Source organism: Benincasa hispida, chromosome 3, assembly GCF_027475165.1.
Source record: "Benincasa hispida cultivar pf3 chromosome 3, pf3_genome.v1.1, whole genome shotgun sequence".
Taxonomy (NCBI): Eukaryota; Viridiplantae; Streptophyta; class Magnoliopsida; order Cucurbitales; family Cucurbitaceae; genus Benincasa; species Benincasa hispida.
The window spans coordinates 17,404,835-17,476,923 of record NC_143480.1 but is presented as its reverse complement, the minus strand read 5'-3'; the positions used below and the strand labels follow the sequence as shown (position 1 = coordinate 17,476,923).

At 37.4% G+C, this 72,089-nt stretch overlaps 2 protein-coding genes and 1 pseudogene across 6 annotated transcripts in view; all 3 read right to left on the bottom strand.

Moving 5' to 3' along the window:
- The window catches only part of LOC120074669 (S-adenosyl-L-methionine-dependent methyltransferases superfamily protein), a 5,937-nt gene extending 2,670 nt beyond the window's left edge, over positions 1–3,267 (bottom strand). For 4 of the 5 annotated variants that reach the window (XR_016528746.1, XR_016528747.1, XR_016528748.1 and 1 more), the window contains exons 1-7: positions 2,921–3,267; positions 2,644–2,842; positions 2,432–2,511; positions 1,633–1,693; positions 1,317–1,432; positions 1,045–1,177; positions 221–706 (exon numbers count right to left, since the gene is read on the bottom strand). Coding sequence is in view for 1 of the 5 variants with exons in the window: in XM_090312409.1 (XP_090168535.1) it covers positions 427–706; positions 1,045–1,177; positions 1,317–1,432; positions 1,633–1,693; positions 2,432–2,511; positions 2,644–2,842; positions 2,921–3,014 (963 nt within the window). In the remaining 4 variants the exon portion in view is untranslated. Of the gene's footprint in view, positions 1–158; positions 707–1,044; positions 1,178–1,316; positions 1,433–1,632; positions 1,694–2,431; positions 2,512–2,643; positions 2,843–2,920 lie in introns of those variants that run through there. The other variant, XM_090312409.1, reaches the window with a different exon arrangement.
- An 883-nt stretch (positions 3,268–4,150) lies between these two features.
- On the bottom strand, positions 4,151–4,465 carry LOC150037075 (oligopeptide transporter 7 pseudogene; annotated as a pseudogene).
- Positions 4,466–48,428: 43,963 nt separating this feature from the next.
- Positions 48,429–58,704, bottom strand: LOC120072508 (S-adenosyl-L-methionine-dependent methyltransferases superfamily protein). The gene is made up of 9 exons (XM_039024885.2): positions 58,383–58,704; positions 58,158–58,302; positions 57,845–57,935; positions 56,835–57,032; positions 56,486–56,724; positions 56,232–56,363; positions 49,250–49,317; positions 49,069–49,130; positions 48,429–48,832 (listed from the first exon to the last, which is right to left on the bottom strand). Exons 1-9 carry the CDS (start codon positions 58,493–58,495, stop codon positions 48,699–48,701), a joined length of 1,182 nt encoding a protein of 393 aa, XP_038880813.1. The 5' UTR covers positions 58,496–58,704; the 3' UTR covers positions 48,429–48,698.
- Positions 58,705–72,089: the final 13,385 nt, after the last annotated feature.

The window sequence follows — 72,089 nt, the reverse complement described above, 5'->3', positions numbered from 1 at the left end:
TTCATAAAAATGAAATTTAACAAACATGTATAAGCATAAACAGAAGACAATATATTTTACACGGTGCGAAGCGAAGAATTGAAAGAAGGGCTACTAGGAATAGCCTACATATTAAAACGGTCCTAAGTCAATAACAATTACTTATCGGAGCCATATCATATTTAATAATAGGTATGCAATAATCTCAACTAAAAATAAATGATAAGTTTGATTCTCTTACACAATTTGGAAGGCCCTGCTGTTGCCATTCTTCTTCATCACTATCTTCCTTTTGACAGAACAGAAGACCTTTGTTTACTCTAATGCATGAAAACTACCAATTATGAAGGCTTCGTCTATAAATAAAGATGGGTGGATGAGAAGGGTAACTTCTTGGTGACTAAATGATTGGGGAAAAGGTGGAAATGTAATGGACAATATAAGAATTCAGAGAGTAATTCTGACCAATAATGGATAGCAATGATCCTTTTCATATCCAGGCCAGGAATCATCACCATTAGAGAATTTCTCGTGTAGTTTCCAAACTTCAGCATCATACTTCTCTGTCACACTGAAATGCAAGCCATTGGCTTTGATTTCTTCTAGAAACTTCACAAGTGAGTCACCTCTTTTGGGGCTGAAAAATATAGCTTCTGATGACTCTGCTTTCTTCAACAAGGACATGACCATTCGAGCAAGACCTCTATGGTATTCTTTGAAAAAAGTGCTGTTTAAAAATTATAAACAAACATTAACGTAAATAACTATGACACTGGAAGAAGGCATGAGAATAACGTTCTTGTAGAGTGGGTTTCTTTTGCTTAACCAATCACCTGACCTTTCATGGATAAAAGTTATAAAGATAAGAAAGAAATTAAACTCATTGAGGGGTGGAAGTTCTTGATTCATATATAGATTTTTTTTTTTTTTTTTTTTTTTTTTTTAAAAAAAAACACATGGTAAAGAAGATAAATGTTTGTCTCAGGCACTTGTTTTCCTTAGATTTGAATGGATGAAAATTTGATGGAAAGGTATTGGATTGAGATTGAAAGGACATATACTTACCAGTCACTGGCAATAACGAGATCAAAACTGCCAGAAATATTTGAGACATTTTCCTGATTCCAATGCAATGTCAAAGAATCTACCCTGGTGCCACCAAACGCTCTAGAGTTCATTGCTATATTATTCTGAATATCTAGGAGCTAGAGAAGGAATCATCAAGTCTGAAGGAAAAGGTGCTAATGCTTTACCAGTAACTTGTAATCGCAGAAAGATAATAAGATTTATCACATTGATAAAAAACCACTAGTATATGAAAGAATTGTTGAGGATACATTCAACTACTTGAGGATTTCCATCTGTGATAACAACTTCTGACGCTTCTGTACTTGCAGCAACAACTAATCCAGCGAAGCCATAGCCAGATCCAAGCTCAATTACTCTCTTACATCTGTAAAAATGGATTCAAAGGTAAACCTAGAAGATCATTTTAAAATATGGCTGTACTTGGAATTAGTGATTGAAAAACTTAGTCCCTACAACCCAGAGGCCTGTGATAGGTATCAAGCAGCCAGAGAACAGAGACCATATCTTAAGCTTCAGAACTGAAAAGTTTTGCTAGAAGGGCCTGTGCAACATTGTTGAACTAACCTAAATAGGTCCGGATGCAACAAACAGAAGTAAGCAAGAACATCTTCTGATGGCCAATGACCTGTGCAGGAAAATTCGCCCATCAAAATAGAATGTGCAACTAAGCATAAAATACACTAAATGAGCAAGAAGAAGAAGTGCCTGTTCAGCAGTGTAATCAGAGCTAAAGCACTGAAACTCACTAAAATAAGTGGACCTGAGAAGAAAATCATAGTTCTGATACATGTAAATGAAAATTTTACATTCAATTAAAATAAAGTTTGAAAATCTTATTATGATCTCTAGATTTTCCGATTTACTTCATTATGCAACATATATTTTCAAATATTTTATTTTGATCACTTAACCTTCTTTTAAGAAAAAATTGTTTGGTCCTAATCAAATTTATGTACTGCATTCAACAAAAGATTTAGATGGAACCGTTACTTACATTCCAATCCATATGTGTAGGTTCAGGTATTGAACTTGAAAACAAACAGCTCAAAATTTATTAAACGACAACAGATTCCAAAATAGATTTATAAAAATTTAGAAATCAAAACATAACATCTCAAACAATAACACAAAAAAGTATCAAGTTTAGACAACGATATACAATTTGAACTTTGTAACGAATTTAAAACATTAAGTTCAATTTACAGAATCACCTACGTGATTTTATTCTGTCCGATCGATCATATTTATATCTACATGCCGACAAACAAGAAATTGGCATGTATTCCCCTACAGTAACATTTAATGGACTAAAACAAGTAAAACCTAACATTTCCCGTAGCAGAGAGAACAAGAGAGAACTAACAAACAAGCCCGGTGTTGTCAATGTCATATTTATTACAGATCTTGAAGTCATCAAGGTCAGCAACATCGTCCATTCTTTGCCTGTATAAACATTCCACGTCCAGTAACAATTATGTACGGTGTCCTCGGAACTGTTCAAATTCTCTAAAAAGAAAATTGAAACGAAAAGAAATAAAAGGACAACAAGTATGAAGTATAATTTCGGGAGCTGACTTGAGGAAAAGTTTGGACGCTCCATCGATAGGTAAGGTATAGCACACACGACGATCCCGACGGTGATCGAAGCAATGAGATACAGAAGAACCACCCGCGCCTTCGTCTCCAATGTCGTCCGTTATAAATGAAGGAATCAAATTGAAGCCGTTCGTCGTCCTCCGAGAAATACGCCTCGTGTCCAGTTCATCCTGATCCTCTGTCGAAACGGCGAAATGTAGAATCGGAAGTAAATGTCTGCAAACAGTGATGGAGAAAAGAAAAAACTTAAGGATACCATTGCGGGAGGAAGAACGAGGAATAAGCGCTTGACGGAGAATTTTCCATCTCAGAGATGAAGCCTTGAGGATCGGTTTGTTGCTATCCATCATTCGCGTCTCATCCCGCCACCGCACTGCGACTGAACAACTGATAAACTTCGGCCACCACTGTGATTCCAAGGGATGTTTAGATCCGACGGCTAAGAGTGAAACGACGTCAGATTTACGGACCTCGGGGATGACTCGAAGACTCAAAATTGATTGTGTTCTGGCGACTGGCACAGGCACGGCCTAATTCAGAAACAAGCAATTCCAATTCCATTTGGATCATCTTTTTTTCTTTTTTCTTTTTCTTACTTCTTTTTCAAGATATTTTAATTTTTTTCCCTTTTTATGATAGTAAGATGTTGATGTACCTAAATATTACTCGTTTGATTGAAGAGAAATTATCGTCTCTCTATTGAACACATTGAGGAAAAAAAATAATACTCTTCAATGTTTAATTAAGTTTCAATATATTTTTAAATTTTCAAATTTGATATTTGGTCCGTTTAATAACTTTTAAAATTCAAAAACCTATTAGACAATAGACACAAAAAGTTTAGGGTCTTGATACGTGTAAAATTCAATTTTATATCTAATATATAATTAACTTTAAAAAAAAATCAAAATTTCATGTTAAAATACCATGTTAGTTGCTATATTTTGGAACTCATTTAATTTTTGCCACGTGTGCAATTTCAGTTCTTTCACTTTCAATCAATCTTAAATTTAATTTCTGGTATTAGTTCATTGTTGAAAATTTTTTTATCATCCACTATAAATTTTGGAAACATATTCATATATTGTATTTTTTTACATGAAAATTATTATTATTATTTAACTAATTTTGATAAAAGTTTTCCGTTAAAAGAATAAATTTAAGATATAAAGACTAAAGTTAAACATACTACAAAGACTAAAGTCCAATAAACTCCAAAATACAAATACCAAAATGATATTCTATCCAAAAAATAGTCAAAATGAATATATCTCAATTGACATAAAGTTTGTATTATCGACTCCAATGTTAAAAATTTGATTTCCCCACCCATATACTAAACATATATATATATATACCAACAGTGAAAATAGCTTAGGATTTATTCCTATGTCAATCAACTGGTTTTTTCTTCTTCAACTAAAAAATTTGTATGAATGAACTATACACTACATTGAAAAAAGTGTTATAATGGCAATAGCAGCAACTAATAATGAACAGGGCAATCTTTGATGACAACCCCTGGGGCAGTAGGACAAGAAGCCAAAGGACAGACATCCGAATCCCCGCCCCACCACCGAAGAAATATATGTTGCATACCCAAACACAAGTACAAAAACACACCCATGAACGCCAATCCAGCATCCAGAGCTCCTGATAGCAAATAGTTATGGCGGCTCCACCACCCACGGTAATGCCTGTAAGCAACAAACCCTGAACCAAATCCTATTACAATCCAGCTCGTGTAGTTCACTACAGTGGCCGAAGGCATGTTCACCACCGCGCCGAGGAGCACTGGCATGGTGATCAACTTGATTCAATACTTGTCTGGGAAGGCCTTGTGTGCTAGCCAAACCAAGAGAGAGACACTGCTCCAACTAAGAAAAACCAGTTTAGTGATCCATATTTGCCTTGATCCCTGAAGATCCTCCGGGGACCGACGAGGCCCCAAATGACTGAGGCATCGTAGAATACGTGGTCGCCGGGGCATGTCCATGGACTGCCTGCTGGAAGCACTGCTCGGTCGCATATGTTGGGGATTGTTACCATTAGCCACCAAGCTGTTCCCAACTGGGTCGCTGCTGACCGTTCCAACGACCTGATAAAAGAGTGAACGAGAAGGGTGATTGTTAAAACAACTCGCGATTCAGAAAATGGATTACATATTAGTTTAGTTTAGTCTTGTGTTTTGGTTTGTATTTAAACCAAAAAAATTCAGTAAATGGTTTATAGTAAACTTAATTGTTATTCCTACTTTATCAATGAGAATTGAATATTGATGTCACTCTACTGCTAACCTGTGCAATGAGCATTTCTCTAGGAGGAATTTTCATGTGATGGCCGAGTTTGAAATCTTGCAAAAATGTGATTGCCTGCATCATGCTTATGTATCCATAAACTTTAAAGCACATATTAGCAACAGGATAGCCAGGATACAAGTAACCGATAATGAATTCAGTGATTACGTTTAATGATGGAGCCTGTCGATCAGTAAAACGGAAAGTTTAAACAACAATGTTATCAGCCTTTTGTATAGCTTAGAAATGCAAGCAGATATTTGTTAGAAAAAAACGTGGAGGACAAATATGAAAAATGAGAGATATATTTTTCATTCAACTAAGCATGCCTTTATATAGGCTTACAAACAAAACCATAGGAATGCCAATGGTTACAAAAATCTCATAACTCACATAACTTCTAATAACTTAAAAATCACTGTTGGTTACAAAAAACTAAAAGTTACAAAACCCAAAAATCACACTAAAAGCCACAAATAAAGTTTAATAATGACAAAACGTTTCAACCCCCCCCAAAACTTGATTTGTTACACCAAGTAAACTCCTCATTTTGATAAAAGTCTCCAACTTGAGGGGCTTTGTGAAAATGTCCGTCGCTTGGTCTTGTGACTTGATATATTTGAGTTCCAGTTCTTTCTTCGTAATGCAATCCCGAATGTAGTGAAATCGGGTATCAATGTGCTTGCTCCTCCCATGAAATACCGGTTTTTTGGCTAAGGCAATGGCCGATTTGTTGTCCACAAAAATCTCCATTGGACCTTCTATTTGAAACTTCAACTCCTTCACTAAGTTTCTTAGCCAAATTGCATGACATACACATGAAGTTGCTGCGACGTACTCTGCCTCGCATGTTGATAATGTGACCATTGGTTGCTTTTTTGATATCCATGTGAACGTCGTTTCACTAATAAAAAACACAAACCCCGTAGTGCTCTTTCGATCATCCAAATCACTACTCCAATCACTATTACAATAACCAACAATATCAAAATTGCTAGAAGAGACATAGGAAAGACCATACCCAATCGTCCCTTTGATGTAGGGAAGTATCATTTTTGCCATTTTGCAATGTGCTGCTGTCGGTTCCTCCATAAAGCGTCTAATAATTCCAACCGAATAAAGAATATCCGGTCTTGTACATGTCAAGTATCTCAAACTTCCAACCAAGCTTTTGAAATATGTAGAATTTACCTTCTCTCCTCCATCTTGCTTGGTGATTTTGACTCCACATTCCATCGGTGTTCCAACTGGATTAGCATCATTCATATTGAACTTCTTGAGCACTTCTTTAACATAGCCCTCTTGGGATATAAAAATCCCATCTTCACCTTGTTTGACCTCAATCCCAAGATAGTAACTCATGAGACCAATGTCCGTCATTTCAAACTCCTTTGCCATCTCTCTTTTGAACTCATCAAACATGCTAGGATTATTTCCGGTAAATACTAAATCATCAACATATGTTTAAATGATTAGTATGCTTTCACCTTGCATTTTGATGTAGAGGGCATGCTCATAAGGACACTTTATATACTTCTTCTCTTGAAAGTACTTGTCAATCTTCGAATTTCATGCTCTTGGTGCTTGCTTTAAACCATAAAGTGCCTTCTTCAATCGAAGCAATTTATCTTCTTCACCCTTGACTTCATAACCCAATGGTTGTTCCACATAGACCTCTTCCTGAAGAATTCCGTTCAAGAATGTCGATTTGACATCCATTTGATGTATCTTCCAATGATTATGGGCTGCCAAAGCAATAATCAAACGAATAGTTTCAAGGCGAACAACAGGGGCAAATACCTCATCATAGTCGATGCCATGTCGTTGGCTATACCCTTTCACCACTAGTCTCGCCTTATGCCTCTCAACGTCGCCATTGACTTTTCTCTTTGTCTTGTATACCCGCTTCACTCCGATCGGTTTGTGCCCTTTTGGAAGCTTGGTCAACTCCCATGTGTCATTTTTCTCTATCGCTCGAATTTCTTCATCCATTGCATCCTTTCATTTCTTGCTTGCAATGGCTTCTTGGAAACTAATAGGCTCACTATCACCAAAAAGACAATAGAGAATTATGTCATTTTGATTTTCATTTACTTCATTAAGTTCCCGTAGACTTCGAGTTCCTTTTGGGCCAATTTCGTTCTCTGAATCAATGGATGAACCTTCAGATGATGATCGATCAGTCAAATGAGGTGGCACTGGAATGGGCAAACCTTCACCCATTTAATCCCTGGTCGGCTCATTTTCATCGTCTTCTTCAAATTATGGAAGGAAATCATACTCCTTCTCTTGTATATTCAAATCTCAAGAGGCTTCCTCATAAAAAACAACATCACGACTAATAATTACCTTACCATTCAAAGGATTGTAAAGACGATAACCCTTTGAACTTGCATCATAGCCGATGAAGATGAATTTCTCGCTTCGATCATCGAGCTTGGTCATTTTTTCTTTCGACACATGAGCATATGCAATACTCCCAAACACCTTGAAGTGACCAATCTCGGGCTTTCTTCCGTTCCATGCTTCTTGAGGTGTCTTGTCAAGCACACTTTTGGTTGGTGCTCGATTTTTCAAATAAATCGCACAAGCTACGACCTCCGCCCAAAATTCCCTCGGAATCTTCTTTGTCTTTAGCATGCTTCTTGCCATGTTCAAGATTGTCCGATTCTTCCTCTCCACCACACCATTTTGTTGCGGGTCCTTGGGACTGTTAACGGACGTCGGATGCTTTTTCATCACAAAATTGTTTGAACTCATTTGATGTGAATTCACCACCTCGATCGGTTCTCATGGCCTTGATTGTAAGGTAGCTTTCATTCTCCACATATGCCTTAAATCTCTTGAAGATTTCAAATACTTATGATTTTTCCTTCAAAAAGTATACCCATGTTTTTCTAGAAAAATCATCAATAAAGAGAAGGAAATATTTACTTTTACCATGAGATTCTGGTTTGATCATTCCACACACATCGGCATGGATGAGTTCTAAATGCTTCTTTGCTCTTTTCATAGACTCCTTCGGAAAACTACTTTGATGATGTTTGCCAAGCAAACACCCTTCACACACTGGTTTGTCTTGTGAATGTGTGGTAAACCTCGCACCATCTTCTTCTTCGAAAAATCTTCTAGACTTCCAAAATTGAGGTGCCCAAACCGTAGATGCCCGAACCGTTGATGTCTCCGCATTGGCGATGGTCTCAAACGTATCTTCGTCCACCGATTAATACAAGATATAAAGGGCTTTCTTGTCCTTCTTTCTTATCTCCTTTAATGCATCTCTTTGCGCTTGATTGGCTCCAGCTTCTACCTCTTGGAAACCGTTCTCCACTATCTCCCACACGTCTTGTGCTCCTAGTAACGTTTTTATCTTGATGCTCCAATTGTCATAGTTGAGCTCGGTAAGCATTGGTAGTTGAAGTGAACCTATCCCACCGTTGGCCATTTTTCTCTCAATATTTTCTACTAGCTCTGATACCATTATGTTAGAAAAAAAACGTGGAGGAAAAATATGAAAAATGAGAGACATATTTTCCATTCAACTAAGCATGGCTTTATATATGCTTACAAATATAACCATAGGAATGCCAATGATTACAAAAATCTCATAACTCACATAACTCCTATAACTTAAAAATGTCATCAAATGCTCATAACTCACATAACTTCTAATAACATAAAAATCACTATTGGTTACAAAAAACTAAAAGTTACAAAACCCAAAAGTCCCATTAAATGCCACAAATAAAGTTTAATAATGACAACATCTCCTCCTGTGAATGAAAAACTTCTTTCAAGAAGATTGAACAGAAAGTTCGTAAGGTGAAGATGAGGAGTTAGCATCCAAATCAGGTAATATCTTGAGTTTTCAAATTGAAAAGAACTCAGGCCCTGAAGAAAGATTTTTTTTCTGCTAAACATTTCAACAATATTGTGGAATGATACCTGGTTTGTCAAAATAGCGATAACTCCGACTAGGAGAGTGAAAAACATGGCAAGACTGCAAGCTGAATAGTGATAAAAATAGAAGAGGAAGGAGAATAAAAACACACAAATAGTTTACGTGGAAAATCGTAGGCCAGGGAGAAAAAACCACGATCTAGACTTGTTTTTTATTATTCAAGTGATACAGAAATACAGGAAATCTTGCTCAAATAAATAGACTGATAGAAAGCCCTAGGCCCATAAGAAAATTACAAATAAGCCCCTAGGGTAAACCAACCCTTTTCGACACTCCCCTCAAGTTGGGGCGTAAATATCAATAAGACCCAACTTGCTAATACAATAATCAAAACTCTATTTTAACAACCTCTTTGTAAGAACATCTGCAATCTGCTGATTAGAAGGGATGTAAGGAATGCATATGCTTCCATTGTCCAGTCTTTCTTTGATAAAATATCTGTCAATTTCGATGTGTTTGGTTCTATCGTGCTGGACCGGATTGTTTGCAATACTTATTGTTGCTTTATTGTCATAGAACAATTTCATCGAAGCTCAGTGTCTTGTCGAATATCTGTCAACACTTTCTTCAACCAGATTTCTTCACATATCCCCAAACTCATGGCCCTATACTCGGCTTTTGCACTACTTCTGGTAACCACTTCCTGTTTTTTACTTCTCCAAGTGACCAGATTGCCCCAGCCCAGTTCGAATCAGTATATGCTTCTATGCCACATTTACTTGACTTCCTGAACAGTAGGCCCTTACTAGGAGTGCCCTTCAAGTATCGTAGAATGCGTTCGACGGCTGCCATATGTTCCTCGTAGGGAGCTTGCATGAACTGACTGACAACACTCACTGCATATGATATATCAGGTCTTGTGTGAGATAAATATATCAACTTCCCGACTAATCGTTGATATCTCTCTTTACTGGCAGGAGCTCCATTGTTAACATTGCTCAGTTTTGCATTATACTCCGCAGGGGTATCTACTGGTTTACACCCAGTCATTCCTGTTTCTTTGAGGAGATCCAGAGTATACTTTCATTGTGAGACTGAGATACCCTCCTTTGACTGAGCCACCTCCATCCCAAGGAAGTACCACAATTTTCCTAGATCTTTAATTTCAAATTCTTCTACCATCTTTGTTTTAAGTCTCATAATTTCACCAGTATCATCACTGGTCAACACAATGTCATCTACATAAATAATAAGTACTAAGATCTTTCCAGAGCCAGACTTCTTTGTGAACAACGTGTGGTCTGGGTGCCCCTGATCATACCTCTGTGCTTTAACAAACATGATGAATCTATCAAACCAGGCTCTAGGAGACTATTTTAACCCATACAATGACTTTTTTAATCTACAAACCTGGTGCTTAAACTGGTCCTCGAAGCTGGGTGGAGGGCTCATATAGACTTCTTCTTCGAGTTCTCCATTAAGAAACGCATTCTTCACATCCAATTGGTATAAAGGCCAATCTTTATTAACAACAATAGATAACAACACCCAGATTGTATTTGAGTTTGGCTACAGAGGAGAATGTCTCAGAGTAATCAATACCAAAGGTTTGAGTAAAGCCTTTGGCTACCAGTCTCAACTTGTATCTGTCAATCGAGCCATCGAATTTGTACTTAACAGTAAATACCCATTTACATCCAACCGTCTTGTGCCCCTCAGGAAGGGCAACCTGTTTCCATGTCTTATTTTTCTCTAGAGCTCTCATTTCTTCCATAATTGTAGCCTTCCACTCAGGAGATTCCATAGCAACATGTATACTACTTGGAACCATTACCGTATCTAGGCTAGTAATGAGAGCCTTGAACTTGGGAGATAAGTTACTATATGTCATGTAACTATGCATAGGGAACTTCGTACATGATCTAGTCCCTTTTCTCAAAGCAATGGGAAGATCGAAAGACGCATCACGACTTTCCTCTTCTCCAGGTTTCTTATTGTAGCTAGTCGTCTGATCTATGGGCCTTTCCTTAGAAGGACTTCCCACACAATCACCTTCCCTTCCATTGTTCTCGTTTGCTGGAGTTATTTCCTTAGTGTTGTTCTTTCCATCAGTTTCTCCATCCTTCTCAGCCCCTTCTATTTTCTCATTACTGTCACCAATTCCTATATCTTCGTCCACTCTGCAAGTATTAGTCTCAACACAATCATCAGTATCACAAACAGGGATGTTCACACCTGGAGCTGGAACCGAGTTAGACTCATGAACTAGAGCCGGAGAAATGACAGGCGGCGCTGTTTCCTTCCTAAGATTCTTCATGTAGTATGTTATCCATGGGCTTGATTGGTGGGAAGAACAGGACTAACATGATCAGGTTCAGCCGACATCTCTAGGGGAACAGAATACGTGGCCTAGTTAGCCTCTTCATTAGGACTCTCCCCATGAAGAGGATCCATAGAAGCAAATTATTTTCAAGACGAAGGATGATAACACTTGTACCCACGTTGATGGAGAGGATACCCAACAAAGACACATTTCTGGACACGAGGAGTAGACTTTGTACGGTTGGGACCGTAGATATGGACGAAGACAACACACCCAACCACCCAGAGAGGGACGTCTGGGATTAACCGGGTGTTGGGATACGACTCTTTGAAACAGTTAAGGGGAGTGTGAAAGGATAAGACATGGGAAGGCATGCGGTTGATGAGGTGGGCTGCAGTGAGGATAGCATCACCCCACGGATAGAAAGGAAGAGAGGTGGGTATCATAAGGGAACGAACGACCTATACCAGATGCCTATTTTTTCTCTCAGCTACTCCGTTCTGCTTGAGAGTATAGACACACGAACTTTGATGGACAATCCCTTTAGAAGCTAGGAAGTTCCAGAACGAGTTATTAACAAACTCACGCCCGTTGTCACTTCGCAAAATGATAATTTTGAGTTGAACTGGGTTTCTACGGTAGCATAGAATTGTTGGAAAACAGAGGACACCTTAGACTTATCGGCCAAAAGAAAAACCCAAGTCAGTCTAGTGTGATCGTCAATAAAGGTGACAAACCAATGCCTACCGTAGAGGTAGTGGTTGGTGAAGGACCCCAAACATCACTATGGATAAGACTGAAAGCTTTGGATGGTCTGTAAGGCTGAGAATGAAAGGAGACACAAATTTGTTTAGCCCGAATACACAATGGTCTGTAAGGCTGAGAATGAAAGGAGACACAAATTTGTGTAGCCCGAATACACACATCACAATGTAAGGACGATATATTAATATTATGAAATAAATGTGGAAAAAAATACTTCATATATTGAAAATTAGAATGTCCCAAACGGTAGTGCCATAATATAAAATCAGTTCAGCAGTAGAGAAATTCAAAGAAATAAAACTAGTCCTATAACCATCCCTAGAAGAAGTCTCATCAATCAGGAAATAGAGCCATTTATCGTTCCGGGCAGTACCAATCATCGTCCCAAACTCAGATCTTGAAACAAAACAATGTTGAGTGAGAAAACAGTCTGACATTTCAGGTCTCTTGTAATTTTACTAACAGATAATAAGTTGTATGAAATACTAAGAACATGAAACACATCATGCAATATTAGACCCTCAAAAGGAGAAAGATGTCCTTTTCCTACGATAGGGGCAAAGGACCCATTTGCGATTCTAATCTTTTCATTCCCAGCGCTCGGGTAATATGATATAAAATGATTAGAAAAACTGCTCAGGTGATCTGTTGCTCCGAAATCCACAATCCAGGGCTTTTTTCCATTAATGCTAATAAAACCAAAGGACTGAGTCGTATCTGAGTGTGCAATAGCACTGACCTTGATAGCATTTAAGTTACTTTGACCATTTGCTTGAGGTTGAGCTTAGGCCTTGTCATTCATCGAGTCGCTTACCATAGCTCGTCCAGGACCAGACTTATCCTGTGACTGTCGTCGTTTGTAATTGGGAGGTTTACCATGCAACTTCCAGCACTGGTCTTTCGTGTGCCATGTTTTTTTTGCAATGCTCACAAATAGGTGGAAGTTTCTTGTCACGGTCAGATCCGAAGGATTTTCTGGCAAAAGCAGCAGCGTCAGTAGATGTGACTACTAGATTATTCATTGCACTAGACCTATCTTCTTCCAAGCATATTTCAGAACACACCTCCATAAGTGACGGTGTAGGACGTTGGCCCAATATCTTGCTGCGAACACCGTCAAACTTCAGATTTAGCCCAGCCAAAAAATCATACACTCGATCAGCTTCCTCAATTTTGGAATACTGAGTCCCATCATGTGCACATTTCCAGATAATTTCACGCCATAAGTTCATTTCTTGCCATAACAAGGATAATTTATTGAAGTACGATGTTACGTCTATAGTTTCTTGCTTGCATTCGTGGAGTTGTTTACGTAAGGTATATAGGCGAGATGCATTCTTGAAGTTATCCTGTCTGATGGAACACCTCTCTGTCTGATGGAAGTTCTGATGGAAAATGTGTTGTGCAAGCCTGAAATTACAAAAAATTTAGTGAGCGTGTCAAAGTTAGCTCTAGATAACGACATTTACTTTGAGTTTTATGATGCTCATTGCTTTATTAAGGACAAGGGTACGGGACGAACTCTTCTGAAAGGAAATCTTAAGGATGGGCTATATCATCTAGATCGAGTGGCTATGAAGATGAATGAGGAGTTGAAGCATCGTTATCCTGAACACAGAAGGCTTATGGACAAAAATAAAAACACCTCTGCATTGATTTTGTCTAGAAAAACAACAAGCATTAATGTAGCAGTATCTAAAGCTCTCTGGCATAGATGTTTAGGACATCCTTCACAAAAAAATTTGAATTATGTTATTAGTGATTGTAATCTACCAATTAAACGTAATAAAGAGTCTCGATTTTTTAAATCATGTTCAATGGGTAAAGCTCATAATCTACCTTTTCATACATCTGAAAGCCACGCAATAAAACCATTTGATTTGATCTACTCTGACTTATGGGGACCAACCCCGATTGTTTCCTCGGATGGTCACATATATTACATTTTATTCTGCTAGAAACCATTATTCTTTTCTCTTATTAATCTTAAGAGGAAAGGGTTTCTTAAATAAAAGAAATACCCAATTATAAATAAAGAAAGAATAAAATAATTACAAATAAGGAAAGAATAAAATATAGAAAATATAATGCAATAAGTACAATATAAAATTTCACAATAAAGAAATAATCAACACTCCCCCTCAAGCTGGTTTGAAGATATCATTCATTGCCAACTTGTCAATCAACTTGTTGAATTGCCACTTTGGAAGACCTTTGGTTAACACATCTACAATTTGCTCTGTTGTCGGGAGAAAGGGAATGCATATTATTCCTGCATCAATCTTTTCCTTTATGAAGTGTTTATCAACTTCAATATGTTTGGTCTTATCATGAAGGATTGGATTGTGGACAATGGAAATTGCTAACTTGTTATCACAATAGATGCGTATGAGCATTGTCTAAGAGAAATTCAATTCTTCCAATAGCCTTCTTATCCATATGCCCATACAAATACCATGGGCTAATGCCCTAAAGTCTGCTTCAGCACTACTTCTTGCAACCACACTTTGTTTTTTACTTTGCCAAGTAACCAGATTTCCTCCAACAAAAGAACAATACCCCAAAGTAGATCTTCTATCAGTCATGTTTCTTGCCCAATCAGCATCAGTGTAAATCTCAATGTTTAGGTGGTCATGCTTTGTGAATAATATACCTTTTCCTGGAGTACCTTTCAAATATCTTAAAATTCTATAAATTGCTTCAAAGTGAACTGACCCGGGAGCATGCATGAATTGACTTACTACACTAACTACAAAAGCAATGTCAAGACGTGTGTGAGAGAGGTATATGAGTCTCCCTACAAGCCTCTGGTACTTTTTCTCTTCTTTTAATTCTTTTTTAGTTGCAGCAACCAATTTTAAATTTTGCTTAATAGAAGTTTCTGCTATCTTGCAACCAAGTAAACCTGTCTCATTCAGTAGGTTAAGAATATACTTCCTTTGTTTGACAAGAATGTCATTTTTAGATCTGGCAAACTCCATTCTTAGGAAATACTTTAAGGTTCCCAAGTCCTTGATTTGAAAATCATTAGCAAGGTTTTTCTTCAAGATATTCAGTCCTATCTCATCATTACATGTAAGAATGATATCATCAACATACACTATCAAAATGACCAACTTACCACTTCCAGTATGTTTATAGAACATAGTATGATCAGCTTGACTTTGACTGAATCCATAGCTTGTGATTGCCTTTTCAAACCATTCAAACCATGCTCTAGGAGATTGTTTAAGCCCATATAATGATTTCTTTAACTTGCACACTTTGTTAATCCTGAGATCCACCTCAAAACCAGGTGGCAAGTCCATAAAAACCTCTTCTTCAAGATCCCCATTGAGAAAGGCATTCTTCATATCAAGTTGATAAAGAGGACAGTCAAAATTAACTGCCACAGACAACAAGATTCTAATAGAATTAATTTTAGCTACTAGAGCAAATGTTTCTTGATAATCAATGCCATAGGTCTGAGTGAACCCCTTGGCAACCAATATGGCCTTGTACCTTTCAATACTACGATCAGCTTTACATTTTATAGTGATCACCCATTTGCATCCCACCATCTTCTTATCTTTTGGTAGTTCAACTATGTCCCATGTGCAATTTTGTTTCAATACATTGAACTCTTCCATCACTGCTAATTTCCAATTTAAATAATTTAGGGCTTCCTGTATATTCCTTGGAACAAATAAGTTGGTTATTTTGGATATGAAGGCTTTATGATAGTCGGACAATCTATGATAAGAAAGATAGTTTTCAATGGGATATTTTGTGCATTTATGAGTACCTTTCCTATGGGCAATTGGAATATCAAGATCAGAGACATCAGGTAAAGGATTAAAAGGATATGAAGAAATAGAAGTAGAGTGTCTAATACCTGGATCTTCAAGATCATTCATCGGAGTATTTGATTGGTCCTGTGATAAGTTAATTGTCTGTCTCGAACTCTTTGAGTCAAGTTTCTTCTAGTATAAACCTGAAGTTCAGGATTTTAACTTGTAGAGTCATTTTGTAGTATTTCTCCCCCTGAAGAAGAACTCTCTATACTTGGTATCGAAGGACTAGAGCTCATAATGGCAGGACACTAATGTTTGGGAGAGATAAAGTATCCCAAAAATTATCTTCAAGGTTAGATATCTCCCCCTGAAGAAAATTTGGGCCAAAAAATGGTTGATTTTTCAAAAAAGACACATCCATACTCTCAAAATACTTGTGGGTCAAAGGATCAAAACATCTGTAAACTTTCTTATGAGAAACATTGCCTACAAAAATGCATTAGCAGTACACCCAAACAATTTAATTGGTAAATCAGAAGACCCGATTATTAAGAAAAAAACTCATTGAAGTGATTAAAAGGAGTTTTAAAATTCAAAACCTTAAATGGCATTCAATTGATCAGATATGTAGCTGTAAGAACGGCATCACCCCACAACTATTTTGGAACATTCATAGAGAACATAAGGGCACGAGTAACTTCAAGTAAGTGTCTATTCTTTCACTCAGCAATGCCATTCTGCTGAGGCATGTCACGACATGTAGCTTCATGAAAAATGCCCTTTTCTTGCAAAACATTGGTTAATTGTTCATTGAAATATTCAGTGCCATTATCAAAGTGAAGAATTTGAATTTTAGTTTGAAATTGAGTCTCTATCATATTGTAAAATCGAACAAAAACCTATTTTACCTCTGACTTTTTTGTTAACAAATAAAGCCAAGTTAAACGGATGTGGTCATCTATAAAGGTAAATAACCAACGCTTACCACTATGAGTTAAGACTTTAGACGGAACCCAAACATCTGTATAAATTAAGGAAAAAGGTTATGAAACCTTGTACGGTTTAGACAAATAGGTGGATCAATGATATTTGGCAAAAATGCAACTTTCACATTGAAAAACTGAACAATCAAATCCTTTAAATAAATCGAAAAACAGATACTTTAAATAAAAGAAATTTGGATGCCCTAATCTATGATGCCAAAGCATGATAGTTTCTTTAACAGAAGGAGAACAAACACTACTCAAGCCCTGAACTTTTTTATGACTAGCAGAAACTTCATCAAAGTAATAGAGACCATCAATCATCCTAGCACGTCCAATCATCCCTTCACCCCCTCCCCCCCCCCCCCCCCCCCAATTCCTGATCCTGAAAGATACAATGAGTTTCACAAAAGATAACATAAAAGTTAGCATCCTTAGAGAGTTTCTAACAGACAACAAGTTACAGGTTAATTTTGGAACATGAAGGACAGAACGTAATATAAGTTTTGTAGTCAAAGGAATAGTTCCTTTTCCTGTAATAGAGGTGAAGCTTCCATCGGAAATGCGAATTTTTTCATTGCAATACACAGGAGAATATGATTCAAATAAACAAGAGGAATTGGTCATATGATCAGAAGCTCCAGAGTCTATAATCCATGGAGATGAATTAAGGCAAGAGATAGCTTGAGAACAAGTACCTGATTGTGCCAAGAAAACACTAGGATTACTAGATGATGAATTGGTCTGTAGCAACTTCTGAATTTGATCAATTTGCTCTTTGTTAAACGGGCTAGAGTCAACAACATTAGCATTAGAGGCATGTTGCTTAGAACTTTTCCAATTCGTAGGTTTTTCATGAAGATTCCAACAAGTTTCACATGTATGTTGAGATTTATTGCAATGGTCGCAAACTCGAATGATGGGTACCTTAGTGTCTGACATATCGTTGAACAAAAAAGGAAACCTAGAATACAAAATCAATAGATCTGAGAAAAAAAACAACACAATGGCTTAAACGAACCAGCAACTAGGAAAATTATAGCTGATGGGGCAACCAGTCGGCAGAAGACTGGGTTTTTCTAGGGTTTCAAAAAGAAAAAAATAGGGGTTTTTTTGGAGGGGGTTTAGGGTTTCAAAATTTTTGTTGCTCTGATACCATACTAGAAACCATTATTTTTTTCTCTTATTAATCTTAGAAGGAAAGGATTTCTTAAATAAAAGAAATACCCAATTACAAATAAGGAAAGAATAAAATAATTACAAATAAGGAAAGAATAAAATATAACATATATAATACAATAAGTACAATATAAAATTTCACAATAAAGGAAATAGTCAACATATTCATTGATGATTTTAGCAGATATACCTGAACCTATCCATTAAAACAAAAGAGTGGTGCCTTTGAAGCTTTTCAGCATTTTCTTGCCTATATTCAGAATCAGTTTAACAAAACGATAAAAGTGCTTCAGTCTAATAATGGATGAGAATATGTTAAGATCCATCATCTATGCAATTCAAAGGGTATTATAACCAGACTGTTGTGCCCCTACACCTCTGCTCAAAATGGTCGAGCAGAAAGAAAACACCGACATGTAGTAGAAACCGGTCTCACATTGCTAGCCCAAGCCAGTTTGCCATTGAATTTTTGGTGGGATGCATTCCTCACAACCACGATGCTCATAAATGGATTGCCAACAGAAATACTACAAGGTAAATCCCCTGTCTCTGTTCTTTTTAACAAGAAACTAAATTTTTCAGAGCTCAAAGTTTTTTGCTGCGCTTGTTTTCCATATCTCTGTCCCTTCTAGCCCAACAAGTTCAATTTCCACTCTGAAAAATGTGTATATCTGGGTCCTAGCCCACTGCATAAAGGCTTCAAATGCCTAACCAAAGTCGGTCGTGTCATTATCTCTCGACATGTCTTCTTTAACGAGGATTGAGGTCAATCTTAAGGTATGCGTCGGTGGTCATGCGTTGGAGTGAACTATGTGTTAACGAATGTATGCAATGACTATGCATTCCTGTCACAAGTTTTCTTGCGCTCACACCAAGTATAACGCAAACGCAAGTTTCTCGGGTGATCCGAGGTCAAACTCAAGGACTTGTAGCTAAATGTATACGATAATATGTATGCGATGGATGAATAAAAGAATGATGGGGGGTTTTAATCTACCACCTACTCCTACTCCTAACTAACAGACAATGCAATGAGAAGTATGAATGAGAGGTAGAGACACGTGATAACGGGCAGAAATGCACGTTATCGTAGTACTAAGTTCTTAAACAATGTTGGATTGCGCTGATGAAATATGTTAAATTGCGTCCATTAAGCATAAATTATATAATATTGTGGTCGCATGCGTCCAACGCATTAGAGCAGTTGATCTTTACATTTTTGTGCAGAATATGCGTTAACGCAATGCAGAGATTGCAATCATAGGAATACATTGGTCGAGCGCAACTTCACCACAAGACTTTGCGTTGATTGTGCTCGCAAACATTCACCCAAGAAGAATCACCACAACTTGGTCAGCGCAACATGGTGGGCGCATCCGGGTGAAAGGACAATTAAGAGCGATGGGACAGAAAGCTGACTGCAGTCGGATCCAAATTAAGTTGACAGCCGATAACAGTCACGAACTACATTCAGCTTTATCAGTGACAATTATTCGACACATCAGTCAGAAAAAGCTCAATCGGGAGAGAGAAACCGCCTTTCACCATGGAAACTCTATAAATACCAAGTGCATTCTTCAGAGAAGGGGTCAAGCAGTCGATTACTTCATCACTTTACAAGTTCACGCCTCTGTCCATAGTTTTCTTTAATTTTAAGGCGGACGCGAGGAAGAAGGTGTGCCGGTAGATCGTTTCGATAAGCTTAGAAAAGCATCGGAAGCTCCAAGACAGAGAGAGGGCCGACGCCTGTGGAAGCGGGAACATTTGTAGATCAGAATAGAGATTCAGTCTAAAAAGCCTCAGTCAGCAAGGAATTGCTACCAGGCTCTCTACCTTTACTTTCCATTGTCATTTTGTACTCAACTCAGTTATAAGAATGGAATGCCTTTCTCTATATCTGTTCACTCTCTGTAATTTATGCAAGAGTAGCTAAATTAGTTGAATGGGTTGAGAAGTAGTTAGCTAGCATAACGAGAGAATCTTCATCTTTGTGATTATCTTGTTTATGTATACTTCATTCGTCTATTAGAGATACTTGGGAGGGTAGTCTAAAGACAGGATCTAGACTTGGGAAGGTCAGGTCAGAATCTAGTTGTGGAAGAACCAGATTAAAATGCATAAACGGGAGATAGGCGCTTAGGAATGAGCACTATTTGTTATTAATACATCGCATGCATCTTAGCAATAAGATATGATTGTATGTGGTCACCTTACTTTCATGCATTTTGCATCAACGTATAGGACAAGAGTAGAGACTTAGGGATAAGCTCTATAGACATTTTGCATTCAACACATGCGTTCTAGACTTAGCGGCATCGCATTTACATTGGGAAATGACTTGTTATGCATGGTTGTAACATGATCGCAAAGTTTGACGCATTCTCGAGTAACGCTAGCTAAAGATCTTCTCATCTCGTTCATCGCATACTCATTGCATCTATCAACGCAACTATCTTTCTCAAATCTGTCGCCTTTATTTACTTCTTTTTCATCAACACAACAAACACCCACACTTTATTTATTTACTTGGTTACCACAAGGTTTTCATAAGCATTACCAATGTAACTATTTTCACAAGTCCCTGTGTTCGACCTTGGACTTATCAGAAAACTCAGAGAAATTTACACTTGAATTCCGCTGGGGAAACTTGAGTGCCAACGCAATCCATCAACGCATATCATCCATATTTCTACTTAATAAAACAACGCATCAACACGACAACTATTGACGTGAAGTAAATGGATGGAAAATAGATAAAATGTGAGGATGTCTTCATCGTAACCCTTAAGATTGACTGCAAGGCAACCTCAGCCAATGCAAGCTATGCGATCATGCTACACACACTTGAACATAACTCTAGGATGTATGCGATGTGTATGTGAAATGTCGGGATTACCGCATACCGCCACCATATCCTACTTCTTGGACGCATGCAATATTCTCTCCGTAGGGTGCATACGTTGTGTAATAGCAGACGACGCTTATTCCAAAGTTCCCCATTCTTTCTTATGCGTTCCAATCCACTCTCTTGAGTCTTAGATTTGGTTTTTAGACTACTCTTCCAAGTATGCCTAAATGATGAATGATGCACTCATAAGACAAGGTAACCGTATAAACTTGGCTGACGTAAGATTAATCCTATCTCCAGTGAATAGTTGCTTACATTGCTTAATGCGACCACCCACTTACCCTCCCGGATAGTTAGTTGTTGCTGACTTTACTCGTAGACAAACGTTGCATCTGCCTATAGACAAGCATTGCTACAGCTTCACATTAAGCAAATAAGGTTTTCTCACACACTTGCACAATGCACACCTTCCGATGGTTTGCTACATGCTTCATATCTCTAATTCGCATGACTAAGTATGCGATACTCTAGCAATCTCACTAAGTTATGCAATGAAAGTTAAGGATGCTAAGTAAAGAAAGATGGAGGTGGAATCGAAGGAAACATAGAAATGCATTGAACACACAATGTATTAATTTCTTAATCCAAAATGTAATACAATACAATATAAGAAAAGAAGAGAAAATGAAATGACCAGCTGGAAGCAATGTCTTGCTTCCAGCAAATGTGTGTCAAGGCTATCGGTGGTTCCATGGAAGGGCGGTGGAGCTGACTCTTTCGAGATCTAACTCCGACGAAGGCTCCGGTTGTCACTCGGAATGGATGAAGGAGATGACGAACTCTCAAGCTTCTTTTTCACACGTTAGTCTGGATCACAAGGATCCACCCAAAGGTAGGGAACCTTAGATGAATTGAAATTCTGCTCAACGGCTTCTATTTATAGAGTTTGATCACCACAACATTTATGGACCTGTTTTGATTTTGACATTAGCGGCACGTTGGTCCTTTTCTGATCTCGACTGCTAATGGCAAGGTAGGTGAAATGTCAACATCATCTTTTGATTTTCCCTAGATATGCGTTGATGCTTCCATTCCACCAACCTTACGGTGATCCTGCTATTATGGTTATCATCATGTAGCTGCAATCTTGAAATGACCGCAATCGGTTGGTTACCGTAACTTCTACATGATGATTGCAATCGTTTGATGATCGTAACTCTTATGCGATGGATGCACGCGATTGATTACCGCAACACCCATGCATTGAATGTATGTGTTCACGTTTGTGATGGAGAATTTCTCCGCATGCGGTCGTCTACCGATAGCCCAGCTTCTGCGTCTACGTCTGATTCCTACGTTAGCTACAAAGATAAACAATTCAACACATAATAATGCATAATAGTGGGTTAGCCGAGATTCTTAATGCTGAACGACGCAAACTCATTTTCTCATGAATTCCTAACATAATTTTCGCATATTTTACTTAACAACCCTCATAATTCTAAATAAAAGGCCTAAGATGACGTGCATTTCTGCATGTCATCAAGTATGAATTTCTTTTCACCCAATTATCTCATGAAAATCTCAAGCACTAGCACATATTCTCACCCGACCTCACCCTACCTGTCCTTCCACCTTGGACAACCTTAAACACTCCAAATCTTTGCCCACAGAACGACCTTATACCTAATCGTTTACCTCAACTCCATCGCTCACCAACTTCATCTCTAAACGATCGTTCCCTAATGCCCATCGCTTACCAAATTCACTACCCGATCGCTCACCTAACGCCTATCGCCTACCAAATTCATCCCTAAACAATCTTTCACCCAATGTCGATTGCTTACCTACTGCCCATCGCTTACCCTTACCTGATTGCCTACCCGATCGTCTATCAAATTCATCCCTAAACAATCACTCACCCACTGCCTATCGCTTACCAACTTCATTACCCAATTTTCTACCAAATTCATCACTAAACGATCGCTTATCTAATGCCCATCGCTTACCGTCACCTGATCGTCTACCCAATCGTCTACCAAATTCATCTCTAAACGATCGCTCACCTAATACCAATCGTTTACCTATTGCCCATCGCTTACCCTCACCTGATCGTCTACCCGATCGTCTACCAAATTCATCTCTAAACGATCGCTCACCTAATGGCTATCGTTTACCTACACCCGATCGTTTACACGATCATGTACCTATATCAACACCATCCGATCGTTTACCTATCCATTCCTCACTCGTTCGTGTACCAATTTCATCTCTAAACGATTGCTCACCTAATGCCTATCGTTTACCTACACCCGATTGTTTACACGATCGTGTACCTATATCAACATCATCCAATCGTGTATCTATGGTTTCTTCCACTCGACCCGTCAACTTGATAGCCCGAATCCCCCACCAACTAGACCTCTCACTTTACCCACCTATCCCATGATAACCCGATTTAAACCGAAAATCCTCACTACTTCCTCCCCAGTTGACTGGTCTGTAAGCGAACCCACTCGGATTCAAGACGCCATTGCTTCTCATCCTTGAAAGTAAGCCATGGACGTCGAATATGCTGCTCTAATGCAGAATTGCACTTGGCATCTTGTGCCTCTCACCCCTGAGATGAATATTGTGGGACACAAATGGGTATTCAGAATCAAACGAAACTCGTACGGCTCCGTACAATGCTACAAAGCAAGGCTTGTAGCAAAAGGGTTTCACCAGAGCCCGGGCATCGACTTCTTTGAAACTTTCAGTCCGGTTGTAAAGCCATCGACTGTTCGAGTTATTCTCAATATTGTTGCCTCTCACGGATTGAGTCTTCAGCAACTCAACTTTGATAATGCCTTCCTGAATGTCACTTTAGAAGAAAGCGTATACATGACACAACCCTCTGGCTACATAAATCAGTCATGTCCACACTATGTATGCAAGCTTGACAAAGCGCTCTATGGATTAAAACAGGCCCCAAGGGCTTGAAATGCAGCCTTAACAAAGGAACTTCTTCGATGGGGTTCATCAACTCTAGATCGATCCATCCTTGTTCATTTATAACAAGCAGTCCTCTGTTATTTTTCTCCTGGTGTATGTTGACGATGTAATCATCACTGGCAATGATCCTCCGAACATCAGTCATCTTATTCGGTCGCTCGACAAATCATTTGCTTTAAAAGATTTGGGATAGCTCACATACTTTCTTGGTCTTCAAGTGCATTACCTTGATTCATGTCTTATCATCAATCAAGCAGAATATATGGATGATCTCCTACAAAGATTACAACTTACAAATTTCAAACCTACCTCATCCCCCAGTGTGCTTGGCAAACACTTATCCATTGATGATGGTACTCCTCTCGATGATCCCTTTATCTACAGAAGCATAGTTTGTGCACTGCAGTACCTCACAACACTGTTGTTCCAACCCAGCTCCGACCTATCAATCTCTATATATTTTGATGTAGATTGGGCTTCCAACATCGACGATCGAAAATCAGTGGCAGCATACTGTGTATTTATTGGCAACAATCTCGTTTCTTAGTCATCCAAGAAGCAAACGGTTGTATCTCGGTCGAGTACTGAATTTGAATATCGGGCTTTAGCACACACTTCCTCTGAAGTTATATAGCTTAATCAACTAATGTCGGAACTTGGGATGTTATCCTCAATAAAACCTATCATCTTGTCTTTCATGCCAGAACTAAACACATCGAGATTGATGCTCATTTTGTAAGAGATCATGTTCTTCGGGGGTCCTTGGAGGTTCGACATGTTCCTTCGACAAATCAGCTAGCCGACTGTCTCACAAAACCACTCACACACTCTCAATTTCGGTCTCTTCGTTCCAAACTCAGTGTACTTGATGTACCCTCTCATTTGAGGGGGATGTTAGAGAAAACCAAGTCAGCAGCTCAGTCAGCATTACACATATACAAAGGACACCTCCAAATCAGCTGCACCATTGCCAAATCACCCCTCTTCTGGAAGACTAATTGGTTAGAAGGAATATTTCATTCAACCAATAACAAATGTACATCTGTATTAAAAATATTCTATTCATTTTTTAATTCTTCTTCTCCAACGGCTATACAAGCCTTGTATCATTTACCATACAATCATATAGTGAAAATACAGAGGTATATTCAATCCCAACACTTTCTCTCTCCTATCTATTTTTTTACTCAATGTTGGCAGTGGCGAACCATGGACTGGCAAGAGGGCTCCTAAGATAAGCTGATATGGTGAACCAATTGAAACCAAAGGCACTTATGCCTAAGCCACGCAGCCCTGAACCGAGCTGCTAAGCGATTATGGATGTGGGAAATACCCAATAGAGCCAAGACATTAATGTCAACATGGAAAAGAGATAGCCAGGGAAAACATAATAAGCCAAGCTGCAAATGAAGGCAATGACAAAGAACTAGTTTCTACTTAATTTCCTTTTTGGTCTCTCTTCTTTCTCGTGTAATGCCCTACAATTTCAAAATGATGATGAATGATTCGATTAAAAGAAAACCAATTGGATGATGGGTACTGTTAAATCACCATCAAACAAAAACTTAACACGGTGAAACTCATATTACAAGCATTCAAACACGTCTAATTAAGAATCGGTATCCTACTAAAGTATATTAACATAACCATTATATATAATCATGCATTCATACTCTTAAAAAAGACTCACCTGAAGAGGGAGACCTAAACTAGATTTTACGGCCACCACGTGGCGACTGGCTCGACCAAGTATCGCCGAAAAATCCCCGCCCAGCCAAACCGAGAACCTGTATGGTTAATATGACGAGAAACACTAGAAAGAAGGTCAGTTCTTTCTTATAGAAGATCTTGATTGCACTGATGACATGAATTGCCTAGATGATGGAAGCGCCGGAGTTTGCGAAGATGGTTATGAGGACGTGTTCCTTCTGATTGAAGGGATCTGGATTGAGAGTGAACTTTCATTTCTTCCCTACAAAGTATACTCTATTAGTTAAGGCGGAAGCCAAGAGATGGCTCATTGGAACCACCGCGATTTGGGCAAAAATTGAAGTCACTGAAAGAGGCTTTTTTCGATAGTAGAAGAACTGGTTGAGGAAGAAGAGAAATATACATGCGATTATACCCAAAATTCACATCCTGAAAGTGAACATCGGAAGCGAGGTATCATCGGTGACCGAAACTGTAAGGGCATCTATAGGAGAATTTTCAACGAGATATGAATCCTCCAGCGACGAAGAAGCCGAGGTTGACCCCGACACACGCCATTGAGTGACTTGACTTTCTTGTACTGCACACAATGACGAATAAGGTCAAATCAGGCCTTTGGAGGAAATTAACAGAAAAAGCAAGGACGAAGTGGAGGTCTTACTCAGAGGATCCAAAATTTCATGATCATCAGCCATCTTCTCCTCCCGTCCGTTCAGAGACCGACCGCCACACTTCTATAAACCCAGTAACATCATCCAAAAAAGCAGGTTGGTTCAATCGGAACTTGTGGTGCTCTTCTAGGAACAATATCAACTGTGTTTCGATGTGGATGCATTGATCAAACAGTATTGAATCAGAGAGGAGTAACAGAGCTTGGAATCATAATGGGTTTGTTGGTGTTCTGGGGAAATTTGCACGGATGACGTCCAAAATGTCAAATGACCCATTTTTAAAAAATAATGTCAATTGACTCTCTACTAACATCATCTTCATACCAAATTACGTAAATTTTTCTTACCTATTCGTCTTCTTACCCTTTTATTGAAAACCCACCAAAACTAAAAACTCTTCATTCAAATTTCCCAAGCGTAATGGCTTCGTATCGTTCATAAACTAAAAACTCATTAGAATCCATCATTTAAGCTTGCAAATGATTTCACTATCGCCGACAAATCGAATCTGATCGGTAAATCTTTCAATATGTGCCTGAAAATGTCTTAAACTAATCGGTAATGGGTCTTTGTGGGTCGTTCTGGGTTTAGAAATATTGTGAACCTATGGTTTTTTTTGTTTGATTTTTTGGTTCTTGATGTGTTCTATGGTTGAAGACAAGTAAAAAGAGTTTGTGAGCGAGATAAGTGAGAGTAAAATCGATGAGAGCGATACTGGAGAAAGTGACAGCAGAAAAGGTGGGTCGTTCTGAGGTTTAGAAATACAGTGAAACTATGGTGTTTTTGTTTTTGTTTTTGTTTTTGTTTTTTTTTTTGGTTTTTGATATGTTCTGTGGTTGAAGACGAGTAAAAAGAGAGAATGTGAGCGAGATAAGTGAGAGTTACTAGAGAGAGTGACACCAGAGAGTGTGACACCAGCGAGAGCGATATCAGCAAGAGTGATACTAGAGAGAGCAAAGCCAATGAGAGCAAAGCCAGTAAGAGCCATACCAGCGAGATTTAAACAAAATGTTTTTTTACAATTTTTTTCTGAATAAGTTTACTGATTGAATCTTTATTTCATGCAGGAGTGATTTAAGATGTCAACACGTTTCAGAATACTCGTAGTCGATCGATTTCTCGGTCAAGTAACGAGCTTGGCCCATATTGCTAATGCAAACAGGATTGTGAAGGAGAAGCTTACCCCAAGGCAGTTAGAGATGTTCAAGAGAACAATTTTTGGGCAATTTGTAAACGTGGACATGGTGTTTAAATTATCCATCATATGTTATTGAGAGAAGTGAAGAGGACAAGATCTGACTCAATCTCATTCTCTATTTGTGGAAAGGTCATCACTTTTTCAAATGATGATTTTTTATTGATGACTGATTACTGGCGATCCTCTACACGAGTTGATCAGAATGAGCAGTCCTCGTATGAACTTGCAATCAAGTATTTTGGTAATCAAGTGATGAAGGACACCTTACATGTCCGTCTACTAGAAGAAAAATACAAAGAGTTGGAGTTTGAAAATGACGAGGATGTTGTGAAGATCACATTAATCTACTATACTGAGATTGCAATGATGGGAAAGAACAAACAAAAAAATGCAGTGGACCTTAAATCTTTTAATGACGTTTAAGACATAGAGTACTACAACAGTCTAGATTGGGGTACCATAATTTGGGAGAGGACACTCAATGCCCTAAAGACTGCATTGAATGATAAGTGTAGTCTATACAAGACGAAGGTGAAAGGAAATAAAATTTACGTCGTGAAGTACTCTTTGCGTGGATTTCCACAAGCGTTCCAGGTAAATTTGCTTAACATAATAATCGTGTTGTTTGATTTAACATTACTATTGTTCTTAATATATGTTAAATTTTATTTAGGTATGGACGTACGAGATCTTAGCTGCATCGATAGCTGGGAACATTGCGGAGCGAAGGAGTAAGGTGGCTTTGCCTTCATATTACGATGGTCATGCTCCCACTCAGTATCCTTCAAAGTACTCAAGAGAGAGATATTTGAGTCTAACAATGTACGTTTACTCTATGCATAATATGTTTATTTGGTTGTTAAATTGACATTAACCAGTTGACTGGGTTGTTAATGCAGATAAAGGTTAAAGAGGGTATATTCATGACAGACGCTGAGAGGGAGTTTCAGATTACCCTACTGGATAGACGACCTATATTTGATCCAGGTGTCGATGATGATAGTGCTGAAAATGGCAATAGGTCGAGTAGTGGGGGTAGCTCTGAAAGTGACGGTGATGATCATCGTGGAGGTAACAATGATGAATGTGGAAGGGTAGAGGAAAGGGATGAACATGAGCATTCTGAGCACGAGGATGCTGAATGTGGAAGGGTAGAAGGAGGGACATACACACCTAGTGATGATATGTTCCATGATGTGGTGGGGGACGTATGCGATGAGGACGAGTTGAACCCACCTGATGTCCATCTTGCGGACTCCTATAGAGAGCGATCTATGGATGAAGAGTGTCCTGAGTGTGTTGCCCGTAGGGAGGGAGCCAATCCTAACGATTCTATTTATTTGTACCTGTAGGCCATTGACAGCTCACTATCGGGGTTGGATGGTCATATATCGAGTTTAGATAGTCGTGTATCCAATATGGAGGAAAACATGACAGACATGAAAGGACAATTGTCGGCCATCTTGTCACTATTGCAGTCTATGTTCAAGGTTTGTATTTACTATCATTTTATGTCTTTACGTGTTTAGTTTTTACGTGTTCATGAACTCATCCTTTTACTTTACTAATTGAAGAGTTCCACAATGAATGAGGAGACGACAAGGTCACCCATCCCATCTCGGGATCCCGATACCATTGATGCGACTGCCTCTGATACTCTCATCCCCCTGTAGAGGCTCAAAATACCACCATTTCACCTACTCCCATCCCCCCTCTAGAGCCAGATACCACCACAACATCACCCAATGATGTCGAACCTATAGAGGCCGACATCCCACAAACAGAGGTCGACATGTCTAACTTACTCACCATGCCACATACAGAGGACGACATGTCTGACATCCCAGAGGCCGACAATTCTGGTATTGTTACGACCACAGAAGGAGTTACACTGGTGAGTAATTTATTGATCAGTAATCTTTGTTTATATTTTTATATTTCTTTATGAGTAATTTTTTGTTATCTGTTTATGTAGGAATCTCAACGAACTACTCGTAAGAAGAAAGTTGTTGATAAATATACACCTCCAGTTCAAGTAAAGAAGAAAAATGTTGTTAAGTATCCTCTTCCAGGTGTCGCTACGTCACTATCCAGAACAATTATAGCACATGACGTTCCACACAATATCTTTACAGAAATGATGGGCTGGATCTTAGATGAGAATACCAATAACGAGGTTCGAGAGAATTTCTTTAAACCACTTGCCAAGCAATTTTTCAAGGAATTGATTTCCCCGAGTTTGTGGGTCGAGTGCGATGTAAGTTTCCTAGTCTTGACTTCTTTACAGTTGGATATCTTGTACTTTTACTGACATAGTAATTTTTTTTGCAGACCATAAATACTTTATTTCATTTTATGAAAGAAAAATTTTATACCCGACCTAACATGTTCATGCCTAAGTTCACCATCTTACCAATTGGTGTAACGGTAAATTTTGATATATTTTGTTGTGTAGATCATTTTACTATGGTATATTTCGTTACTTAACTTCTCATTTTATTTGGCAGAGTTACCTTAATGCTCGTGGTGGGGTATTTAAATGAATAAAGAATAAGATGAGACTAGAGGCTACCTTAGCATGAGAAAATAAAGATACGTACAAAGACTACGTCACCGATAAATTCGATGTCAAATGGGCAGATGTGGATTTCGTGTATACGAAAATGAATATCAGTGAGCACTGGATGGTCCTTGCAATGGACATTAACAGAAGCCACATATTCTTGTTCGATTCACTTCCGTCATATGCACCAGTGACAAAACTGGTGAATTGATTGAAGCCATTAACTGTCATAGTACTATCCCTACTTCACTATTGTGATGTGGATCATTCAAAGTCGAACCTATCCACATCCTATTAGAAAATCTCGTGGCCTATGAATGTCGACATACAGTACGGGTCGTTTGATTGTGGCATCTTTGCAGTAAAATTACTAGAACATCTGGTCATTGGTGTTGATCCATCCGTAATCACTCAGGAGAAAATGAGTGAATATAAGATGCAGTTAGCGTGTCAATTGTGGGCGAACACTCCATATTTTTTATGTGTATAAAACATGTATTTTTTATTGTATTTTTTGTGTATGTAAAAACATGTATTTTTTATGTATGTAAAACATGTATAGAATAACTTTATCAAAGTTCAAAGTTCAATATCATATATTTTATCAAAATATGTATAATTTAGCTACCACTCTTTTCATTATATCAATGGTATATAAAACATTATATCAAAGTTCAAGGTTGAAAGTTCAAACATTGAGAGAGCGAGATTTTGAGAGAGAGTGAGATTGAGAGAACGAGACTTTGAGAGAGAGCGAGATTTTGAGAGAGAGCAAGATTGAGAGAGCGAGATTTTACAAGATGAAGATTGCTATTATAGAAATACTCCAGCTTGTTATTGTTTTTTAAGTATGTTACAAGTATGAAAAACTAGAAAGTATGTTACAAGATGAAGTATGTTACAAGTATGAAAAACTCTTCTTTGGGGTCTGATCAATGATATTTATAACATATACTAACAGACCATTACAAGATAATATGAGATTATGTTACAAGATAAAGTATGTTACAAGTTAGTTATAAACTAAACTATATGAAGGTGTTTGTGTTATAGTTTCTGGCATTTTCAGTAGGTCGCATGGTTATAAACGGTTCGCTACAATTTTGGCGGTTATGCCCATAATTCCCACACCGACCATATTTCATTTGTCTGCGAAATTCTCCTCTTGATGGTATTATTCTCACTCTTTGTCGCCCAGCTTGTACCATAAACTTTGGAAGAAGGATAGTCTTTTCTACATATCCAGGAGGTCTCTTCCATTCAGATATGTGCCCAAGTGGATTTATAGGCTCTACATACGCAGTAATTAGAGAGTCCACTGTATAAAATCGACTGCAAAGACTCTGAATGGGTATATTTCGTTCCTTGGCAGCAACAGTTGCATGCGAACACGGGATATCAAGTGGGTCGAATTCCTTACACGTACATTCCTTCGTGTGAAGATTCACAATACTGTCCAATCGATTATCTCGCACGTAGATCCAATAACAATCAATAGACTCAACGCAATATTGTTCGCCCTTATCGGTCTCACTTGCTAATCGGGTTTCACAATAGTGAGAGTGCAATGTCATTCGAGATGCCCAGTAATTCTCCGTTCGTAGAACCATGATTGGAGCATTCCTCTAACATGTTCAATCAAGCATACTATGGGCAATAGTCAATACTCTTTAGTTAACAAATTGAAACATTCTGAATTTTCTGACGTTATGTTATCATATCTTCGTTCTATTTGGTAAACCCATGCCCACCTTTGAAGACCGATGTCTTTCAGTATTTTATGACAGCACCGTCTCAAAAACTATGGAGTTCGTCCCATTTTGTCTAGAAGTCTATCATGCAAAATGCCCTTGCTGTATCTCTAAATATCCCAACAACCGTGCTATCCTTAAAGTTTGTAACAAGATTTTGTTCTATCTGTCATGTGCACAATCCATGAAATATCGTGGGAAAAATGCACGAATAGCACTGTTGATAGATACCATCCGATTAGACACAAACACCAAATTATCGGGTTATCTAATATTATATTTCAAGTTCGACATAAACCATTTCCATGATCGATCAGTTTCATTGTCCAGTATTACATATGCTAGTGGATATAATTGATTGTTCCCGTCCATAGAAATCGCAACGAACATGGTGCCTTTGTATTTTTCTTTCAAGTGCGACCCATAAAAAATTATCACAGCCTGACAGCTTGTGAAACCTCTAATATAAGGCCCTAATGTCATAAACATATACTTGAAATGCACCTCATCTTCAAGTTCGATCTCAAGCAATGTACCTAGATTCTCTATTTTTAACACTTTTCCATAAGCATGTAGTATGGAGTATGAGTATTCTAGAGTACCTCTAATGAGATCATATGCGGCTTCCCTTGCACGTCACGCTTTATCATAACTTATGTTCATGCCATTATCTCTCCTCATATCCTCAACGATATGACAAGATTTATAAATACGTCCTATTCCTGTGAACTTATCTTTAATCAATTGACCAATAACCATAGCAGTTGCTTGTTTATGGTCGTGATTCAGAATTCCAATGGAACATGTGTGCGAACTACCGTACTTTGTGATCTTGAATATATCAAACCCTTCCATTTTCACTGCATGAAGGCTCCACTTACAAGTCTCCCCAATACATTTGATAGTGAACAAAGATTTGGTTGACTTCCTGACACTAAATTCAAATTTTTTGTTGATGGAAAAAATAGATAATCGCATTTTCAAGTCCTTTTTACTCAAAAATAGTTTACCAACTTCAATGTCCCCTGTCTGAGATGAAGAGGTACCAGGCATAATCAACTCTGCCCTATGACTTGAATCTTGGGATTCGTGTCCTAATATCTCAGAGTCTCGTTATTTTGTAAAGATACACATTTTTTAATGAATAAAATAAGTGTTATTTAATTCTGGGATTTACTCATATCCAATAAACAAAGCTCCTTGGTTATGATATGTGAACTTAAGCATGTATATGTGATATACAAGTGGATCATGCCTTAAATGATATTCTAAGTAGGTCTGTAGTATAAGAATTAAGGTGGGATACCTGATCCTGGTGATACTACAGATATGGCCCGCTGTCTAAAGGTTTGCAAGTGTTGTAAACTACTATAGATGATAGATCTTAACCATCCATGTGGAGACGTGCTAGCGGGGGTGTCCTATATAAAGAGTTTGATTAATACCTGAACCACGAGATGACTAGACTCTGTATATAATGTTGTTGATACTAAAGACTTGCATCTCACCTAAATGACCATAGGTGACACGACCTCAATACTGAGTGTTTTGGGAACTCCTGCCTTTGAAAGCAATCCTTTGATTAGTATGGGTGAAAGTGGCCAGATTGCCAACTCAATATGCTTACCTTTTTGGAAACTTGTCTGATCTAGGAGCTGGGAACTCAATCCATAAGATGGAATTCACTCCTTTCCCGAAGCAATGATAAGTAGAGAGATTGCTCCCTTAAAGGCTGATTCTGGGGCTTGAACATAGTGGCCACAGCTTCTCTTTGGAAGAGAAGACTCAGTCATAGTAGGACTATGACTTATGTTCATTAGAGGAATCAGTGGTACTTAAGGAGTTAGATGTAACTACAAGGGCATAACGGTTATTGGCCGAGCTGTACTTATGAGCAATTTGTGAAGAGTTGTCGCACTGCTGATTGGTTAAGATGGACACATAATATATCTGTGGTAAGGAGAGTTCAGCTGTCGATCTTTAGTGGAGTGCCTTGCAGTTAACGGATGGTGGATCCCGTGACTAAAGAGTTTAGTCAGTTATTCACGTACCGTTGGAGCTTTGAGCTACAGGTCCATAAAATCCCCTTGGTAGCTCAATGGATTCAGTTGAGGATTAGTTCTTGATCTTGATTTGAAATGTTCAAATTGACAAGAGGTATTATGATTATATATGATATAATCGGTATGGTGTATGAGATACATCTAGTGGAGGATTTATGTAAATGAGATTTACATTAAGTACCATGGAATAGAAAAAGAACTATGGTTTATATGTTTCATGAGATGAAATATTAAAACTATAGGTTATAAATATAATATGATAAGTTGGTTATCATCTATATTTATAATAATATTAATTATTGGATAATTAATTCTTTTTCTCTAATAGCCAATTGAGTGGGAGGTTATTGGTGGTTCATGGTAATCGTGAGCAAGAAGGAAAATTGTTTTCCTATTTTAAGTAAGTTCTACAAAAGGTCGAAAATTGATCTTGAGTTTTTTCTTTCTCTCACAAAAAGAAACTCACGAAAGCTTGTCAAGTAAATACTGATTTACTAAGCGACAGTGTGTTTTAGTAAACGATCGTGTAGTTTTTTGTTGGCGACAGACACTGAGCTAAACGATCGCTTAGCTTTTGCTAGACGATCACTTAGTTTTAGCTAAACGATTGGGCATCGACCTATGCGATAGGTTTCTGTCTTCTCCCACTTGCCCAATCGTGTACACAATTGTTCATTCCTCTTTCGCCTACCTCATTCCGAGTCCAAACAGAGCCCACCCTCTGGATTCTCATACCGAGAATACCAAGGTAACCTTCTTGGTGGTGTCATACTCAACTCGACACCGTTGAGGTTCTGTGGAGACCGTTCGTGTTCTTGCTGGAGTTCGTGATTGAGGCGATCGCTAAGGACGAGCATGAAGTGTTCATGCAGTGTTGCGGTCGTGTTGTTCAAGCATTCGAGGTTACTTTTTCGAGCGTTCATGAGCAAGGAGTGTGGAGACAAGTCGCAAACGTTCTTAGCATTTATCCTTGTTCATTTGAGTTTTCATGTTGTAATTTCTGTATTGATTGTATAACCGCATGTTTTGTGTACGACTATAATTTGTAATGTTCATTCATGATTGTAATTTAGAATGATCTATTTTTTGCTGCTCATGGAATTCTCGAATTTGATTTCCTTCATTGAAGACACAGATGGTGGAACCACTGAAGCTGTTGTAGAACGACGCACATTTCCATGATCACGATCCATTTCATTCAATCATGTTGGTTGCTCATTAACATCTACTGAAGAACCACAACTTTGCTCTAGATGACCACAATTCATATAATCGAATCTAGATGATCTCTCATTACCAACAACTGAAGTACCGCCCAATTTTGAATTCAATCTTGTTGGATTAGTGCGGTCATTGTCTAGTGATAATGTTGATGGTATAGTGTTGGTAGACAATGGAATATCATCCTCTTCCCGACGAAACTGATATGATTCCTCGTATTGTCTGTCCACTGTCGTATCATCATAACTCACATTTCCAAACCCCATTCTAATATTTTCGTCCTGAGTCGATTTCAATGTTACAGATAATTGAAGTCTACTAAGCCCTTGAAAAAGAAGGAAGCGAACATCATCATCATTCTTTATGTATTGTGGAGGGGCTTCATATTCAAGCTTATATTTAACTTTCAGTATAAGATCAAACTCTGAAGAACTGACATTTGTAACCCTGTAAATGTGAGATTTAAGTTCTTTATACTTCAATGTATCAAGCACAATGATTCTTGTCAACTTTCCCCCAATATACGAACTTTCATTCTCATCCCAATCACCTCCATATTGAATAAGTAGACACTTTTCTGTCATCCTACAAAGCAAGAGAATATTTGTCATTAAATTGTACAAGCAACTCTCTCTTAATCATACTCTCTCTCTTAATCTCACTGCCTCGCTTAATCTCGCTCTCTCTCGCTCTCGTTCTATCTTTCCCTCTCTCTCTCCCAATACAAAATTTCATAATGCTACCTTTCTAAAAATAACACAGCAAAAATAATTAAACAGACTCAAAATAATGAAACACCTTTCTAAAAAACCTATTCTATTCTGAAAAAGCCTCGTCTTGGAAATTCCCATTCGAAAAATCTTCGTTCAACAAAACACCGTTGAAAACAGAGAAGTAATCAGCGTTGAAATGGAATTTAGAGTTTAAAGAAATCACCATTGTATTGTGTTTAGGTATTATTGATTTGAGACTTCCGTCGTGAAAATTTTTAAATCATTCATACACTGACGAGCAATCACATCAAACCAGGAAATTTCAAGCAAGAGAGAGAGTGTTTAATCAGACGAGAGTGAGACTTACCTCGTGAAGCACTTGTGAGGAAAATTTACGTAATTTGGTATGGCGATGATGTCAGTAGATGGTCAATTGACATTATTTTTTAAAAATGGGTCATTTTACATTTTGGACCTAAAAAATGGGTCATCCGTACAAATTTCTTGGTGGTCTAGTTTTGATGAGAATAAAAAGTTCCAATGGTTGATGGGATGGGAGACGGAGGAAATGGCCTTAAGGCGTTTCCCATCGGTGATTGTCCTTCCGTCCAAACTCCGACATCAGAACTGGTGGTTAAATAATTTGAAATGGGATTGGGACCCGCCCACCCTCCCAATGAATACTCTCGATTTTATAGTTGAATTCAGAAAATGAGAAAGAGGGTTTTATGTTTATTTCAAATGAAATATAATTTCATAATGGTTCGCTGATTATTATGGAAAAATATTTCTAAAAATTCTTAACATAGGACTACTTTAATCAATTCGCATTAAAAATAAAAAGGGAAGTTAATGCAGATTAAATTAATGTTCAGAAGAAGTAATAATTCTATTCTTGGAGCAATTTATTACTATCTACAAAATAATTTTTTGATTGTCTCGAAAAAAATGGAAAAGAATTAAGGGGTTTTTTCAAAAATAAGAAAGAAAACCAAAATATTTACTAAAATTGGCAAAATATTAATCAACCAAAAAAATTTAAATAATAAAACAAAAACAATGTAAGTTGACTAAAAAACTCAGCCCAACTCCCTCATGAAATGCGCGTGAAAATAGCTAGTGTTGGCAAAAATCCCCGCGGGATCGAGTTCCCGCCCCGAATCCCCGGTTTGACTAGGGATGGGTCAAACTGGGTCCCTGATCTGGGACGAGGCGGGAATGGGGAAGGTATTCCCGCCCCGTCCCCATCCCCGACCCCGACCTCAATGAATTAATTTTACAAATAAATATATATAATATATAATTATATATACACCGTATAAATATATATTAATTTTACAAATATTTATATAATGACATATAATTATATATATTACAAAAAAAAAAAAAAAAGGAGATGGGTCCCTGTGGGGAATCCCCATCCCCATCCCCGACTTCAATTGGCAAAGATGGGGGCGAGGATGGGGAATCTCCTATCCCCGCCCCGGCCCCGTTGCCACCCTAAAAATAGCCACTCTCACAATCCATGAAATCTCGCAAAAATATCCACGACCACACGCGACTCGACTCACGATTAATCTTCTACTAAATTACAACATGAACAAAATCTTGACAGAAACGATTGTTTCATCTTCTTCACCAACCACCTCTCATTTTCAAAGAAAAAAAAAAAAGAATTCCTCTACCTTCACTTATTGTAGTTTTTTCTCTAATTTTGATGATAGACCTTCATAGAAGTCTATTAATGTCTATAGACACAGATAAACTTCTATCTCTGTCAAAGAGGATCTCCACCACTTTATGATCCTCTTTTAAAACCTAAGTCTCATCTAGGATTGAGGTACAACTTTTCATTATATGTATAAAGAATGATCATCAAAGTAGAATAATAAAATCTAAAAAGCCTAAAACAAACAAAATGAAAACAGAGGTATAATACAGAACTTGTGTGAATCCTTTTGTTTTTACTTATTTTTAGACCTGATAGATGGACGGTAATAGTGGTCTATCATTGTCTATCACCATCATTGTGATAGACCATGATAGTATTCTATCACTCACTATCATTAGATGGGACTATAATTTTAGTTTTATATTTATATTCAAAATCTTATTCTCTTTGCAAATTGATCGTTTCAATATGTTACTCTAATTTTTTGTTCTATTAGATTTTCATTTTCAGACAACTATCAGTGATAGCCAGTAATATTGTTGTATCAGTGTCTATTAAAGATAAACAGTGATAGACAATTATTAGTGCCTATCAGTTATAGACAATGATAGATTATCTATTAGTAGATAATCATTTTGTTGCTAGTTGTTGATAGATATGGTATATAATGTTATTGAAAGTTTTGTTAGTGATGTATTCTAGATGAACATGAATTAATAATGGAAGGCCATGACAAAACGTTGATAGACAAATTGATAACATGTTTAAGTACTTTTCTTCAAAGTTTGTATGAGGTCAAAGGGGTTTTATGAGGTTTTATCAATTTATATGTTAAATGAACTTAAAACAATGTTAATCAGGGTCTATGAATGATAGTAAATTTGTTGTGCTTCCACTGGTTCCATTAAAAAATGAAGATATTATTCCATTTATTTACAACTTAAGAACATGATAAATAAATTTTTTAAAAAAAAAAAAGAAAAAAAAAACAAACAAACAATCAAACTCTAGTATCAAACCATTTTGCAATATATAGGGAAAAAATGCGAATATAATGATTTCATCATTGATTAATTGATTCAAGTTTTCAAGTCTTACTATTGTGACCTTTGTGATTACAGCGACTACATTTTGTTGAACTTTTAACTTCACCTATAGACAACATCCTTTGTTTTCTAAGTCTTCCAGCTTAACGTTTAACAATAATGGACAATGCTTTCACGTCATCATTTACTACCTTCCAATCTGAATGAACTCCAACAGGTCGAAGACAACCTTTATATGTTGCTAACAATGTTCTTGAATAATAGTACACAAAATAGCAAGTACATGTGCACATGGAATTTCATCGATTTTCGATACTTGACAACTACAAGATCCCAAGTCCAGCTTCACTATCCATTACCTTCTATTGATGTTACTAATGGGATCAACATGATAAATAAAAAAGAAAAATGTAATAGTGAAAATATCTACTACAGATAGACATCACTGATACATAGCGATAGATTTCTATCTCTTTTTATCATTGATAGACAGAGATAAAGATTTCATGAAGAGCATTGTGAACAAATTTAATCAATCAAAGAGGAAGAAGAATAAGCACATTATACAAACATAAATGAATACAAACAAATTTAAAATAGAAAAAATAACACATAATACACATTAATATAACAGGTCTATCACTAATTTCTATCACAATCTATAATTGATAGATAGAGGTAGAGCTTTATTTATGTCTTTTACTGATAGAGATAGAGTTCTCACTTACAAACACAAACCAAGATAAAATCCAACACGCAAATCCATCGTAGAACTTCTATCACTATTTATATAGCTCTATTTATCAATTAAATTTTTATCACCGTCTATCTTGATAGATAGTGATAGAGCTCTATCACAGTGATAGACTATGATAGAGCTCTATCATTGTCTTTACTGAAAATTTGTAATAGAATTCTATCATTGTCTATTAGTGATATCGTGCATGGAGAAATTCAAAAAAAAAAAATGTTTTGTGCAATAATATGAAGAAAAAGAAGAAAATGCTAAGGGATAAACAGTGATTCAATTGTATCACCGTCTAAACTCAATTCAAAACAAAACATGGAAAAAAAACAAAGTGATCAACAAAGATATATCTTTATCACTGTGATAGAACTATCATTGCTTTTGAATCTCAATCAAGTCCTCAAGCCACAACAAAGAAGGAAAAAATAACAAACATAAAAACACATACTCCAGTCCACAAATCAAAACAAAAAGGAAAAAACAAACAAATATACAAACATCCATTAATGATAGATAGAGATAGATGTCTATCATTGTCTACCACTAATAGACATTGATAGAAGTCTATCACTTCCTATCAGTCCCAAATTATATATGCATTTTCACACCAACAAATAAAAACCAGATCAAAACCAGAAAAGAACGTAAATGAGAAAACAGAGAACAAATACAACAATAAAATTGCAAAATGATAAAAAGTGATAGAACTCTATCTTTGTCCATCAGAGATAGGAAGAGATAGGCAGAGATAAAGTTCTATAACTGTCACACCCCGTCCCAGACTACCCTCTAAGCCTAGGAAAGGACATGACTGCAGCAGTTATCAACCCTTTTGTTGACACTTACTGCCTAATAACTCTTGCGGAAATAACTCTGATACCAATGTATAAACTCATATACAGCAGATGCCTCTTAGGCCAAAATTTATTAATTCAAAAACACAACATATTTAAAGTGATTACATTACTAGTTTCACAAGTTTCGATGCCTAAAACCCTAGTCCCTATATGAACAACTGTAACATGTGTACAATATTTACAGTAACCACCTAACAGACGGGTTACAATATCTTTGTCCTGGAGTGGCAGAGTAGATGCAAAGCTATCTCCTGAGGATTTGACCGCTACCTGAGGGAAAGGAAAACATTTGAAAACGGAGTGAACTAACCAGCCCAATGAGTGACTTAAGAAACAAAATTGATTCTCATGTAAAAGTCTCAATAAAGAGATTAAACTGAAATGTAAACTTCTACAGTAACCTTGTACTGTAGTATAAACATTTTCCAAGCATAAAACATATAAAGTTGTTTTTATCAGAAAACATTGAAACTGTTTCTTAGTTGAGAATAACCCTACTGCGGTTAAATCCCAACATCAACTACTAGTCAAGAGAGAACCTTTTGCTCAATCTCTAACTTTAACTACCTACATGCACGGGGCCATATTAAGTACCATCATATTTTAGGTACTTCTTCTCAGATACCTTCTTTAAACTTATCTTTCAGTATCGAGTTGCTCGGATACCTTCTCAACTGTCCTTCGGTATCGCGTTTCAAGTAGAACTAGTCATAAATGACTCTCTTTAAAGCATGTAAAGCATAATGCATAGAAAACATGTCTTTAACGCATGTTGGGTGTATTTAAACACACATAAATAGTTTTTCAATAAACTTTTCATACATGCATGCGTTTGAAACATAACTCATGGTTTGCTTGGAAATTACTTTGTAAAACTAGCTGGCATGAGAATAATCTTTCTTTAAAACATGGTTTCTTTGAAACATTGTAAATATTTAGTCAAATATTTAGTCACTCACCTTGATCGTCTAGGAACTTTTCTCTCTAGAAGTTCTTTGTTTACCTCGAGCTCCCTTTTGAACCCCTAAAATCCAATTTCAATTTCAAACTCAGATTACTCATAGTTCTAAGCCTTATCTTAAGATACTTTCTTCTACAAACATGCTTTAAAATATCTCAGAAAGCTTACCCTAAAATATGAGCTTAGAACTCCTCGTAGTTTGGCCAAAATCACAAAATCTTCAAGACTGGCTCAAGCTTACCCGACAGCTTGACTCTTCTATTTTTTCCTTAGTTTCCAGCCTGATTCCTTAGAGCTTCTTTTTTGGAAGTCCTACCCTAAAAACTAGACTCGCAGAGCTTTTAGGTGGCTTTAGAATCACTCCAAACGTACGCGTATACTGGGATAACTTCTCGTCCCAATTTGATGCTATTTTCAGACTTCACTATCTAACTGCGTCTCCTTTTGAAGCTTTATGACCGACGCATAGATTTGCTATCAACGCAAAGTTTAATCAGCTTTCAAGTTTTTCTTAATGATCTTTGAATTATGATTTGAAAAGAAGTCCTTGGCCCTATTTATAGGCGTCCAAAATCTCTCCAAGGTCGACACCTCCTACTTGGCCGCATGTCCAAGTGTCTTTTCTCCACACCATCAACGCAACCCTCAAATCACAGCAAACTAAGGTGTCTTCCTCTTCATTAGCCAACATAAAATGCTTAAATTTTCATGTCTTCTTGTGCATCTACCTCATTTGCTTAAGGCTTAAGATTTCTTCCCAACAAGCCACATATCCGAATGACGTCCTTGCATGCTTCTATCCAATCTCATATGCGATCATCTAACCATAAATGCGTCCATCAAAATGTCGCAACCTTCCTATGTTCAGACACCATCAATCGGCACATGCGTCCATTCAATCTTTCCTTGTGCATCTAATTGACGCAACTTGGTCACATATGCTAGATGCTCGCAAAGCTCATCTTTGGCCGCATATTCTTTCCTTTCGCATGGTTCACCTTGCCCTATGTGCTCAACTAGGATAATGACCAACACTCTTTCAAGGCATACTACTAGCTTGTCCTATGCGCTCACATGCCTTCGGATGTCCAACACATAGCACATTACCAATGCATAATGTTGCTGCATGCCATCGCGTAGCACTGCCGCATCCATCGCGTAGCATCGCCGCATGCCATCACGTAGCACTGCTACATCCATTGCCGCATGCCTCTATCGCCACATGCCTCCATGATCAACCAGCACGCGCAACTCCAACGCCCAGCGCCCTTGTCCATGCAACTTGAGGCTGCTGCATGCGTTGTTCTAACCTCTCAAGACATTGGTTGTCGCATGTGTTTCTCTTGGCCACACGTTGGCTTCCTTCAACGCCCTAAATAACCTCTAAATGAGCAAGGTCAACGCACTTAGTCAATTTTCTAGCTTCCAACGCATGGGTTATACTTAGCCAAATTTTTCAAGTTTTCCCCAAGAGTCAAACTTCCAAATTCACACTTTTCTTCTAATTTTTCACCCTTTTCTCTACAATTACACATTAATTTCCACATCAACCTACTCACCATACTGGTCTCAGTAGGGAACATACTCAAATAGAGAATTTAGGGTCTGGGGTTCATAATAACTGTCTATTAGTGATAAATAAAGATAGAGCTCTATTTCTGTGATAAATAGAGATAAATTCAAATAGTGAGTCTGTCAAACCCCCTCCCAGACTACTCTTTGAGCCTAGGAAAGGACATGACTGCAGCAGTTATCAGCCTTTTTGTTGACACTTACTGCCTAATAACTCTAGCGGAAATAACTCTGATACCAACATGCAATCTCATACACAGCTATTGCCTTTATGGCTAAAGATTAAGTTTACACACAAAATATTTAGAGAGATTACATTACTAGTTTCATAAGTCCCGATACCCAAACCTTAGTCCCTATATGAACAACTGTAACATGTGTACAATATTTACAGTAACCACCTAACAGACGGGTTACGATAACTTTGTCCTTGAGTGGCAGAGCTACCTTCTGAGGATTTGACCACTACCTAGGGGAAAGAAAAACATTTGAAAATGGGGTGAGCTTGCTAGCCCAGTGAGTGACTTAAGAAAGAAAACTTATTCTCATGCAAAAATAGAAATGTAAATCTCTACAGGAACCTTGTACTATAATATAAACATTTTCCCAGCATAAAGCATATAAAGTTGTTTTCATCATAAAACATTAAATAGTTTCTTAGTTGAGAATAACTCTACTGTGGTTAAATCCCAACATTAACTACTTAGTCAAAAGAGAACCCTTTTGTTCAATCTCTTACATTAACTACCTACGTGCACGTGGCCATAATTAAGTATCGTCATGCCTTAGGTACTTTTGCTCAGATAACTTCTCAAAATGTCCCTCAGTATTGAGTTGCTCGGATATCTTTTCAAATGTCCCTCAGTATTGAATTTCAAGTAAAATTAGTCATACAATGACTTTCTCTTTAAAGTATGTAAAGTGTAACACATAGAAAACATGTCTTTAAAGATGCTAACGCATGCTTTGTGTAATTAAACACACATAAATATTTTTTCAATAAACTTTCATACATGGCATGTGTTTAAAACATAACTCATGGTTTGCTTGGAATTTACTTTGTAAAACTAGCTAGCATAAGAATAATCTTTCTTTAAAACATGATTTCTTTAAAACATTATAAACATTTAGTCACTCACAACTTTTAGAACTATTCCTCAAGGGTCGATATGCTTCTATCACTGGTGTCAATCCTGTGGACACAAAAGCATATATTAGCTGCTAGCATAAGTCTCCCTTTTGAGGCTAACCCTTAAGTAAGCTTTGCGTTTAGCCTTCACTTTTTGAAGACTTTCACTCAACGCACCTTGTTGTATGTCTTAACACTTAGGAATTTCTTTGAGATTTTGCTCATGCAAAGCTTCCAACCGCTCTTCACAAACGCAACACCACTTATGCAACCAACACTTTTCTCTCTAAGTGTTCTTACAGCTTCATATGGTCGTCCTCAAGGTTGCTTATGTGTCCAAGACTCCACTGCAAGCTCTTCTCAGCCTACACAGCAGGTCCAATGCATGGAAAAGCTCAGCCATTGGTCTGTTCAAGCGTTTCCTTCGAGCTGTCAGCTTATTCAACTCAAGCAGCTGCTTGCTTGTTCATGAAATTTCATATTCAACTTACGAAATTAATAACTCGAATTCTAGAGCTCATCTCAAGAATGTCCTTCTACAAACTTGTTAATAATTGTCTGAGGAAGCTTATCAAAACATTTCAGCTTCAAACTCTTCTTGGTCTGTTCTAGAGACTCAATTCTTTAATGATAGCCATGATTCACCTGAGAACAGAACCTCTGGTTCTTTTTCTCCTTCTCCGGCCTTAATCCGAGGAGGACTTCTTCTGGCAGTGTCATCTCTAAAAATAGACTCTCAGAGCTTTCCAACAACACCAAGAACTCTACATTTGCATGGAGGAAATGATCAAACTGGTCGTTTGAAATTCGACCTCCCCTTTTTATACTGCTTTCCACCACTTCTCATTAAGTCTTAGCCCAACACCTTCAACTTTCATGGAGTTAAATCCGGGGCTTAAGACAGCTGGTGTTTTTAGTCGGTGATTAATATCGATAAACACAAGTGATGACATGTAGAAATGCATGTCATCTTAGGCCTTTTATTTAGAATTATAAGGGCTGTTAAGCAGAATATGCAGCAATTATGTTAGGAATTCATGTGAAAATGAGTTTGCGTCTTTTAGCATGATGAATCTCGGCTAACCTATTATTATGTGTTATTATGCATTCAATGTTCTATTTTTGTAGCTAACGCAAGAAGTGGACGCAAACGCAGAAGCTAGACCACCACATAGACAACCGCATGCGGAGAAACTCTCCATCGCAAAGGAAAACGCGTTCGATCAATGCATGGGTGTTGCGATAATCAGCCGCATGCGTCCATCGCATGGGAGTTGCACTCGTCAAGAGATTGCGGTCATCGTGTAAAGTTGCGGTATTAAGCGAATGCGATCACTGCATGATTGTGGCTACATGATAACGCATACTAGTGGGATCAACGCAAGGTTGGTGGAATGAATGCATCAACGCATATCTCGGAAAAATCAAAAGTTGATGTTGACACTTCACCTACCATACCATTAGCAACAGAGATTCAAAAAGGACTAAATGCGCCGTGAATATCAGAATCAGAGCAGTCCATTAATGTTGTCGGCGATTCAGGCTCTATATAAAGAAGTCGATGAGCAGAACTTCAACTTATCCAAGGTTTTTGCCTGAGGTTCGCCTAGGGTGGATCCTTGTGATCCAGAAAAATGCATGAGAAGAAGCTTGAGAGCTCTTCACCTCCTTCATCCATTCCGAGTGACAACCGGAGCTTTCGACCGGAGCTAGATCTCGAGAGAGTCAGCTCCTCTGCCCATCCATGGCCGACTAGCAGCCTTGACGCAGATCCGTTGGAAGCAAGTCATTGCTTCCAGCTGGTCATTTCATTTTCTTTTCTTTTCTTATATTATATTGTATTACATTTTGTGATTAAGGAATTAATACATGATGTGTTCAATGCATTCTGTGTTTCCTTCAACTCTATCTCCATCTTCTTTACTTAGCATCTTTAACTTTCATTGCAATACTTAGTGAGATTGATAGAGTATCGCATACTTAAATGTAAGAGCAAGAATAAAGTACCTGTTTAAGACAAAGGAAAAAAAAATAAAAAAAAAAAATAAAAAAAAAAGGCAAAGCAAAGCAGACACTGTTTAAGACAGTATGAATGGAACCTGAACATTCAAATGTGTTAAAAGAAAAAAAAAATAATTAAATGTAAGAGCAAGAATAAAGTACCTTTCAATTAAATAAAATTAAAACAATCGTCAAACAACATATCAATTAAAAATAACAATAAGCAAAAAAAAAAAAAAAAAAAAAAAAAAAAAAAAGCAATAAGTGTAATGATCCGACTTTTTAAGACATCTCATAGGGCTGTTACTAATGTGTGCATAAATATTTACATTGAAAATATATATATATATATATAAAGTAGACTATTTATTAAATAAAGAATTTAAATAAAATTTCATCTCAATAATTCATATCGTTTAATTCAGGGTACCCTAAACACATAAATTTTAAAATACGGAAAATTAACTGAAAAAGAAAATCCCTAATACCTAAACTCTATAAAAAAACAAGTCCATGAAAAGAAAAATGTAAAACATGGAAAGAAAAAAAAAAACATATGAACTCAAATGCAGAAGCGGTTTCTAGTCCCATTGACATTGTCACGGATTCTTCTTGTAACGCCCGAGTATCCTTGCCCTTACCTAAAAAACATGTAAACATAAATGATGAGTATAAAATACTCAGTAACTGACCCCATTACCGGGATCAAGCTATGCATTCACATTGTCTCACTCTAATATATACATATTTAGTGGCCTAATGGCACATCATCAAATAAAACATGATAATGAACCTGTCGAATCACTGAGTCGTAGCAAGCCAAATGAACCCATCGATTCATGCATGCCTAGTAGTCTAATGGCACACCGTCAAATAAAACATAAAACTAGACCCATCAATCCTCTATATCAAAACACGCATCAAGGCGAGGCGATATACGTCCCCTACTAGTCTAACATTCGTCATATACAAAATCTCACAAGAGGTCCCACAACATAAAATATAATATAATACATAATGCAACATGCTCATAATCTACATCAATTTCATGCATTAAATGGGTAATGCATAATCCAATTCTCGCTACCAATAATTCAATAAATAACTGGAAATTCTTAACTAGGACAAGGCACGAAAGTACCGGTAATGGCATCACTTACCTCAAAGCTTAAGCTCAAATACAAACAAAATAATCCCCTTCTTGGCTTGGAAATCTTGGATCAAGGTCTTTAATGCAATATACAACATTAAATTTCAACTTTTGGGGCCAATTCCAAAACACACAAAATTTGTTCCCACAATCTTCAAATAACTTACCCAAATCTTGCCAAGATCGCCCTTAAAAGTATTGGATCACGGGCTAGAAACACCTCAAAATCTCAACTTCAAACTCCTAAATTAAATTAAACAAAACTAAGAATCAGAATCCCCAATTTTCAGCAATGATTGATGACATCAAATGGTTTCAAACCTCAATACTTACCATGAACGTACCAAAATGCTTCAAATCTTATTGGGTTGTGACTTAAAACATCTTTGGAATTCAATCAAAATCCAAATAATCCGACAAGCAAAGGAGGTTGACGGCACACAAACCGACTGGCTAGATGACACGTACGACAGTCTGGCACGACGAGACGCTCCACGACAACCTGCCTGTTGTAGGGGTGTTCATGGGTTGGGTTGAAAGATTTTTAGACCCAACTCAATTATTCGGTTTGTAAATTTCTTCAACCCAAATAATCCTTATTAAAAAATGAACCCAATCCGGTTGGGTTGGTTCGGGTTAATTGGGTCATTTATTTAAAATTTTGTTCTAAAAAGAATCAAAACATAAATATGTAAAAATCTAATTTAATTATTTTCATATATTGAATTAAGATTAACAGTTCAATTTCAATTTATATAGTGAAAATTTTCTTTCTAAAGTGTAAAGAAACTACTTTTAAGACTTGTTGAAGAATAAATTATTAAAAAAATATTGAAAATTAAATCAAATTAAAATCAATATTTGTATAAATAATTGTGTTATAAGAAACAAAAAAATATATATTTAAAGTTAATAATAAATTCGGATTGGTTCGGATTAGTGTGGGTTATATTAGGTGAACCCATGAATTTCCAATCCAAATTGCACGATTTGAGTTAAATTGATCGATTTGTTCGGATCTTCGGATTTTTTAACACCCTAATAGGTGGTGCAACATCCCTGGATTAGAGCGACAATGGCCTTCATCGTGTATACAACTGGAATCCGACATGAACTTGGCTGGGCAACGATTGGGCGAGCAAACGGCAGGGGAAGAGAGATCCGACCGTGGCAGCCTTGGACTGGTCGAGAAGAAAAATGCGAAGAGGGGGGCGGGGGGTGTGTTCCATGCGCCTGAAGAGGGAGAGAAGGTTTTTTTTTTTCTTTAGTTTCACGCTTACTGAAATAACCCTGTGTATATATATTTATAAATAAAACAAAAAAAAAAAAAAAAACCAGCTCCTCAACAAAATTAGAAACTCATATATATATATTCCTCTCCAAAACAAATTCTCAAATTCTCAAATCTCATTTAATGCCTTCTAAAATTCTAACTCCTAACAATTATCACAAATTAAATCCCAAGATTCATTTAAATCCCAAAAAATCAAATCTTCTCTAAAACAAAATCTAAACTAAAACCGAACCAATCAAAATCATTCAATTACCTAAGTTTTAACTTTAGAATTTCAAAATTGAAGGAAATAAAAATTCAATATAAAAAAATTTAAATTTAACTAGATCTCGAAGATGTTACAATCGGTGTAAAAATAGAAAGAAATAAATGGTGTAAGAATGGACCAAGAGAAAAATCCCGCTTCAGGCAATAGTCAATGTCGAATACAAATGTCTCAAATCTCTTCTAGTGATTAACATTACAAAATAAAGTTCTAAAAAAAGGGGATGGCTTAGCTTAAACTTCAAGTAGATTTATGTCCATTTTGTTACTTGATGAATGATCGAGTGTAAATACATTTTTCACGTCTCATTCACTGTACAGAACAGTTGATTAAATTATCACAAACCCCAATTACACCAAAAATAGTGGCCACGTGATTCGCGCTATTTATTCAGCCAACTTCAAGAATTTTGCTACAAAAAGCCCACTTGTCTGTGATGTCAAAGGATCAAAACGTAAGGTCTTTGGTATTTGTCCACTCTTGCACGGCCAATTTCTGGCAGCTTCGATCTCCTGCAGCTCTGAATGATTGGAAAGAGAGTAATGGACAGTCTTAGGGCCTATTTGGAGGGGCGTTCAAGTACTTACAGTAACAGTCAGTCTTAGAGCCAATTTGGAATGAATTTTCAAATGTTTTAAAAGACATTTCTAAGAGCTTGGAAAATCAATTCAAGTCTTACCAGAGTTCCATAAGTATTATTCACATTTGTGAATTGCCAAAGACTAGAGAATCTACTGGAAGTATAGAAAACCTTACCTGCGGAAGCATTATTCTTGAGAAACTGTTCCACCACATCCTCATTCTGTGCTAGGGTAAGACTATTCAAAAGAAAGGATAACACTTAGATTATATGGCAAGCATGTGTATGTATTTGTTTCTTGATTTTCAAATTGTTTGTGTTGGGGTTTCAAAATAAGCTGCAGTCAGTGGAAAGAACCTGCAAGTGCTGTAGACTAGTATCCCTCCAGATTTGAGCAACCTAAAGCCATTGGTAAGGAGTCTTAACTGCAACAGAAAAAAGACCAACATACCATTCAATATATTTGTACAAGAGAATTCTTTTTACAGAAAAAAAAGCCATTCAGAAGCAGCGTACAAGAAGGAAATTTAAGTTGTTTCAAAAGATGCTCTCTTTCTGTTAGTGAAGACTTTTGCAAACTTAAAAGTTTTTTCTTTTAATAGGAAAAAGAATTCTCATTAAGAAAAAATGAAATAATACAGGGGCATACAAAAAAAACAAGCCCTCAAAGCAACCCCTAAAGAAAGGGTTTCCAACTAAGCATAATGCCCCAAAAGCAACCCCCTAAAGAAAGGGTTTCCAACTAAGCATAATGTTGTCTATAGAATAATTACAAAAATGCTTCGAAACTGAAGCCCAAAGCGACATATCAAACCTCACTAAGGACCCAATCTCACTAGGGTCCTTTTCCAGACCTCTAAACACCCTATTGTTCCTCTCTCCTCAAACATCCCACAACACCTCCCCTCCAAAAAAAAAGAGAACCACAAAACACAACCCTTCTCTTTGAAAAGCGGATGGAGGAGGAACTCCCCAATCGTCGCACAAATATCCCTTTGGCCAGCTAAGTAAACATCAAACTCTTGCAGAAAGCAAATCCACACAAACCTCGTGAATTGACAGCCCCAAAGAAGGTGATCCACGTTTTCCTCTGTTTGGCAAAGAATACAACAGAAAGGACTCGTTCACAAGGACCCCTTCTTAGCAAGCCTATCCAAGGTGTTCACATGGCCAAGCAAAACCTGCCAAGTAAAGAACTTAATTTTCTTTGGTATCTTAATCCTCCAAACCACATCAAAGACCGACTCACAAACAGGAGAGGAATCCAACATCGACCTAAAGAAAGATTTACAGGAAAAGCCCTCAAGAGGATTAGGCTTCCAGACTCGAATATCCCTTTCCCTCTTCCCTGAAATTGCATTCATCCAACAATAAAAGAAGAGAGCCAACCTCCATCGTCTCTCTATCAGATTAATGACGGTTAGAAATAAGGGGTTTTGTTAATAGTTTATAGCTCCAAGGGTATTTTAGTATTTTACCTTACCCTAGATTTATTTCCTTTTTTGTATTAGGGTTTGCTAGAGTTGATAAATATGGCTTCTCTTGTAACTTTCATTTTATGTTAAAATAATAAAAAGAGACTCTCTATCGTGGTTTTTTCTCCCTGTTCTAGGGTTGTCCATGTAAACTTAGTGTTATATTTTCTATCTTTTAACATGGTATCAAAGTGTGGTGATGAAACCCTAGCCGCCATCGGTGAAAACCAACTAGTGCAAGATCACCTTAGTTTTGCACCAATCCCGCTTCCGCCACAGCTGCCGATGGGGCCTCCAACCACCATCGCCGCCAACACCACTGCTGCTACTGCCGTCCAAGCTACCGTTGATCGGTATCTTCAGTCCTTGCATATCCGTCCAACTCTAACGCCGCCACAACCCTTTGATGGAAACCCTAGCGCTACTGCCCTTTTTCACAATGTTGTCGGCATTCCTCCTTTGTTATCGAGTGCTGCTACTATCCATCCCCCCAACCTTGCTGCCAGTAGCCAAAACATACACCTTGAAGCCGAGATTGGTGAGTCATCCACCTACCACAGAGGTAAATCCCCTGCCGCGGCAACAAGCCCCTCGTAGCCATTGGGAATCCCCAACTCCTTTCCCTTCCAGCCGCAAGCAACCTACCTGTAGTCATCGGGTCTTCCTCATCATGCGCCGCCTAGTTATGAACATCAAGGTTCGATTGGTCTATCTCCGATAATGGTTCGACAACAGTTGGCTAATCTTCAGGCAAGTTTTCAACAACAAATCGCTGCTCTTGGGGCAACCTTAGGTGCTTCCACAAACTTAAATTCCAGTACAGTAAATTCTAACATTCCTTCCGATCTACCGATGTATCCAAAGAATCTGGTGACCTTTTTCCCTACTTTAACTACTACAAACTATTTGTCTGGATCTATGGGAAATTCCTCAAGGTTAATTGCAAGAGAAAAGTTGAATGGTCAGAATCATTTCTCCTCGTCTCGGTCCATTACAATGGCTCTTGAGGGGGGTCACAAGTTTGGGTATCTAACTGATGAGATACCAAGACAGGCCAGGGGATCCTCAAGAGCGCATTTGGAAAGAAGAAGACTCCCTGCTTCGATCACTACGGATTAATAGTATGGAACCTCAGATAGGAAAATCGTTCTTGTATGCTGCGACTGCTCGAGATATCTGGGATACAGTTCAGAAATTATATTCTAAGAGGCAGAATGCATCTCGTCTTTATGCTCCAAACAAGAGATGATGAATGTCACTTCATACTTTAACAAATTGTCCCTAATCTGGCAGGTGATAGACCCGTGTCGTGAAATTATCTGGGATTGTCCTTGTGGAGGTGTCCAGTATTCCAAGATTGAGGAAGCCGATCGTGCTTATGATTTCCTAACTGTTTTGAACTTCAAGTTCGATGTAGTGCGAGGCCGTATATTGGGACAAAGGCCTATACCTTCTCTTATGGAAGTGTGCCCTAAGGTTCATCTAGAGGAAGACAGAGTCTGTGCTATGAACATCATGACTGTATTTGCTGTTGATTCTACTGCTTTCAATGCAAAATTATTTGGTTTTGATAGTGACAAGAAAAATGGGAAACAGACCTCAGTTTGTGAACATTGCAAGAAACTCTGACATACGAAAGATCAGTGCTGGAAGTTACATGGTAGACCACCGAATGGTAGAAGACATCCTCCAAATGACAAGCCCAATCCTGATCGGGCTCTTATGAGTGAATCTGCGAGTGTCTCTCAATCACAACATCAAGTGAATTTCCAAAGTGACCCTAGTGTCTCTTCTCTTAGTGTCGTTGCTCAATCAAGTACCTCTCAATCCTTAAGTATTCTCAGCATAAATGGTAAGAAACCATGGATATTTGATTCAGGGACTACAGATCATTTGACTGGATCTTCTAATAATTTTCTATCATATCTTCCAAGTGTTAGTAATGAAAAGATTCAGATTGCAGATGGGTCCTTTGCTCCTATTGCAAGCAAGGGTCATATTTCTCCTTTTGATGGTTTAACTTCATAGAATGTGCTACATGTACCTAAAATAACTTACAATTTACTATCTATTAGTAAGATAACTAGAGATCTAAATTGTCAAGTTCCCTTCTCACCAGATAATGTTTTCTTTCAGGACTTGAGTTCGAGGAAGACGATTGGCACTGCACGGCACAATAGGGGGACTCTTTTTCCTTAATGATGATGCTTTCTCTAGGAATTGTTACAAGACTAGTTTGTTGTCTTCTTATTTTTCAACTTCAGAAAAAGATTATCGTGGCATTTTCGCCTTGGTCACCCAAATTTTCAATATATACAATATTTATTTCCTCATTTATTCAATAAAGATGATATCTCTTCTCTGTCTTGTGATGTGTGCATTCGTGCAAAACGGCATAAGGTTACCTTTCCATCTCAACCTTACAAACCTTCTCAACCCTTCACCCTTATTCATAGTGATGTTTGGGGTCCCTCGAGTATTACCATCTCTTCAAGGAAACGTTGGTTTTGTGACCTTTATTGATGATGATACCTATCTTACATGGGCTTTTCTCCTCACTGATAAATTTGAGGTTTCATCGATATTTCAACAATTTTATACTACTATTGAAACTCGGTTCAACACCGAAATTGCTATTATTCGTAGTGATAATGATCGTGAGTTCCTTACTCATACCCTTCGTGATTTTCTATCCTCTAAAGGCATTGTCCAACAAAGCTCGTATGCCTATACCCCTCAATAGAATCGCCACCTCCTCGAGGTTGCACTGTCTCTCATGTTGTCCACTTCACTTCCATCTTACTTATGGGGGGATGCAGTTCTGACTGCAACTCATCTTATTAATCAAATGTCTTCTCGTTTCCTCCAACTCCAAACCCCTCTTGAATGCCTCAAGGAGTCATACCCTACCACACGGCTTATTCCTGATGTCCCTCTCCAAGTATTTGGGTGCACTGCCTTTGCCCGTAGTCATGACTCTAACCAAACTAAGTTTACCCCTCGTGCTCAGAAATGTGTCTTCATTGGGTATCCCCTTCACCAGCGAGATGATAAATGCTTCCATCCTTCTTCCCGAAAATAATTCACCTCCATGGATGTAACGTTCCTTGAGGATAAACCTTTCTTCCCCATTAGTCATCTTCAGGGGGAGAGTACTGGTGAAGAGACTAACTGATCCACATCTTCAGTCCCTACTGACCTTCCTAAACTCCTTCCTGAACCCATCTTGAGTGCCCATGACATCGTTCTACCCACTAAACAAGTCCCTTGGATAACTTACTACAGGAAGAATCTCATAAAGGAAATGGTGTCTCCTACTGCTCCGCCAGCTTCGGTCCATGAATCTGAACCAATACAAGCTCAAGGTACTACTAGTCTTGATAATACTAACTTATGTGTTGAGGATGATATTGTTGATTTGGCTGAGAATGACTGGACTGATATGTTAGTTCCACAAAATAACAGGGTTGCAAGCAGTGATGAGACTTCGACAGAAATACAAGAGGGTGAGACTCTTCCAGAGGCTGAAAAATGTAATCAAAATCCTATTACGTATGAAGATTCAGACAAAACAGGGGATTATGATATCTCTCTTGACATGGCCATTACATTGAGAAAGGGCACCAGGTCCTGCACCATGTACCCCCCATGCATAGCTTTCTGTCTTACAATAATTTGTCTTCTGAGTTTAGGGCATTCACTATCAACCTTGATACAGCAACAATACCGAAAAACATACATATTGTTATGGAAATTCCTGAGTGAAAGACTGCCGTCATGAAAGAAATGAGAGCTCTTGAAAAGAATAATACGTGGGACCTTGTAGCTCTTCCTAAATGGCATAAAACAGTTAGGTGCAAGTGGATGTTCACTTTGAAGTATAAATCAGATAGAACTCTAAAGAGGTAGAAGGCCAAACTTGTAGCAAAAGGGTTTACTTAAACTTATAAAATAGATTATTCTAAGACTTTCTCCCCTGTAGCGAAGTTAAACATGGTTCGGGTCCTTCTTTCTGTTGTAGTTAATAGAGACTGGTTTCTCCATCAACTTGATGTAAAAAATGTATTTCTAAATGGTGAATTAGAAGAGGTTTATATGAGCCCTCTCCAATGTTTTGAAGCTCAGTTTGATCAGTAGGTTTGTAAACTCGGGAAGTCTTTGTATGGCTTGAAACAGTCCCCGAGAGCGTGGTTCGACAGGTTTACTACCTTTTTTAAGTCCCAAGGTTTTACTCGAGGACACTCTGATCACACGTTTACAAAATGGTCAGTATCTGGGAAAATTGTTGTTCTAATGTGTATGTAGATGATATTGTCTTGTCAAGAAATGATACTGATGAGATCACCAGGGTAAAAAAGAAAATGGTTGACGAGTTTGAGATCAAAGATCTAGGGAATCTAAAGTATTTCCTTGGAATAGAGGTGGCAAGATCAAGGGAAAAGATCTCTGTCTAACAACAGAAATACACTCTTGACTTGATAAAAGAAACAGGTATGACTGGATGTAGACCTACTGACATTCCTATTGAATTCAATGCAAAACTGGAAGATTCTGTTGACAAAGTTCCTATTGATAAAGAGAGGTATCAACGTCTAGTGGAAAAGCTGATTTACTTATCTTACACTAGACCAGATATTTCCTATGCTATCAGTGTTGTTAGTTAGTTTATGCAGGCACCCTATGAAGAACATATGGAAGCTGTGAATTGGATTCTGAGATATTTGAAAAGCCCTCTGGGTAAAGGTTTGATGTTCTGGAAAACTAACAGGAAATGCATTGAGGCCTATACCAACTTTGATTGAGCAGGATCAGCTATTGACAGAAAGTCTACTTCTAGATATTGTACTTTTGTGTGGTGTAACCTAGTTACTTGGAGAAGTAAGAAGCAAAGTGTTGTTGCTAGAGGCAGTGTTGAAGCTGGACACAGAGCTATGAGTTTGGGAATCTGTCAAGAAATCTAGTTGAAGAAAGTTCTATCTGATCTTCACCAAGACAATGTTTTACCTATGAAGCTCTATTGCAATAATAAAGCGGTTATAAGCATAGCCAATAATCCTGTAAAACATGATAGAACAAAACATGTGGAGATTGCTAGACACTTTATAAAAGAGAAACTAGACCATGCTGTATTTCGTATATTCCATCTAATCAACAAGTTGCTGATGTTCTCACCAAAGGGTTACTCAGGCAAAGTTTTGACTCATGTATTAGCAAGTTGGGTTAGATTTACATCTACGCCCCAACTTGAGGGGGAGTAGGGGCTTTGTTGATTGTTTATAGCCCCGAAGATATTTTAGTATTTTACTTTACCCTAGGTTTATTTCCTTTTTTGTATTAGAGCTTGCTAGAGCCTATAAATATGGCTTCTCTTGTAACTTTCATTTTATGTTAAAATAATAAAAAGAGACTCTCTATCATGATTTTTTCTCCCTGTTCTAGGATTTTTCACGTAAATTCAGTGTTCTTTATTTTCTATCTTTTAACAATGACGACAAAAACCAAAAGAAGAGGACACAGAGCTCCCCAACCACACAAAAAAGTCAGAGATCGGACGATTTTTTTGTAAAACTTAAAAGTTCAAGAGGAGTTCAGAGGAGAAGAAGAAAATAAGAACTACATTATTCTGAAGGTCTACATTTAATAAGACCAAAGTGTCATCACCCACTTGCCATTGATAAGGAAATGTAATCTTTTGTCCATCTACAGCCATTTTCATTTCTAATGCACGGACATCTGGCATTAACATCAATTTTATTTTAAGATTGAGCAAGAGATTAGGAAGATTCTAACAGAATAAGCGGAAAGTACATTTTCTTATCAAAGATTAAAACAGTCCCAAATAACCTGATTAACTTTATGAGTACCTGAAGTACAGTCAAACTATCTGTTCTCTCAGCATCCAGTACTCTGCGCTGAAGAGATGTCCAACCCCAACTTTCAAATTTCTGTATATGCTTTATAGAGCCATCATGAGTGCACTCAGCATCAACTAGGACCTAAATAAATGTCAACATCATCAATCCAGAAATTCGCTAGATGATACCAAAAGCACAAGATTGGCAATTGTTAAAGAAAAGAAAGGAGAAGTGGGGAGGACAATAAGCACAACGCAGCTCACCCTATCATACCCATAGCTCAAAAACGCACTTTCTGGAGGGCTTCGGAATATCTCACTCTTAGTGAACCCAACCACACCAGACTTCGGCCCATAAAAGATGAGTTCTGGATCCTGAAACCTCTGGACTAACTCTCCAGCAACATTTTGTTTTGCTTTGGCTGCTTTTTTCCTTTCCTTCCAAGATTTTCGGGACGTCCACTCCTTCAATCTGTCACCACTATCTTCTAATGTAGATTCACCTACATGAGACTAAACAGATCATAACTAATTAAAGAAACAGAAAGATGATTAGTTGCTCATTACAATTTAATAATAAATGATAAAGTTATTTAGATCGAAAAGTGGTTACCTAATCTAGACTCTGAAGTAACGTTCACAGGAATGAGAGAAAATGTTGCACCATCAGCAACAAAAAGTCGGCAAATATCACCAAGAGCATATTTTTGCAGCATTGTTCTACAAGCAGCTAAACGATGCTGTGAAACATCTACTCCAGTCACAGAACCCAAACCATCAAGAAGGTCTACGATCATGCAAAGTTTGGCCCCTGAATGTAATGACATGCAAATGTGAGAACTAGATGGCTGATTGATTAGTTGTTCAAAAATCTAATATATGGTAAGTTGCACCATATTTATTGTTCACTACGCAAGCATGTCGCATTAAATAAATGACAATAAACCACTTGCTCCACTCTATTCCAACTCTTGAGTTAAACTCAAGACCATATTTTTTCCTGCATTAAATTGTCTCTCATCGTCAAAAGAAAATTATTTATGTGAATGGCCAGAAATCCTTTTCCTTCATTTTATCAAGTTTTTACAGTTGAACCTTCCAGACTATGAATCTCTTGATGCCTTCCACGTTCAACATGCTTCCAAATTTCAACATTGTCTAAACTGAGTAAATGAAGGTCCCGTCTTTTAGCCTAAACTTTTTTCTGATTGAGAGGATCAGATGTTCTGGTCTAGAACTTTCCCATCATTGAGGCTCCTACTTGTCATTGATCTGCTTGAAATTATGAAATCCATGTGTCGCATGGAAGTCTCGAGCTTGTTTATTTTATTTGAATGTGATTAAAATTACTGCAGGTATGGTACGGTTAAATAGGTCATGACTTAGTTGTCAACATTGCGGAGAAGAAAAAGCTTTCCCCTCTATCCACATGCAACCTAAAAACATCAAATTGTTGGTGATTTTACCATTTACACTATTTTTATTATCCTCCTTGGTCCTTAGATAAACCTAACAATGAAGTTGGCAGCAATTTGACAGTTCTACGTCACTTTCATCTAGGTATTGTACATAGTCACATGTATAATTAACTATATGCTAAAAAGTCAGAAAAAAGAGCATTACCTGGAGCTGCACAAAGATCAAGGACATGATTTCCCGGTAAAATGTCTAAGGCTGTAACAGCAGCACCGGAAGCTGCATCAATTCCATATATCTGAATGAAGAAAAAATGGTAAATATCTAAAGAAGAAATATCAAACGTACGTTACAAGTTACGGAAATTTATAAACAAATACCAAAAGGAAGACTGATATAAGCAATTCTTTCCCACGATTAGCATGGGTTGTGCATAAGCACGTACTTAAAAATTTTCACAAAGTCCCGTATTACTAAGAACAAATATCCGATTACCAAAAGTGATACTGAAGTTCCTCACCTTGCCTGTCTTGTAAGCATGGGAACCAGCAATTTGCACAACGGGCGGGAGCGAATAGAATCCAGGCAGCCAAGTGACTTTCTCGAGCTTGCACTTGATCTCGGCCTCTATCTCCTCCACATCGGCTTCATACCCAGGCTTCAACCTTGCCATTGAGACAAATTAAACAAAATAGATAACCAAAAACATTAACCACCAATTTGAATTAACTGGGCATCGGAGTACCTGACATAACGAGGAGTTGAATCAGTAGCGGCATAAATGGAAGGGTCCAGACCATTCTCCTTCAGAAAATCAAGAAACGCCGCCGGCAACGGCGATGTAGAAGGTTCCTCCATAAATTAGGACTGTAAGCCAAAGCCGAAATCAATGGAAGAAAGAAAGTGGGGTGATTTGAATCCTTGAAGTAGGGTTTAGAACGGTCGCGGCGATTCGTAGAACTGGGAGTGTACGTTTTGAAACGGCGGTTCCGGGGCGCGATTTTGTGCCACGGTCTCGTCCAGCGAAAGTCCGCATGGTACCTTTGTTTTCGTTAAATTTAGAAAATAGGGTCATCCGTAAAATTCACCTATAAATTAGGGGTTTTTTTTTTTTTTTTTTTTTGGGTATGGATAGCTCTTTTGTTTGGGCCAAATAAAAAATGGGTACATTTTTTAAATGGAATGGAAAGTGGCTTTTTGTTTACTTCAGCATCCTATGAATTTACTCATTCGACCCTAAAACTCATCTGCATGATATGAATTATAAGTTTTCTTGATATTCGATACTTGATCCTCGATACTTGATGCTCAATGTTTGGTGCTCTATTCTCTATATTTTATGTTATATGATATATGTTATACACTAGTTACATGCTACTCGATCCCCGATCCTCAACACTTTATGCTCTATGCTATATACGAGCTACACGTCACTCGATCCTCGATACTCTAAGTCCTATGTAGTATGCTCTATGTTCGATTCAGAAGTTCACTTGATGCTCGATGCTCTAATGTTATATACTCTATGTTTGATGCTCGATTCAAAGAAACGCAAACAAAAATGCAAAGAATGGAGAAAAAAAGAAGAAATGCACAAAAAACAACAAAAGAAAAAAAGGAAGAAGAAATGCAGAAAGAAAAACGAAAAAATAAATCACAAAAATAAATGAAAAATGAAGAAGAAGAAACTCAGAAAAAAATGAAAAAAAAAAACGTTGCAAAACGAATAAATAGAAGAATAATGCATTTAGGGTTAAAGTGGTAATTTTACACAATGGTGACATAAGCAGAAGGCCAAATTGCATTGGTTTTCAAAATGATACCCATTTTTCATTTGTACCTTTTATTTTGGGTCTTCTATGTCATTTTTCCTATAAATTATGGTGTATTCTTAAACTTATAAAGATAAAAGTAAAGGATTTCTTTGGTTTTATTTCATGTAGAAAGCATCATATAATCTTCTTTCTTCCATAGAAAATCTTTTAAAGAGAGGAATGGAGGATATACTTGTTTGTCCATTTTGTCAAATTTTCAATGAAGATAGTCGATCTCATTCTATGGAGCTGCTGAAGAGCTAGGGAGATTTGGAGATTTGCATGGAAGAAACTGAAGTCCCGTAATAACATTAGGGTATGCTTTGCAGACCGCTGGTTGGAATTAGATTCATCCTATTCACAGAAAGAGCTTGAACTGATCTCTATATGTTGTTGGGCACTATGGTCTGACAAAAACAAAATTATTCACTACTCATCTGTACCTGATGTGTTGGCACATAGTAGATGGATTCTAAACTATTTTGAAGAAGTTTCAAAGAAGATGAATGTAACGTTCCCACTTTTTAGGATGGGCATTGGACCATTACTACATGCAAACATAAATCTCAAAACAACTCTTACACAAAATTTAATTAAATCAAAAGAATTTCATAAAACAAATTTCTAAAATAAAGTCTCAAAGAACATAAGTTTTTGTTCGGGTACCTCTAACTCAAGTTTGAAATAAATTATTTAAACAAATAAATAATCAAATAATAATAAATATTTGACCTTTAAACCAAAACATGTCAATTTAAGAAAATAAGTGCAGAAGCGATGTCAAGTCACAAGTGAAGGAGTAATATATAACATGCAACGGAAGAATTCAGAATGAATAAGCACTTAAACTACATTGAGTTTTAAACATGTCATTCATATGACATTCATAAGGTTTGAAAAACATATTACTTTTGAAGATCTCTTCCACGAATTTAGTAAAATTTCACCAAGATTGAGCTTGAATCTTCAAGAAGACCACCATCAAGATCTTCTCCACTATGCTCAAGAAGGAATTTGTAGTGAAAACACTCAAACCAAGCTGAATTGTGGATGGACTAGTGAAGGTTGAGTAGGGTTTTCAGATTTTTTACTTCAATAAGTAAACTCAGAATCGTGTCTAATCTTTCTGCATGGAGCTTCTATATATAGATAGAAATCATGCAAACCAATATGGTTGTATGGGTGGCACCGCCTACTTGGTGATTATTACATAATTCAATTGGATTTTTGTGAGAATGTATTAAAATGAAGTTAGTGGATTTTCCCCAAATTTTGGAAAAATCCACTAACATGATTTCAAATAAAATCATTTCATTTTATTTTTAAATTATTTTTATATAATTAATTCAAAAATAATTAATTAAAATAAAACTATTTTTAATTTTTAATTAAAAGAATATTAATTTAATATCTTAATATTAAATTAATAAAACACCAATTTCACCAATATAAATCAATTTCATATTTAAATCATAATTTAAATATTAATTGATTTTCTAATTTTATTTAATTTCAATTAAATTAAACATTTTTAATTGTATCATATACAATCAATTGAAAACCCTTAAATTGAATTTGAACGTTTCAAATTCATAACCCTAATTTCATACATCAATACTCAATTTATTATTCCAATTTAAGAGCTAGTAGATGGACCTACAGATCTTGGGCTCCAACGATTTGTAATTAATTCTTTAAACTCTTTAATCAAATTAATTACTATTCGTTAACTATCAAGGGACACCTTTATAGCTCGATAGTTGCACTCTCCTCACTGTAGATATATTTTTGTCCATGTAAACCATAATCAGTAAGTCGATCATTCATAAGTCGTTCATAATTACAGTTGGGTCAAAATTATCGTTTTAACCCTGTAAATACATTTTGTTCCTCAAGTTCCCACAGATCTTCTAATGAACAATTGATTCATAATACTACTTACGAATCATGTCCCTCTCTATTATGAGGAGGGGCCCTAATTGTTCAAGACCTGGAATCAGCACTTAAGAGAACAACCTATCTGCTAACCCTAAAATGGGTAGGAGTGATTTCCATCTTGCAAGGCTATGTCCCTAGCTATCTATCCGATCTTATCCTCAAAATGGAAGGCTTATTGAGCAGTGCTGTTGGACTACTCTCACCCATACAGATCAAAGGATAATCCCAAATAAACAGGAGTTCATGGCTAGCTCAGGATTAAGATCGAGTTATCCTAGGTTACTTTAGTATGAAATAGTCAGTTTTAATAGTAAACGGTCGTTATAAAGAAAAGTGACTATTTCGTGGTTCAGTTTATGCAAACTCGTTGCATAGGATGCCCCCACTCACATATCTCTACATGAATGATTTGTAAATCACATTATTTGTATTACCTATACAAATGGGTCGCATCCAATAGTGTTACCAAGATGAGATATCCAATATCATCCGTATACTTATACACTATTTAGGCTATATAATATTAACTTGATCTTGTTTATGTCACCACATAAAGTTAATGTATTCATACTATAGTCATGGATATGTTTATTGGATTTTCATAATAGAATGCAATATCAACAACTTTATTGAATTAAATATTCAATAATATTTTATTGATAAATAAAATGTTTAACACACAATTTACGAATTGCGAGTTTTAGGACATTCTTAACACCAAGGCCCGATCACGGATTCCTCTCGTCATCTATCGTTTTTTCATTTCCTTTACCTAAAAAAAATATAGACAAAGGAGTGAGTATAAAAATACCTAGTAAGTGATCCGCTACTGGGCCTACTAAGTGTATAAGTTAGTATCCCTATCACGACAAAGGTGTGCATCCCGACATAGGCATAGGCATAAGGGACGAACCTAAAGGCATGTTTTCATTGGAAGTGACTCCAAAGAGACACAATAACATATCGTAGGTGGCGATCCCATAAGGACGCCAAAACATACTCAGGGGATGAATACAGTACGATAGGGGTGCTAACAGCCATCATCAGTCTACATGCAACATACATGGTCCAAGTTCATATAAAGTGACAACATAATATAATAATCATAGTAACATATCTCATGAGTTTCCAAAACAGTCACAATAATTCATCCATCAATCAAACATAACAAAATATTCACATAATATCATATTTTTTGTAACATAAACATAGGCTTCCAAAACACCCTCAACAGTTCAATCATAGCAAGTTATAGCAATTCAATCCATCAAAATAGAATCATGCTTTCAGGCACAATCCTAACACCAACTTTGGTTCGAGGGTGACCTGGTAGTAAATCACTTACCCAACTAGCTTTGAACTTAAGTCTGTTGGGTTTTATGCCCTAAAACTTGTAGATAGTGAATATAATTAAATGACCGTCATCAATAAATAGTTATTAATGTCTTTCTCAATAAGTATTATTGATGTATTATTTAATTTTGTCTTATTCACCCTAAAATCCAATAGACTAACATCCTAGGTTGTCTTATGAGTTTTGAAGTGTATGTAGAAACATATAGGGATCAATGTTCAAGATACAACCTAAAGGGTCTATAGTATAGAGATAAGGTTGGGTACCTTATCTTTGTAACATTATGGATACAACCCACTTTGTATCTGATACAAGCGCAGTGATCCAATGCGTTCGTGTAGGAGACACGCGATTTGGGGTATCCTGTGTAATGAGTTTGCACAAGATCGAACTATGAAATAGTAACCACTAGATGTAACTCCATTGACTAGTTAGATTTTTATTTCAATAGGATGACTTAGGCAACTTAGTCTTACTCCTGAGTATATTATGAATTTCTATCCACGAGAGATTGTCCTTTGATTTGTATGGGTGAAAGTGACCAGTTCGCCGACTCAATATGCCTACCATTTTGGGGACAAGACCAAGTACATAGTTGGGAACATAATCATATAAGATGGATTTCACTTCTTCCTGACTTCAGGGTGAGTAGATGAGTGTTCCCTTAAGTGGTGTCTCCGAGACTTGAACAAAGGGTCATACACTCTCACTGGCCCGATAGGGTTTTTGTTTAATGATTAGACCATAAATAGGTTGTTCATTAGAGGAGCACTGGTACTTAAGGATGTAGAGGTAACCTAAGGGTAAAACGGTAATTTGACCCAGTTAGTGTTACGAATACTCGTGGAGGACTAACTTGCTGTTATTGATGTATATCCGTGAACATAGAAACATATTTATAGTGAGAAGAGTGCAGTTGTGAGTCTTTAGTGGAGTGTACCCACATTTAATGAATATTGATTAATTTGGTTAATGAGTTTAGCCAATCCTCACATCGCTGAAGCTTCTGATCTGCAAGACCATTAGGTCCCCTTTCTGGCTTGTAAAGGATATTGAGGTAATCTGTCATTAAATTGAATTTGAAATGTTCAAGTTCAGAATTAGGAATTTTTTAATGTATGTTGATACATTTTAATATAAAGTTTAATTTTAGACTTTATTATTAATTTTATATATGATTCAAAATTAATATACGAGAGAACGAAATATTTGAAAGGAGTTCAAATATTAATTTAATATGAATAAGAATCATATTGAAAACTATAAGTTAAAAATAATGTGCATTAGATGCTCGTTCAAACTATAGGTTAAATGAGAGAAATGTTTTTTAATATGATTTAAATGGGAAATTAAATTAAATATGTGATATTTAATTGAATGATTAATTAATTAATAAATTAAAATTTGAATTTAATTAAATTGATTAAATCAAAACTATAGATTAAATTTAATGTACATTAGATGCACATTAAACTATAGGTTATGTGAGAAGAAGTCATTTAAATATGATTTAAATGATCATTTAATTAAATATGATTTAATTAAAGTAGTTTTTATTTAATTTAAATTAAACAAATTAGCTCCCCGTTTTAGGGAAGTTATAGGAACACATGGGATCAATCCCACATTTTTTCTCTCCCTCTCTTACCATCCCTCTCTTTAACAAAAAGGTTTTGTTTTGCAGAGGGAGGAGAAAGCTTTCTAGCTCTCTATGTCTGTTTTCTTTTTCTTGAGAAAAGAAACAAAAGAGAATCTCACAATTCTCCATAGCCTCAATTTCCTGTAAGAATAGAGAGGTTTCCAAGTAGTGGTACTCAATCCCAATTCAACAGAGAAATTCTACAGAATTGTCAAGAGGTTTGCAAGGGTTTCTTCCCCTATATAACTAGTCTTTTTGAGAATAGCATGCTTAATCGTTATTACCCATTATTCCAATGCAAAATTGTTTTGATTTTAAATGCCAATTTGAAGAAAAAAAAATGAAATGGTTTTGTATTTGGGTTTCCACTATATCTTGGGGTTTTCATCCCTTCAAAACTGAAATAAACAACCCTTGTTGATATACTGGCCTCTTCAACAATCCTTGTTGAACTCTCAGTAGTATCATCACAAATCTCATTTAAAACTATTTTGCTTCATGGTTTGTGATCTCTCATGTGATCTTCTTTCAAGAAGGTAGCATTTATCGATACAAACACTTTATTTTCATTTGGATCAAAGAAGTACCCACCTCTCGTTTCCTTGGGGTAGCTTACAAATGGGCATACTCTCAAACGAGGTCCTAACTTTTTGGGATTTGTCATGAGCACATGAGTTGAACATCCCCAAATCCAGAAATGGTGTAAACTACCTTTACGACCTCTCTATAACTCATAAGGTATTTCAGAAACACCTTTTGAGGGAACGTTGTTTAAGATATAAACAACGGTCTGCACTACATATCTCCAAAACGAGTCAGAAAGTTGAGCATAGCTCATCATAGATCAAACCATGCCTGATTGAAGGAATCGAATTCCCGCGGAAGCGTGTGAACGCCTTGCATTTAGACATTTGTTTCTTATGTAAACAAAAATAGTAAAATAAAACATGCATTTGTAGGATAAACAATCAAACAAAAACATAAACATGCTAGATAAGAGGAAAAAGAGAAGAAAGCAAAACTCACCTTTGTTGATTCCTCCAACTTTCCTCTTCCACTATTATCAACAATCTCGAACTTCTCTAAGAAGAAGGACACCACCAACAAAGTTACTTTGCTATTCTCTAGGATTCCAAGCACTTGGAAGAGTGGTTGCTAAGAACTTTTGAGGAGGAAAAAAGTAGAGAATTTCTAGAGAGAAGTTAGAGAAAAGGTGGAGGGTTGTGTAAATACTCCTTGCCCTAAATGGGCTATAAGGATATATTTATATGTGAAGGGATTAAAATTCCAGATAGCAGAAGAAATTGTGTTCCAATTTTAATTTTATAGAACAATAATTAGAGGACGGAAATATAACATAAACAAAAATAATTAAACATGCTTTCTACTACACAAGAAGAAGAAGGGTTAGGATATCACATACCCATTGAAGATCTATTCTTCAGGTTCCTCTCCATAACGCATCATCTTCTCTTGATCTTATGAACTCAGTGTCCATGAACATAGGAACAAACCTACAAATGGGTCCTCCCCATTATTCTCAGGGACGAAAATCGTGTAGAGTTGTGGGCTTGCACTCAACTTTAGTAAAGAAGGAGGAGAGAGCTTAAGAGATCTTTATGAGAAAACCATTTTCTGCAAAATCCCATTTTTGACAAAAAGAACGAGAGGAAAATAGGAGATCAAGAGAGTACACCATACATCCTCTCTCTCTTTTTTTTTTTTTAGTTTGTTCGAAGTTTGAGAAAATCATAGGTGAGGGAGTTACAACTCCCTCCCCTTTAATTTTATTAAATTCAAATTAAAAAATTTGAATTTTAATAAAATAAACATATATCGAGAGAGTCAGCTCCTCTACCCATCCTGGCACCACCGGCAGCCTTGATGCACATCTGCTGGGAGCAAATCTTTGCTTCCAGCCGGTCATTTCTTTTTCCTTTCATTTCCTATATCGTATTGTATGACTTTTTGTGATTAAGGAATTAATACAACTTGTTTTCAATGCACTTCTCTATTTCCTTCAACTCCATCTCCATTTTCTTTGCTTAGCATCTTTACTTTCATTGTAACACTTATTGGGAGTGCTTGGGTATTGCATACTTAGTCATGTGGATTAGGAATATGAAGCATGTAGCAACCCACCGAGAGGTGTGCGTTGCGCGAGTGGGTGAGTAACCTTATTTTCTTAGTGTGAAACTGCTGCAATTCCTGTCTATAGGCTAACACATTGCTTGTCTATGAGTAAAGCCAGCAACAATCAACTACCCGAGAGGGTAAGTGGTTGGACGCATTAAGCAAGGTATGCATTGTTCACTAGGGATAGTAACAACAACCTTGCGTCAACTAAGTTCATGCGTTTGTCTTGTTTTATGTTGTGCCCAACACCCCTTTAGAGCTACTCGAGAGAGAGTCTAAAGAAAGAACCTAATGACTCGAGAGAGCTAGGTTAGAATCTAGACTCGAGAGAGAGAAATTAGATCGACATAAGCAAGAGATATGGACTTAGAGATAAGCTCTGTTTGTCAACATTGCACCGCATGCACCCTAGGAATAGAAATGATGATATATGGTCGCCTTGTTTGTGTCTCATCACATAGACGAGAATTAGAGGCTTATGTGTAGGCCCTATAGACACCTCTACACATACATCGCATACGTTCTAGCATTAGAAGCCGTAGCATTCGCACCGAGAGGTGGTTTACTATTGTATGAGTGTTGCATGATCACATTAGTTTGTGTTGACTAGGGTTGCCCTTGTGGTCACTCTTAAGTATTGCAATGAAAACATCTCCGCATTTTATCTATTTTCCCATACATTTACTTCATGTCAAGGTTTTTCGCATCTCTACATTTCATGTGTATTCTCATTGCGTTGTCTGTTGATAGGAGTAGGAGTAGGATTAACTTAGCAACATCCCCTCCATTCTTTTATTTATACCGCCACATGCACATCACCGTAACCATATAGTTACAAGTCCTTGTGTTCGACCTCGGATTACCTGAGAAACTTGCGTTGGAATTATACTTGGTTCCAACACAAGAAAACTTGTGGCAAGACGCATGGTCATTGCATACATTCATTAATGCAATATCATTCCAACGCATGACCATCGATGCATGACTATCAATGCATATCTTAGGATCATGCATCGCATAACGCGTCCACGGGAACTTGATAACCTATAAAGGTCTGTAGTATAAGGATTAAGGTGGGATACCTGATCCTGGTGACACTACGGATACAACCCATTTTGTAAAGGTTTGCAAGTGTTGTAAATTACTACAAATGATAGATCCCGACCATTCATGTGGAGATGTGCGAATGAGGGTATCATATACAAAGAGTTTGTATAAGACCTGAACCACGAGATGACTAGACTCTGTATATAACACCGTTGATACTAGAGACTTGCATCTCACCTAAATGACCATAGGTGACACGACCTCAATCCTGAGTGTTTTGGGAACTCCTGCCTTTGAGAACAGTTCTTTGATTAGTATGGGTAAGAGTGACCAGATTGCCAACTCAACATGTCTACCTTTTTGGGGACCTGTCTGATCTGGGAGCTAGGAACTCAATCCACAAGATGGAATTCACTCATTTCCCAAAGCAAGGATAAGTAGAGAGATTGCTCTCTTAAGGGTTGATTCCGGGGCTTGAACATAGTGACCACAGCTTCTCTTTGGAAGAGAAGACTCAATCATAGTAGGACTATGACTTATGTTCATTAGAGGGAACAGTGATACTTAAGGAGACAGATGTAACTATAGGGGCATAACGGTTATTGGCCCAGCTGTACTTACGAGCGATCTGTGAAGGGTTATCGCACTGCTGATTGGTTAAGATGGACACATAATATATCTGTAGTAAGGAGAGTTCAGCTGTCGGTCTTAAGTGGAGTGCCTGACAGTTAATGGATGGTGGATCCCATGACTAAAGAGTTTATTCAGTTATTCACGTATCGTCGGAGCTTCGAGCTACAGGTCCATAAAGTCCCCTTGGTAGCTCAATGGATTCAGTTGAGGATCAGTTCTTGGTGTTTATTTGAAATGTTCAAATTTACAAGAGGCATTTTGATTATATATGATATAATCTAGTGGAGGATTGATGTAAATGAGATTTACATTAAATGCCATGGAATAAAAAAAAAATTATGATTTATATGTTTCATGAGATGAAATATTAAAACTATAGGTTATAAATATAGTATAATAAATTGATTATCATTTATATTTATAATAATATTAATATTGGACAATTAATTCTTTTTCTTTAATAACCAAATGAGTGGGCGGTTATTAAATTCATAGTAACTGTGAGTTTAAAAGGAAAATGGGTTTCCTAATTTTAGTAAGATTTACAAAAGGTTTTTTCATAAAAGTTTTTGAGATTTCTATTTCGGCGAAAAAGGATCTCACGGTAGCCGTCAAGTAAATACAGATTTACTAAACGACGGCTAGGATGAGCTAAACGATCATGCAATATCGAGCTAAACGATCCTACAGTATTTACTAAACGATCATTTGCCCAAAGTAAACGATCGTGTAGTGTCTGTAGGCGACAGACCGAGCTAAACAATGAGCTAAACGATCGCATAGCTTTTGCTAGATGATCGTTTAACTTTAGCTAAACGATTGGGCATCGACCTATACGATAGATCTCCGCCATCTCCCACTTGCCCAGTTGTGTACACGATCGGTGTTTCCTCATTCGTCTGCCTCATACCAACAGAGCCCACCCTTGTTTATGGTGTCATACTCAACTCGACAACGTCAAGGTTATGTGGAGGCCGTTCGTGTTGCTAAGGAGTTCGTGACTGAAGCGATCGTTGAGAATGAGTGCGAAGAGTTTGTGCTGTGTTGCAGTCATGTAGATCGAGCGTTCGAAGTTGCTGTTGTTCAAGCGGTCGTGCGTAAAGGAGCGTGGAGACACATCTTCAATTGTTCGTACAATTTTTCCCTTTGTGCATTTGTAGTTATTCATGTTGTAATTTCTGTATGAATTGTATAACCGTTTGTTTTTAAGATGACTGTAATATATGATGTTCATTCATGATTGTGATTTGGAATAATCTTATTTCTACTGCTCATGGAAATCCCGAGTCCGATTTTCTTCAATTGTATAACGTATGAACATGCATAATAAAACATGCATGTGAGGGGTTAACTTACTAATCATGTGAGGCTAGAGTTACCTTTAGAGTTATCTCGTATTTATGATGTTTTCCATGTCTCAATGTTGAGAAAGTATGCGCCAGATCCTACCCATATGCTACTTGAGCAATCAGTGCAGTTAAAGGAAATCTGTCATTCGAGGAAGAATCAATAGAGATGCTTTACAGAAAAGAGCAAATGTTGAGGAACAAGACAATACCTTTAGTAAAGGTGTTATGGAGGAATCATGACATTGAGGAAGCCACATGGGAAGCAGAAGAGCAAATGAGAAGCAAATATCCCCAGTTGTTCAGTTGATACCCTTCTAACAAATTTCAAGGATGAAACTCCTTAAGGGAGAGGTAATTGTAAACCCCGAACCCTAATTTCCCTACTTAAATAAGTTTATTGTTGAGATTAATGAGATAAGAGGATTAATATGTAAGTTAATGTTGAATTGTAGGAAAATGGGTAAAGAATAAGGAAATGAAGAAGGAAAATGCTTAAGTATTGAAGGACTTGGTTCTCGGGTGAATATGAGTTAGCCTAGCAAGAAGAAAATTTGGCTAAGTGTTGGAATGGACGTTTTCCTTATGCTAGGCATTGAGGTAGGGATATTTGGCGATGACCTTACTGTTTAGAGGTTAAACAAGCTCTTGAGGAGGCTAAGTGTGGTCGCGCGTTGAGGCTAGGTGATGAAGGTGTGAGCGGCTACATGAAGCGATGGCATGTGCTAGGCAATAGAGATGTGCTTACCATGGTGGTGGGGCTGGTCGCATGTGAGCTTTGCATTGAAAAGGTAGGTGACAACCAAAGGCATGCGAGGTTAGTAAGCATGTAGCAAGAATGAGCTAGGCATTGGCAAGGGAAAACGCAAGGCAAGGTGGCTGTCTAGGCGTTAGCGCAAGGGCTAGGTGACGAACCAGTGCAAGCGTCTAAGAGATGAGCATTGGTCGTGAGCTTATCCATTGAAGGCATCGCACGTTGACAAGGGCTTTCGAGGTTAGCATGTGATGAGGGGCGCATGACAAGACAAGTCGTGGGCGTTGGAAGTGAGACGTTGACTTGGGCGATAGCTTGGTGCCCGATGACCAAGGCTTGGCATGCGGTAAGTGAGACATACGTTGATCAGGCCTTGCGAGGTTAAAGGCTGAGAGATGCGATGATGTAGATGGCCAAGGGGCCAAGGCATCAACCTTAAGCAAAGAAGATGAGTGAGGTTTGAGTTGGCACAAGCATTGGAGACATGTGTTGAAGTTAGCATGCATGTGAGGGTTGTTGTGCGTTGAAGCTAACTGAAGGTAAGGCTTCGTTGATGGCAAGGGAAGCTGATCAGCCTTAAGCACGGTTTAAGAAGTCTAGCTGTGTTGGTTTAATGGGATGAACCCATTAAGTGGCTGATGTGGCAGCCTATTAAGGATGCATGGCTAGCAGATTCAAGTATAAAAGGAGAAAGCTGATTTCAAATAGCTGTTTTGAGCAAACCACTAGGGCATTTGAGGAGATTTCAAAGCCATCTGAAAGCTGGAGAAGTCTAGTTGATGGTGGATGGCTGCCAGAAGAAAAAACCAATGGGAACTACTAAAAATTTGAAGAAAGTGCAAGAAGGTCAAACTTTCGGGTAATCAAGGGCCAGTGTTAAAGTTTTGAAGATTCTGGCCAAAGTATGAAAAATTCCGAGCTCAAATTTTAAGGTAAGCATCTTGAGACATTTTTTAGAAATATTTTAGAAGGAAGTTTCTTGAGAAAGCTTAAAAATGAGTTATTTAACGAGTAAGTAGAATCTGGAATTCTTTGAACAAGCAGGCAACTGTTTGAGTTGAACAAGTTGGCAGCTCAAGATTGGACGCGTGCGTGCGGACTGAAGCAAGCCTTGGTGTGCATTGAGGCTGTGCGTGGGGCTGTGTTAGCGACCATAAGTTTCATGGACACCCAAGGAAGGCCAAGGTGTTAGTGAGCAGCAAGTGGACGCCTAAGACAAGGCAAGGCCGAAGTTAGGGCATACATTGACACTATTGTTGCTGCCTAGCCAAAGCTTAAAACTTAGAATTTTTTTAAGTACCCAACGCATAGGGAATCTTGTGTTAGAAGGTAAGAATTAAGTTTCAAGAAGGAAATGAGTTTATTTATGAAAGTTATCTCAAAAGAAAAACCCTTTCCAGTAGCTAAAGTTTAATGTTGTGTCCACAGGATTGACACCAATTGGGGAGGCTTACCTTCCACTAAGTGAAGGATCTCTAATTACAGAGGACTTTTGAGCGGAAGCAGATCGTCCAAACTCCATCGTGAATGAACTCATACATTTATAGTTAACAGAACAGATTATGCATTATAAACTAAATTACAACATGCTTTGAAAGTAAAAACAAGGGATAAGAGTGATTATACCTTTGAAAAACCCTTCTTCAAGAATAATCCCTCGATCGTTCATCAATGCATCGAACAACACGATCTCCCTCGAACAACAACGAGCAGCAACTCAATCCTCGAACAAACCGGACACTACCACAAGATTACCTTGGTATTCTCGATGTGAGAATCCAGGAGTGGTGG

Bases quoted from the DNA above. Each gene is read 5' to 3' on its own strand.
- LOC120072508 (XM_039024885.2), bottom strand. From the start codon at position 58,495: ATGGAGGAACCTTCTACATCGCCGTTGCCGGCGGCGTTTCTTGATTTT. The intron at 57,936-58,157 runs GTGAGGAACTTC...TTCTTCATTCAG, and splicing joins ATGCTTACAAGACAGGCAAG to ATATATGGAATTGATGCAGC. The intron at 49,318-56,231 runs GTACTCATAAAG...TTTCTGTTGCAG, and splicing joins ATAGTTTGACTGTACTTCAG to TTAAGACTCCTTACCAATGG.